The sequence below is a fragment of the Odocoileus virginianus genome, chromosome 3 (genome assembly GCF_023699985.2).
Source record: "Odocoileus virginianus isolate 20LAN1187 ecotype Illinois chromosome 3, Ovbor_1.2, whole genome shotgun sequence".
Lineage (NCBI taxonomy): Eukaryota > Metazoa > Chordata > Mammalia > Artiodactyla > Cervidae > Odocoileus > Odocoileus virginianus.
In genome coordinates this window covers 8,426,949-8,499,037 of record NC_069676.1, presented here as the reverse complement: position 1 = coordinate 8,499,037, position 72,089 = coordinate 8,426,949, and the positions used below count along the sequence as shown (strand labels likewise).

Sequence of the window (72,089 nt, the reverse complement as noted above, 5' to 3'; positions counted from 1 at the left end):
CTTTTGGATTCTGGTGTTGGAGAAGACTCTTGAGGGTCCCTTGGACTGCAAGGAGATCAACTCAGTCAATTCTAAAGTAAATCAGTTCTGAATACTCATTGGAAAGACTGATGCTAAAGTTGAAACTCCAAATCTTTGGTCACTTGATGCATTGGAAAAGACCGTGATGCTGGGAAAGATTTAAGACAGGAGGAGAAGGTGCAAAAGAGAATGAGATGGTTGGATGGCATCACAGGACCCATTGAATATGAATTGGAACAAGCTCTAGAAGTTGGTGGTGGCCAGGGAAGCCTGGTGCGCTGCAGCTCATGGGGTCTCAAAGAGACTGAACTGAACTGATTCTTAGTAAATTCAGGCAGTTTCTTGCAATACATAGGATTTTTCAACTTTTTCATATCAAAGTTTGAGGAAAAGGTAAGGAAACATGTTGGGAGATGCCGGGATGCACCCAATCCATGACAAGTTCATGGAATGAGAGAGGAACCTGCAAGGCAGCTCTTCCCCTCGGGCTGTCCTGGGGGTCAACCATTCCTCTTTCTGTCTTACTGTTGTTGGGCTTTCTGTTAATTTTTGGAAATGTAATATATAGTAATGAGGCCTCCCTGGAAAAGTCCAAGCCTATTTAGAAATGCTCATGATTGCTCTGGCTCAGGACATGACCATAAACACCAAGTCAGAAAGGAAAAGGCCACATGCATAGTTTGGCTGCTTGCTTAAAAGATTATAATGTTCTAGAATAGAAAAGAGTAGAGGCATTTAGATTTAGACGTAGATGTACTGCTTCAGTTTACTTGCTCCTTGGTTGAGAGGGTTTTCATTATTGCTATTTCCTTGCTGCTATTTGTCCATTGTTTCCCTTCCTTTAAACAATATGGAATATTATGGGTATTTTTGTAGAGTTAGGAAATGTGTTACATAGGATTTCAATAGAAGATTTATATTAACCAGCTTCACTGCCATTACCTCACTATTAATAGAGGTGTTTTGCTGCTTTAGTGGTGCTTTGCTGCCTCATAGTTAATCATTGTAGACTGAGGTTTTGTGGTTTCAGGTAAAGAAAAATATCAGGGTTTTCACATGGTACTATTCTCAAAAATGTCAAACATGTTTTTTTTTTTTTTGTAAACCTTTCCTGTGTATTGTTTTATTACCCAAAGAATTCATACTATATCTGGAATCTATGGAACAATGTTTTTATTAGAATGAAAATGTTAGGCCATTGAGGCAAGAAGACTAATGCATGGGACATTCATCAAAAACAAAAAACAAAAAACAAACAAACAAAACCCTGCAATCAGAAGTGTTCTAGATGAATGCATAGGGGAAAAACATGGGAAAGAAAAAAAAATTGACAGAAGCACGAAACCAATATCTGATGTAATATGCGGTGACTTAAGGGGGAGGTAATGTTCATTCTATAAAAACTGAGCTGTCCTAAAAATAAAGAGGAGAGCTTTTTCTTCCACACAACCTTCTGTGTGTGTCTGTTTCCTTTCCTCGCCGACGCCACTCATCCCTTGGGTACTCCAGGATCTGCTGGGGCTGGACTCTGGCAGAAACAGGAAGAAAAAAAGAGAAGAAAGCCATTGCATATCTTCATTAATAAATGAGGTAATTCCATTGTACCAAGTAGTTGAAAAATAAAAATTCAGGAAATAAATAAAAGAGCAACTTTCACCTCCACAGTCTGATTAAAGAATCACAACAACTGACTCTGAGGCATTGAGCCCTGCAATCATGGGCATTTCTCCAGACCCAGAATTATTTTCCTTTTTAGACTCACCATCACAAAGAGTCTTTTCAGAGCCCCCTTTATGTCTTTATTTCTCAGACTGTAGATGAAGGGGTTCAGCATGGGTGTGACCACAGTGTACATCACCGAGGCTGTTGCACTTGAGTGTGAGCTGTGGGTAGCAGCAGAGCTAAAGTACACTCCTAGGCTTGTAGAAAAAAATAAGGAGACAACTGAGAGGTGAGATGCACAGGTGGAAAATGCTTTATACTTCCCTTGAGTTGATGTGATTCTATGGATGGAGGAAATGATCTTTGAGTAAGAGTAAAGGATACCAGTCAGGGCACCACTACCTAGCAGGGCAGTTGTAAAATAAATCACCATGTAATTAAGAAAATTGTCAGAACAGGCAAGTTGGGTCATCTGACTGAGGTCACAAAAAAAGTGGGGGATTTCCACATTAGTGCAAAAGGAAAGCTGCAACATCATTAAGCTTTGTAACAAGGAATTTAGAATACACATGATCCAAGACACCAGAACCAGTAGTCCACAGATCCGGGGATTCATGATGATTGTATAGTGCAGTGGGTGACAGATGGCCACAAAGCGGTCATAGGCCATCACAGTCAGGAGGAAGATGTCCAACACTGCAGAGAGGAGGAAAAAATAAATTTGTGTGATGCAGCCTTCATAGGTTATAACTTTGCTCTGGGTCTGGATGTTCCACAACATCTTTGGGATAGTGGTAGAGATGAAACAGATGTCTACAAAGGACAGGTTAGACAGGAAGAAGTACATGGGGGTGTGAAGGTGGGAGTCTGAGCTGACAGTCAGGATGATGAGCAGGTTTCCAAACACGGTGATCAGGTACATGGAGAGGAAAAGTCCAAATATGAGGGGCTGTAGCTCTGGTTCCTCTGAGAATCCCAGGAGAATAAATTCTGAAATTTGTGTATCATTGCCTGGTTCCATGTGTTTTAAGTAACTACCAGGAAAGAAAAAAAAAATTACAAATATTCACACAAACTTGAATGCAACATATAATTAAAATTGGCCTTACGTTTGGCCATCAAGAAACTAATTTTAATATTCTGTGTGCAGATCTGATTTATCCCTGTGCCATCTCTGACTTGGAATTTTTGTTCCAACCAACTTTCCCACCAAGAAGTCATGTATTCTACAGTTTTAATGAAAAATTCTTCATGATTTCAGGAATGTAAATTGAGGTCTGACCATGATTCATTAATAGTTACTATCTAGGCAATTACTTCTAAGGTCATGAAAAACAAAGGTGCCTACAATTCCATGATGGAGAAAAATATGTAAGCCATTAATAACATTATACAATACTTACAGATGGCAATAAGTGGTATAAAGAAATCTAAAGTAGCTATAAAGGAGACAGTGAATAGTGCATTCAATTTGTCATGGGTATTTAGGCAAGACTTGAAAACAAGGTGACATTTGATCAGTGACTTCATGTAAGAGGAGAGAAATGAAAGACTGTGTGTGGAAGTGTGCGCCTGGCAGAGGGAATGTCCAGAACTCAGATAAATAAATTCAAAAATGAAAGAGGAGATTTCACAACTGATAGTAGAGAAATGTAAAGGATGATGAGAGACTTTTGTGAGCAATCATATGTCAAGTTGGGTAATATAGAAAAAATGGAAAAATTTATAAAAAAAATACAACCTCCCAAGACTAAATCATTATAAAACAGAAAATGTGAAGAAGCAAATCACTAGTAAGGAGATTGAATCAATAATAAATGACCTCCCAACAAACAGATATCTAGGATGAGATGCCTTCACTGGTGAATCCTACCACACATTCAAAAAGGAATTAATATCAATCTTCAGAAAGTATTTGAAAACTAGAAGGGGAAGAGACTCTTCCAAACTATTTTTTTTTAAAGGTCATGTAATATTTTATTAATTACCTGCCTGACACATTTCTATCATACTTCTTCCCTTACATTTTGGCTGTGTGCTCTTTTATATTTTTATTTTTTTTTTACCATAATCAAGGTAGTCAGTTACAGATTTATTACTAACAGTGAGAAATCTCTTATGTTATTCTTTTTTTCCTTTCTTATTTTTTCCCACCAAACTCATTTTATAAAAGCAGCACTATCCTTATACCAAAATCAGACAAGGACTCTACAAGCAAAGAAAATTACAGACCAATATCCCCAGTGCAAACATTCTCAACAAAACACTAGTAAAACTGAATAATGCATAAAAAGGATCACGTATCCTGATCAAGTGAACTTATTTCAGCTTGCAAGAATGGTTCAGCATCTGTGATCAATCAATGTGATATACTACATTAAGAAAATGAAGGATAAAACTTGTATAAACTTTTCAACAGATGCAGAAAAACTTCTTGACAACATCAAAGCTAACTTTATGATGAAAAACTCTCAACAAATTGGATAAAGCAGGAACATAGCTCAACATAATAAAGGGCATGTATTACAATCCCAGAGCTAACATTATATTCAATGAAGAAAAGCCGAAAGCTTTTCCTCTTTAAACAGGAACAAGACAAAAGTCAACTGTTTATTTTCCAGTTTCATTTAAAAAATAATTGATATACACCACAGTGTAAGTCCTTGGAATACAGCATGAAGGTTTAATTTGCATATATTTTGAAATGATTACGACAGAGGGTTAAGCTAACATCCATTTTCTCAAACAGATACAGTAAAAATAAAGTGAGAAATAAAATAAAAAGGAAAATAAAAGATTTCTCACCCCAGGAACGGACTGGGGTCTCCTGCACTGGCAGGCAGATTCTTTACCATCTGAGCCATGAGGTAAACCCCTTCTAGTGATAAGAATTCTTGTATTTACTCTCCTAACAATTTTCCTATATATTGTACAGCAATGTAAGTTAGGTTGTTGTTTAGTTGCTAAGTCATGTCCAATTCTTTTGTGATCCCATGGACTATAGCCCGCCAAACTCCTCTGTCCATGGGATTTGCCTGGCAAGAATACTAGAATGGGTTGCCATTTCCTCCTCCAGGGGATCTTCCTGACCCTGGGAGCAAACCCACGTCTCCAGCATTGGCAGGTGGATTCTTTACCACTGACCCATCAGGGAAGCCCAACATTAGCTATACTTATCATTTTTTACATTGCATCTACATCTAGTATTTATATCTGGAAGTTTTTGTCTCTTGAAAACTTTTTTTTTCTATTTTCTTAAGCCTCAACACTCTGCTTCTGACAGATACAAGTCTGTTTTTTCTATGATCTTTCTGCTTTTGTTTATTTAAAATTCAACATATAAGTGAGATCATAGAGTATTTGATTTTTTTTTGTTGTTGTTGTTTTACATCTTTCAGTTAGTATAATGCTTCCATGTTTCATTCATGCTGCCATAAGTCAGAGGATTTCTTCTGTGTGTCATTTTTTTATGGCTAAGTATTATTTCATTGTGTACATTCACCTTAACCTCTTTATCCATTCATCCATCCATTAAACCTTAGGTCATTTCCATATCTTAGCTTTTGTGAACAATGCTGCTATGACTATCAGTTGCAAATCTTGCATTTTTCTACATTAATAATGAACTATCAAAAATAGAAATTTGGAAATAGCACATTTTCCAACTGCATCAAAAAGAATAAAATACCTAAGAATAATCAAGCAGGTATAAGACCTGTACACTGAAAAGTATAAGACATTGGTGAAAGAAATTGAAGAAGACACAAATATATGGAAAGATATACCCTACTCATAACTGAGATAACTAATATTGTTTTTTAATTAATTGATTTAGTTTAATTGGAGACTAATTATTTCACAATATTGTGGTAGTTTTTTGCCATACATTGACATGAATCAGCCATGGATGTACATGTGTCCCCCATCCTGAACCCCTCTCCCACCTCCCTCCCCATCCCATCCCTCAGGGTTGTCCCAGTGCACTGGCTTTGAGTGTCCTGTTTCAGGCATCAAACTTGGACTGGTGATCTATTTCACATAGGGTAATATGCATGTTTCAATGTTATTTTCTCAAACCATCCCATCCTTGCCTTCTCCCATGAGAATTACTGTTGTTTAGATGTCCATATTACCCAAAAAACCTTATAGATTCAATACAATTCCCATCAATGAATAAAAGAAAAAAAATAAGCTATGTCTTTTTAATTTAGCCATAAAAAATAATATTGCTATATGTGATACCATGGATGGACCTTGACTGTTTTATGTTAAATGGACTAAGAAAAATACTAATACTATATAATCTCACGTGTGAATTCTGTGGTGTCCCAAGGACAAAAGAACAGGAAAACAAACAAACAAGCAAGGAGGGCCTGGAATGCAGGAACAGGAAAGAAACAGACTCTTATTGTCCCTCCCTCCCCCATGTTGTAGCTATTAAAGAATTTCAGGTCCTCCTGAGCAGTATAACCTGTCTCCCCTCCTACACCATAGGAAGAAGGTATTTGCCTTACTCTTCCCCACCTCATCCAATCAGCAAATGACCTGTAAGACCCCTATCCCTCTCATTGTACCCTTGATATTAAAATGGATTAAGGACCCCTGTTCAACATCAGCTCTCCCTTGAGCTGGCCCACTGTTCTAGCAGCATCTCCCACTCTAATAAACTTTATTCTCCTCTCATTCTGCCTCATGTCTGGAAATTCTTTTCCAACCCGCACACAGACCATTACAGTTTCTAAAATAACAGCAACAAAATACCCTAATTCTAACAAAAAATGAGCTTGTAGAAAAGAGAAAAATTGGTGGTTGCCAGAGAAAGATGAATAAAATGGGTAAAAGAAGTAACAATATGCAAACTTCCAGTTGTATAAATTGTCATTGGGATGTAATGTACAGAATAAGTTTAGTTTATTTAGTTGTATTTTGAGATTTTTATCTTTAATTAATTTTTATTGGAGTATATTTGCTTTACAATGTTGTGTTAGTTTCTAATGTACTTCAAAGTGAATCAATTTTATTTATACATATATTTTTCTTTTTTGGATTTCCTTCCCATTTCTGTCACCACAGAGCACTCAAAACTAATGTTATCACTTCACACCTGTCAGAATGAACATCAAAAAATCTGCAAATAATAAATGCTGGAGAGGATATGAGGAAAAGGGAAACTTCTTGCACTGTTGGTGGGAATGTAAGTTGTTTCAGCCACTATGAGAACAGTAAGGAAGTTCCTTGAAAGTAAAAAAAAAAATAGAACTGCCATATGACCCAGCAAGGGGCTTCCTCAGTGGCTCAGCTGTAAACAATCTGCCTTCAATGCAGGAGATGAATGAGATGTTCATTGGATTCCTGGGTTGGGGAGATCCCTTGGAGGAGTGCATGACAACCCACTCCAGTATTCTTGCCTGGAGAATCCCATGGACAGAGGAGACTTGTAGGTTACAGTCCATCAGGTAACAAAGAGTTGGACAAGACTGAAGCAAGTGAACATGCATGCATGCAATACCCAGCAATCCCACTACTGGGGATATACCCAGAGAAAGCCTAATTCAAAAAGACACATGCACTCCAACTTTTATTGCAGCATTATCTAAAATAGTCAAGTCATGGAAGTCATCTAAATGTCCATCAACAGAAGAATGGATGAAGAAAATGTGGTACATATAATTAAGAACATTGGTGAGTTTAAAATTCATATCTTGCTTTTTTTGAACTCTCTGGAATTTCCTGGAATATTTCTAATCTATTGTTGGGTGAATCCATAGATGTGGAATCCACAAATTCAGAAAGCCAAATGAACTAATGTAAGAGGGTAGGGTATGCCAGAAAAATGTGTTCCATATTCTAAGATTGAGACCCATTAGTGTCACAGACTAAGGTTTGTAATAATTAAATACAATACAATCAAATACTTAAGGATTATAATTCATAATCCCTGCAAAATTGTTTCATGATTCTCTTTGTCCCGTTCTGTGTGAGTATGCGTGTATGTGTATATGTTCATTTTAAAAACTTTGTGAGCAAGCATGCAGGATCACAAAATAAAGGCATGGATTTGATATATAGTAAAAAACATCTAGAATCCAATGCATTAAAGGCAAGAAATGTTTAAGAAGAGATGTTCTAATAATGAGGGGAAAGCATAATAAGTGAAGAGCCCAACAGAGGAGCCAGGTTGCAGAAAGAACAGGCGACAGTGTGGGTGCTGACGTCACCTCAGTCTCGAGGGACCAAACACTGACTGGGCTTTTATTGCTACACTTTCTTCACCATGGAATCCACATCATGCCCCTGGTCTTACTGAGATTTTTATACCTATCTGTGTTTATTTGACAGCAGTTTTTTTTTTTTTTTAAATCATGCAGCTGTGGATGTGCTGGCCTTTCTCTCATTTTTCTTTGTGGAATTCCTTTCTGTGTTATTATTTAGCTTTGGCTTTGGTCATTTTTGACATATCTGATGGGCATGCTCTAGACCTGATTCTGTTGGCTTCGCCACACCATATTCAGTAAAATACTACATAGGCTATCAAGTTTATCTTTTAACTTGATTTATCTCTGAGGACAGTATATCATATCCATGCATTTATATTATGCAATAGGCCTTTCACATTATGATTTAAGGTCCAAAGGATCAGAGACTTCATATTTTGTTCACTTTGGTGTTTACAAAATATGTGCATTTATATAGAAAAAATTAAACAAATGAGAATTTTCAAAATAAAAAATATGGTAAGGAAAATAAAACCATGTGAAAACTAGTGGATTCAAACAATTGTATTAAATGGTATTTAATAAAAATATAAGATTGACTTATGAAATAAGATATCTAAAGTAAAACTTTAATCACATCCACATGGGTCTCTTAATTAAAGATTATATAAGAAATATAAAGATACAATTTTTGGAAAGTAGAAAGAGAAACTTTATATTAAGTTAAACTTTCTATCAATAAAAACTTAAACAGATTCCCATATGCTTAGCCAGTTGAATGCCAAAAATGTCTTCCACAAGAGGGGAGAAGATGATGATTATTCTTAAAAACAAATCTAACTACAAAAGGCTAAAAAGCTACCATTAAGGAAGTACAGATGTGAAATAAGAACACAATGCATGTAAGTGTCTGCTATTATTATCAGGGATGCAGAAAATTTTTCTCCATATAAAATGTAATTATATGTAAGGATGTGACATGATTAACCAATAGAACTGATCATGAAAAATGTGTACACTTTCACACACTCCTCACATATATGTAAATATATATTTAAAATAATTGATGTCAAACAATGAACTTAGTGGGAAAAACTCACTTTTTTCTGAAAACATGAAAAAAATATTAAAAAACTTGCAAGGGTGGGTGCTCAGTTATGTCTGACTCTCTGCCACCTTATGGACTATAACCCTCCAGGATCCTCTAGTCTATGAGATTTCCCAGGCAAAAATACTCTAATCGTTTGCCATTTCCTCCTCCAGAGGATTTTCCCAAGCCAGGGATCAAAACGGAGTCTCCTGAATCTCCTGCATTGGCAGGAGGATTCTTTACCACTGAGCCATTTAGACCCTTATACATAAACTGTGTTAATAACTTTCACAGTCAATTTGCAATACAGAATATAAACCTGCCACTTGCTCAGTCATGTCCGACTCTTTGCCACCATGGACTGTAGCCCCGCAAACTTCTCTGTACATGGAATTCTCCAGACAAGAATACTGCAGTGGGTTGACACTTCCTTCTCCAGGGATCTACCTGACCCAGGGATCAAACCCAAGTCTTCTGCATTGCAGGCAGATTCTTTACTGTCTGAGCCACCTGGGAAGACCCTGGTCCTGGGAAAGATTGAGAGCAGGAGGAGAAGGGGCTACAGAGGATAAGACAGTTATATAGCATCACAGACTTAATGGACTTGAGTTTGAGCAAACCCTGGGAGATAGTGAAGGACAGGGAAGCCTGGCATGCTGTAGTTCATGGGTCGCAAAGAGCTGGACATGACTTAGCAATCGAACAACAACAAAACTGCTGTTGGAAGGTAATGTCTACCTCCTTTGACCTGGACCTTCTTAATGAATGCAGAACATGCTCCAATATACTTCAACTTAGAAATTTGAAAAATACTCTCTATTTACTGCATAGTCTTCCACATGTACTACTATACTTTTCTACTCCTCTGAAGAGCAAATCTCACATATGTTTTCATTTTACAGGAACCATATTTTTATCTCACTTACTTTACAATGTCATCATATTGAACCTCCATTCCTATCACTTCTTTGTCAGCTTGCATTGCAGGTTCAAACAGACACATCTTATTAGCATAGTAAGTAAATCAATCATACTTCACTAGTTAATAAAGAATACAAACATGGTAAGCTCTCATTTCTGGGATAGACTGATTAGGTTCTCACGTGATTTAAGATAAAAAGTTCCATTTTCTCTTAATCCTTCCTGGAGCACCTCCTGGGTTCTCAGACTTACCTAGATGGGGTCTCAGAGAGGGAGTTCTCTGGTTGAAATCTGAATTAATCTTTGAATTGTTGATAATGAGAACTGAAGCTCTGTCACCAGATGACAGCAGAAGTAGTAGTAAAACATTGGCTCCTGATCCAGACTTATGACTCCAAAGCACCTGCCATGTCCTGTCCAGCTTAGGGATACAAACACTAAAGGACCTCAGCAGGGGAGATATTAATAGCTCTCTATCCCTGCTCATTAGGCACATTTCCCTCTCATTATTCCAATCGCTAAGTACATGATTTCCCTCTGGGCCCCTGGAATAGCATCAGAAAGCACAGAAAGGCAATTTCTCCTAATGGCTCTCTGTTCCCTGGAGATCAGGTTAGAAGTCAAGTGAATCCAGTCTTTTATTATACTTGCCCTCAATCTTTCCTGAATTTTGGAGATCTAACCTCAATCATGTTATCCCAACCCTGAATTAATATTTTCTCCAAAGTCTGACATTTAGGAACTTGTCAGGGCTAGGTACATTTGATCGCTAAAAGGTTGCCTTATAGTCAGTACACAGACTTGTCCTCAGAAATTTGTTATTCCTCTCTTCAGCAAAGGGGAGAACTGAAATGCAATTTGGGGCACCACAATCTCTGGCTTCTTAAAACACTTGTCCAAGAATTAGGGATTTCAAACTTCATCACAAGCTAAGAGCTGATTTTAGCCCCTCACCATAAAATATTTTATTAATTGTAGATGTTATGTGTAGATATTTCAATACTATTCACCTGAGGTTGGCATCTCTTAGGCCTTGTCCGAATTACCTTTTAGAAAACTTTATATTATGAGGTAGTATTACTATGAGCACCATTCTGCATTGCAGAAATGTGTTTAAAGTAATTTAACGATATGCCTAAAGGTTCAAACTGAATATAGAAAGGACCTTAATCAGAATTCTGTCAGGATGCGTCCAATTTTCAGTTCAAACTGAATATAGAAAGGACCTTAATCAGAATTCTGTCAGGATGCGTCCAATTTTCAAACTGTAGACTGATCAGCCCAAGATCATTTTGCCCCTGAGAATATTTGTCAATGTCTGAAGGAATGCTGCCAAATACCTGCAATTCTCAATACAATTACCCCATTTCAACTGTCAGCATGAGAAGGTGACAAAACCTCTTCTAGACCATCATTTCCCCAACTTCAGTGTGCATAGGTATCACCTATGGTTGTAGTTGTAATACAGATTCTGATTCATCAGGTCCTGGAGGGCACAGATATGCAGATTGTGGACCACTGTGAGTAGCCAGGTTGTGGGCCTATGCAACTCAGGTGTAGGTAGTTTTAGCTATTCTGAATGAAAATTTATGTTTGCATGTTATTTTGAATGAATATTGTATTCACTCATTCCAGAGGCTGTTATAACTTCATTGTTCAACAAGACAGGCATACCACAACAAAGATAATGACAGGTTGATTCCACCAATGAATATAGATGCAAAAATGCTCAACAAAATATTAACAAACCAAATTCAGAAATACGTTAAAAGAGTCACACACCAAGGCCAATTGAGATTTACCCCAGGGATGCAAGGATGGTTAAATCCAATAGACTGATCAGTGTGATACTTCTAATTAACATATGAAGAATAAAATTTGTAGTATCATCTGAATAGACACACACAAAAAAAAACCTTTTGACAAAATTCAATATGTGTTTATAATAAAAACTCTCAACAAAGTGGGTATAAAGGAAAATACCTCAACATAAAAAAGGCCATATATGACAAAACAATAGCCAACATTATGCTCACTCGTGAAAAATTAACAGCATTTCTCCTAAAATCAGGAACAAGACAAAGATACCCACTTTTGACAATTTTATTCAACATAATATTTGAAGTCCTAGGCAGAGCAATCAAATAAGAAATATATATGAAAATAATCCAACTGGAAAGGAAGAACTGTTACTGCTTGCAATTGACATGTGTACATGCTCAATCACTAAGTCTTGTCTGATGCTTTTGCAACCCCATGGGCTGTAGCTCACTAGACTCCTCTATCCATGGGATTTTCCGGGTATGAATGCTGCAGTGTGTTACCATTTCCTTCTCCTTTGGATCTTCTTGACCCAGGAGTCAAACTCATGTCTCCTGCATTGGCAGGCAGATTCTTCACCACTGAGCCACCATGGAAGCCTGATGCTGTATATAGAAAATCCTAAAGACACCACCAGTAATAACACGTGTTTTCAGTAAAGTTGCATAGTACAAAATTAATATACAGTAATCTGTTAAGTTTTTATTTGTCAATAATGAACTATAAGAAAGATAAATTATGGGAAAATATAATTTACTGTCACATCAAAGAATAAGTAACTGAAGAGTAATTTAATAAAGGGGCAAAAAACTTAAACTTTGAAAATTGCAAAACTTTCATGAAAGAAACGGAAGATGACACAAAAAGCAGAAAGATATACAATGAAATAATTAATATTGTTAAAATGACCATACCACCCAAAGCAATCTCCAGACTCAATGGAATCCCTATCAAAATAACAAAGTCACTTTCTTTTTAACAGAACTAGGAAAAATAATTCTAAAAGTCGTATGGATAAAAACAATAGACTGAAAATGGTCAAAGCAATCTTGAGAAAGAAGAATAAGCTGGAGTTGCCACACTCTCTAATATCAACATATATTACAAAGCTACAGTAAACAAAAGAGTATCATACTGGTTTAGAACCAGAAAATTTCAGAAGATATGGATCCATATGTAGCTGCACATTTGGTGTGTTTGTGGGTCGAGGTCAGTGTCTGATCTTCCTATGCTTCCAACTTGAACCGCCTTCTGACATTTGATATTAATCCAATGAGACTCATTCATTTTACACTTCTGATATCCAGAACTGTAACAGCACATATTTGTTTATTGTAACCAATAGTTTGGGGATATTTTACAACAGCAGCAGAAACCTAATATAGATGTTCATTCAATAAAATTTGTTGGCAAAAATTGAGTTTAACATTCTCAACTCATTCATTAGTTACTTTATTAAGAGCATTTTACATTGAAAATCCACATTAAGTAGAAAAAACCTTTTAAATCAGTATAAATTTATTTCATACCATTAGCTGATACAATGATCTATGCATTACGTAACTGTAAATGATGCCTGACTATGATGTCTTGTGACATTAAGGCAGGAAATGTAATCCAGTATGAAGATAGAGTTCACCCATTGTATTTTAAATTTTTATGTCTATTTTAAATTTCTACATTCTTTTCTTTTACATTAATTGAAAATGTTCTTTCATTCTGTTTCTATTCTCTCTGCCTTTCTCTCTAGTTTCCTTTAAAAATAAAAGATGGAATCCTAATCTTATCTGTGTGGGTACATATGTGTATTATTTGTTGTTTTAGTCACTAGATTTTGTCCAACTCTTTGGATACCCCATGGACTGTAGCTAGCAGACTTCTCTGTCCATGGGATTTCCCAGGCAAAAATACTTGCTTGGGTTGCTGTTTCCTTCTCCAGGGTATCTTCTCACTGAGAGATTGAAGTAATGACTCCTGCATTGGCAGGCAGATTCTTTATCACTGAGCCACCAGGGAAGACCCTACATTTATGTATAGGGTTGTGATTATTTGAAAGAAAATTGTAGTCAAACACACAAACATAGAAACAGAATATTTGCACTTGAGTGCTTTCTTTAGACTAAAATATGAAGATAGAAATTCATGCATTTCTATATTCATTTTGCTTATTTCTCAGAGCATCTATATGAAGCTACATTTAGTATCCCACATCACCTTCAGAAATAAGGAGACAAGAAGTTCAGAGAGCTTAAATTGTTTGCAACTACATAACAAAGCATTTAAAGCTGTTATCACTGTCAAATTATACACATACATAAACATGCAGTATATTCTCATACAGAAAACTGAGCACAAAAGAATTGACACTTCAAACTCTGGTGCTGGAGATGACTCTTGAGAGTCCCTTGGACTGCAAAGAGATCAAACTAGTCGATCCTAAAGGAAATCAACCCTGAATTGGAAGGAACTGATGGTGAAGCTGAAGTTCCAATATTTTGGTCACCTGATGTGAAGAGCCAACTCATTGGAAAAGAGCCAGATGCTGGGAAAGATTGAAGACAAAAAGGAGTAGAGGACAGCAGATCATGAGATTGTTAAATATCATCACCAACTCAAAGGATATGAATTTGAGCAAACTCTGGGAGACATTAAAGGACAGAAGAGACTGGCATGCTGTAGTCCATGGGGTCACAAAGAGTCAGACACAACTTAGCCACTGAACAACAACAAATGTTCTCTTAATTTTTGTAGAGACCTTGTAATTCATCAAGTTGCTCACTTTAAATACTCAGTTTATTGAATTCAACTGTACTCCAATAATTTAATTAAATAGTAAAAAATCTAAAGGTGCATGAGTAAGATTTGAATCTAGAACAAAGGCAGAAGTTTCTCACTTAAAAAGGGTGGGAGATATATCTTCTAACTGGGAAAGAAGCCAAGTCTCAGTTACGGATGTAGAATGGGTGTTTTTAAATTTAAGTAATTCAAATGATAAGCCCTTTTTTATCTGTAAATAAAAGCTTAATCTAGATATAGAAATGTAGTAAACTGATAATAAATTGATTCAAGAGAGACGATCAATACAGTCCTACTCAACATCATGGATGAGCCTTAGAAATACAATGTAGAGATTTATATCTGACTTACACACTCAGGCAGTGCATAAAAAAATCAGTACAATGCCACATTATGTAATTTCTGTAATTACTGAGGCAATCCTAAAATGGCAGAGGAATAGGACAGGGAGACCACTTTCTCCCCTACAAATTCATCAAAAGAACATTTGAACGCTGAGCAAATTCCAGAGAACAACTTCTGAATGCTGGCAGAGGACACCAGGCACCCAGAAAAGCAGCCTATTGCCTTCAAAAGGAGGTAGGACAAAATATAAAAGAGAAAAAGAGAGACAAAAGAGGTAGGGATGGAGATCCATCCTGGGAAGGGAGTCTTAAAAAAGAGAGAAGTTCCCAAACACCAGGAACACACTCTCCAGCGGGTCTGTGGCAAGTCTTGGTATCTCAGAGGGCAAAATAACCAGGAGGAAAAATAAATAAATAATTAAAACCCACAGGTTAGGTGCCTAACAGCAACTCCCAGCAGAGCAGCAGCCCAGATGCTCACATCCCCCACTAGCAAGCAGGGGAGGGACACGGAGGAGCGGGCTGCATTGCTTAGGGTAAGGACCGGGCCTGAATGCCCTGAGGGCAATCTGAGGGAACTAGCTTGAGATAGCAACCCAGACTGTGAGATAGCTATCCCAAGATCCCACAAAAAGCCCCAACCTAAGACACCGCCAGGCGCACTCACAGAACAAAGGACTGAGCTGAGCTAGCTGGCTGTGGTCCGGCCCACCCCTCCCTGGAGACAGGCAGGGGAGGGCAGCCAGAGGCGGAAGGGGGCAATCGCTGCCCCAGAGAGGCATCCTCTACTAAACTGCAAGCAGACTTCTTTGCTAACCAAGACTTCTTGGGATTCTAGATGATCAACATCCACCAGGAAGGTCGCAGCCAGAGACCAGCTCCCCAGAATAGACACACTGTACACCTAAGAAGGCGTGTCCATTGTACACCCAGAAAACCGAGTGGCTGGAACTGGGGAGGGGATAAGCCGCAGCCTTCAACTGGGGGCGACTACGCGCGCCAAGCACCTGGTCACCTGAGCTGCTCAGACCTGGGACGGGCTCAAAACACAGGCCCAACCAAGTCTGCGCCTTTGTGGAGTACCCGAGAACCTGAACCTGAGCGGCTTAGACCTGGGAAGTGCATATAAACCAGGGCCCCTATCAGACAGTTGCTGGCAGAGCAGCCTGGAGTCTGAGCAGTGTAGACTGGGAAAGCACACACGCTGTGAGCGGGGGCAAACCCAGTGTGGCTTAGTCACTGTGAACACACGCCAGTGATATTTGTTTGCAGTATTCCTCCCTCCCCAAAGCAGGACTGAACAAGCGAGTCTAAAAAAAAAAAAAAAAAAAAAAAAGTGACCACCACAGCGCCCCTTGTGGCAGGGCGGAAATTAGACACTGAAGAGACCAGCTAACAGAATCTAAAATATAGGGAACCGCTTTGGAAGTGACAGGTGCAACTGTCACTTAAACTGTCATAGATTAAAACCCTGTAGTTAGCACCCAATATATAAGAAGGGGCCTATAGACCTTGAAGTACAAGACGGACCAAGGAACTATCTGAAGATGAACTGACCCCACACTGTCCACAACAGCTCCAGAGAAAGTCTTAGATATATTTTTACTACTATCATTTTTTTAATTAAAAAAAAAATAAAAGATTATTTTATTTTATTTTACTATTTTTTAATTTTTAATTTTTAAGTCCCCATTACTCCTTTAATTTTCATTTTTATAATATACTATTATCTTGCCAAAAAAAGACCCTATTTTTAAAGCAAACTTCATATATATATATATATATATATATATATATATATATATATATATAATGTATAATTCTGTGACATTTTTTGTTTGTTTGTTTGTTTGGTTATTTATTTATTTATTCTTTTTTAAAAAATACTGTATTTTTGGGAATCTAACCTCTACTCAAGATGTTTAATCTTTGATTTTTGGTATTTGTTATCAACTTTGTACATTTAAGACCCAATCTTCAGTACCCATTTTTACTTGGGAGTGAGATCACTGGCCTGATTGCTCTCTCCCCCTTTTGACTCTCCTTTTTCTCCACCAGGTCGCCTTTATCTCCCCCCGCCCCCTTTTCTTCTCTACCCAACTCGGTGAATCTCTTTGTGTGTTCCAGGCTGTGGGGAACATTTAGGGAAGTGATTACTGACTAGATCTGTCTCTCTCCTTTTGATTCCCCCTTTTATCCTCCTGGCCACCTCTATCTCCTTACTCCCTCTTCTCCTCTCAGTGTAACTGTGAACATCTCTGAGGGGTCCAGACTGTGGAGAGCACATAGGGAAGTGAATACTGGCTAGCTTGCTCTCTCCCCTTTTGATACCCTCTCTGCTCCACCTGGTCACCTCAAACACCCTCTTCCCTCTTCTCTTCTCCATGTAACTCTGTGTACCTCTCCAGGTGTCCCTCTCTGTGGAGAAACCTTTCATCATTAACCTAGATGTTTTATAATTGGTGCTGTATAGATGGAAAGTCTTGAGGCTACTGTAAGAATAAGACTGAAAACCAGAGGCAAAAGGCTTAAGTCCAAATCCTGAGAACACCAAAGAACTCCTGAATCCAGGGAACATTAAACGATAGGAGCACATCAAATGCCTCCATACCTACACTGAAAACCTAGCACCACCCAAGGGCCAACAAGCTCCAGAGCAAGACATACCACACAAATTCTCCAGCAACACAGGAACGTAACTCTGAGTCTCAATATACAGGCTGACCAAAGTCACACAAAACCCACTGACATCTCAAAACCTATTACTGGACACTTCATTGCACTCCAAGGAGAAGAAATCCAGCTCCACCCACCAGAACACCGACACAAACATCCCTAACCAGAAAACCTTGACAAGTCACCCGTCCAACCCCACCCACAGCGAGGAACCTCCACAATAAAGAGGAACCACCAACTGCCAGAATACAGAAAGGCGACCCCAAACACAGCAATCTAAACAAGATGAAAAGGCAGAGGAATACCCAGCAGGTAAAGGAACAGGATAAATGCCCACCAAACCAACCAAAAGAGGAAGAGATAGGGAATCTACTTGATAAAGAATTCCAAATAATGGTAGTGAAAATGATCCAAAATCTTGAAAACAAATACGAGTTACAGATACATAGCCTGGAGACAAGGATCAAGAAGATGCAAGAAAGGTTTAACAAAGACCTAGAAGAAATAAAAAAGAGCCAATATATAATGAATAATGCAATAACTGAGATAAAAAACACTCTTGAGGGAACTACAGTAGACTAACGGAGGCAGAAGATAGGATAGGTGAGGTAGAAGATAGAATGGTGGAAATAAATGAAACAGAGAGGAAAAAAGAAAAAAGAATTAAAAGAAATGAGGACAACCTCAGAGACCTCTGGGACAATGTTAAATGCCCCAACATTCGAATCATAGGAGTCCTAGAAGAAGAGGACAAAAATAAGACCACGAGAAAATACTTGAGGAGATAATAATTGAAAACTTCCCCAAATGGGGAAGGAAATAATCACCCAAGTCCAAGAAACCCAAACAGGAGTCCCAAACAGGATAAACCCAAGGTGAAACACCCCAAGACACATATTAATCAAATTAATAAAGATCAAACACAAAGAATAAATATTAAAAGCAGCAAGGGAAAAACAATAAATAATACACAAGGGGATTCCCATAAGGATAACAGCTGATCTTTCAATGGAAACTCTTCAGACAAGAAGGGAATGGTAGGACATACTTAAAGTGATGAAAGAAAATTATCTACAACCCAGATTACTATACCTAGCAAGGATTTCATTCAAATATGAAGGCAAAATCAAAAGCTTTACAGACAAGCAAAAGCTCAGAGAATTCAGCACCACCAAACCATCTCTCCAACAAATGCTAAAGGATCTTCTCTAGACAGGAAACACAGAAAGGGTGTATAAACTCGAACCCAAAACAATAAAGTAAAGGGCAATGGGATCATACTTATCAATAATTACCTTAAATGTAAATGGGTTGAATGCCCCAGCCAAAAGACAAATACTGGCTGAATGGATACAAAAACAAGACCCCTATATATGTTGTCTGCAAGAGACCCACCTCAAAACAAGGGACACATACTGACTGAAAGTAAAGGGCTGGACAAACATATTCCATACAAATAGAAACCAAAATAAAGCAGAAGTAGCAATACTCATATCAGATAAAATAGACTTTAAAACAAAGGCTGTGAAACAAGAAAAAGATGGACACTATGTAATGAACAAAGGATCAATCCAAGAAGAAGATATAACAATCATAAATATAAATGCACCCAACATAGGAGCACCACAATATGTAAGACAAATGCTAACAAGTATGAAAGGGGAAATTAAAAATAATGCAATAATAGTGGGAGACTTTAATACTCCACTCACACATGTGGATAGATCAACTAAACAGAAAATTAACAAGGAAACACAAACTTTAAATGATACAATAGACCAGTTAGACCTAACTGATATCTATGGGACATTTTACCCCAAAACAATCAATTTCACCTTTTTCTCAAGCACACACGGAACCTTCTGCAGGACAGATCACATCCTGGGCCATAAATCTAGCCTTGGTAAATTCAAAAAAATTGAAAGCATTCCAAGCATCTTTTCTGACCACAATGCAGTAAGATTAGATGTCAATTACAGGAGAAAAACTATTAAAATTTTCAACATATGAAAAATACCGTTGGTAGTTTGATAGGGATTGCATTAAATCTATAGATTGCTTTGGGTAGTATAGCCATTTTGACAATATTGATTCTTCCAATCCATGAACACGGTATATTTCTCCATCTGTTTGTGTCCTCTTTGATTTCTTTCATCAGTGTTTTATAGTTTTCTATGTATAGGTCTTTTGTTTCTTTCGGTAGATATACTCCTAAGTATTTTATTCTTTTTGTTGCAATGGTGAATGGCATTGTTTCTTTAATTTCTCTTTCTGTTTTCTCATTGTTAGTGTATAGGAATGCAAGAGATTTCTGTGTGTTAATTTTATATCCTGCACCTTTACTGTATTCATTGATTAGCTCTAGTAATTTTCTGGTAGAGTCTTTAGGGTTTTGTTCACAGAACTAGAACAAATAATTTCACAATTTGTATGGAAATACAAAAAACCTCGAATAGCCAAAGTAATCCTGAGAAAGAAGGATGGAACTGGAGGAATCAATCTGCCTGACTTCAGACTCTACTACAAAGCCACAGTCATCAGGACAGTATGGTCCTGGCACAAAGACAGAAATATAGATCAATGGAACAGAATAGAAAGCCCAGAGATAAATCCACGAACCTATGGTCATCTTATCTTCAACAAAGGAGGCAGGGATATACAATGGAAAAAAGACAACCTCTTTAACAAGTGGTGCTGGGAAAACTGGTCAACCATCTGTAAAAGAATGAAACTAGAACACTTTCTAACACCATACACAAAAATAAACTCAAAATGGATTAAAGATCTAAATGTAAGACCAGAAACTATCAAACTCCTAGAGGAGAACATAGGCAAAACACTCTCCGACATAAATCACAGCAGGATCCTCTATGACCCACATCCCAGAATTTTAGAAATAAAAGCAAAAATAAACAAATGGGACCTAATGAAACTTAAAAGCTTTTGCACAACAAAGGAAACTATAAGTAAGGTGAAAAGACAGCCCTCAGATTGGGAGAAAATAATAGCAAACGAAGCAACAGACAAAGGATTAATCTCAAAAATATACAAGCAACTCTTCTAGCTCAACTCCAGAAAAATAAATGACCCAATCAAAAAATGGGCCAAAGAACTAAATAGACATTTCTCCAAGGAAGACATACAGATGGCTAACAAACACATGAAAAGATGCTCAACATCACTCATTATCAGAGAAATGCAAATCAAAACCTCAATGAGGTACCATTATACGCCAGTCAGGATGGCTGCTATCCAAAAGTCTACAAGCAATAAATGCTGGAGAGGGTGTGGAGAAAAGGGAACCCTCTTACACGGTTGGTGGGAATGCAAACTAGTACAGCCACTATGGAAAACAATGTGGAGATTTCTTAAAAAACTGGAACTAGAACTGCCATATGACCCAGCAATCCCACTTCTGGGCATACACACCAAGGAAACCAGATCTGAAAGAGACACGTGCACCCCAATGTTCATCGCAGCACTGTTTATAATAGCCAGGACATGGAAGCAACCTAGATGCCCATCAGCAGACGAATGGATGAGGAAGCTGTGGTACATATACACCATGGAATATTACTCAGCCATTAAAAAGAATTCATTTGAATCAGTTCTAATGAGATGGATGAAACTGGAGCCCATTATACAGAGTGAAGTAAGCCAGAAAGATAAAGACCATTACAGTATACTAACACACATATATATGGAATTTAGAAAGATGGTAATGATAACCCTATATGCAAAACAGAAAAAGAGACTCAGATGTATAGAACAGACTTGTGGACTCTGGGAGAAGGCGAGGGTGGGATGTTTCAAGAGAACAGCATTGAAACATGTATATTATCTAGGGTGAAACAGATCACCAGCCCAGGTTGGGTGCATGAGACAAGTGCTCGGGCCTGGTGCACTGGGAAGACCCAGAGGGATCGGGTGGAGAGGGAGGTGGGAGGGGGGATCGGGATGGGGAATACATGTAAATCCTTGGCTAATTCATTTCAATGTATGACAAAAACTACTGTAATGATGTAAAGTAATTAGCCTCCAACTAATAAAAATAAATGGGGGAAAAAAAAAGAAAAAAAAAATTTCAACATATGGAGGCTGAACAACACGCTGCTGAATAACCAACAAATCACAGAAGAAATCAAAAAAAGAAATCAAAGTATGCACAGAAACAAGTGAAAGTGAAAACACAACAACCCAAAACCTATGGGACACTGTAAAATCAGGGCTAAGGGGTAAATTCATAGCAATACAGGTTTACCTCAAGAAACAAGAAAAAAGTCAAATAAATAATCTAACTCTACACCTAAAGCAACTTGAAAAGGAAGAAATTACTACTAACCTGAAGAACCAGGGTTAGTAGAAGGAAAAAAATCTTAAAAATCAGGGCAGAAATAAATGCAAAAGAAGAGAAAGAGACCATTGCAAAAATCAACAAAACCAAAAGCTGGTTCTTTGGGAAGGTAAATGAAATTGACAAACCATTAGACAGACTCATCAGGAAACAAAGCGAGAAAAATCAAATAAAAAAACCTAGAAATAAAATGGAGAGATCACAACAGACAACAAAGAAATACAAAGGATCATAAGAGACTATTATCAGCAACTATATGCAAATAAAATGAACAACTTGGAAGAAATTGACAAATTCTTAGAAAAACATAACTTTCCGAAACTGAACCAGGAAGAAATAGAAAATCTTAACAGACCCATCACAAGCATGGAAACTGAAACTGTAATCAGAAATCTTCCAACAAACAAAAGCCCAGGACCAGATGGCTTCACAGCTGAATCCTACCGAAAATTTAGAGAAGAGCTAACACCTATCTTACTCAAACTCTTCCAGAAAATTGCAGGAGGCAAACTTCCAAACTCATTCTATGAGGCCACCATCACCCTAATACCAAAACCGGACAAAGATGCCACAGAAAAAGAAAACCACAGACCAATATCACTGATGAACATAGATGCAAAAATCCTTAACAAAATTCTAGCAAAGAGAATCCAACAACATATTAAATAAATCATACACCATGACCAAGTGGACTTTATCCCAGGAATGCAAGGATTCTTTAAAATCCGCAAATCAATCAATGTGAGACACCACATTAACAAATTGAAAGATAAAAACCATATGATTATATCAATAGATGCAGAAAAAACCTTTGACAAAATCCAACATCCATTTATGATAAAAATTCTCCAGAAAGTAGGCATAGAAGGAACATACCTCAACATAATAAAAACTATATATGACAAACCCACAGCAAACATTATCCTCAATGGTGAAAAACTGAAAGCATTTCCCCTGAAATCAGGAACAAGACAAGGGTGCCCACTCTCACCACTACTATTCAACATATTTTTGGAAGTGTTGGCCACAGCAATCAGAGCAGAAAAAGAAATAAAAGGAATCCAGATAGGAAAAGAAGTAAAGCTCACATTGTTTGCAGATGACATGATCCTCTACATAGAAAACCCTAAAGACTCTACCAGAAAATTACTAGAGCTAATCCATGAATACAGTAATGTTGCAGGATATAATATTAACACACAGAAATCCCTTGCATTCCTATATGCTAACAATGAGAAAACAGAAAGAGAAATTAAGGAAACAATACCATTCACCATTGCAACAAAAAGAATAAAATACTTAGGAGTATATTTACCTAAAGAAATGAAAGACCTATATATAGAAAATTATAAAACACTGATGAAAGAAATCAAAGAGGACACAAATAGATGGAGAAATATACAGTGTTCATGGATTGGAAGAATCAATATTGTCAAAATGACTATACTACCCAAAGCAATCTATAGATTCAGTGCAATCCTTATCAAACTACCAATGGTATTTTTCAGAGAACTAGAACAAATAATTTCACAATTTGTATGGAAATACAAAAAACTTCGAATAGCCAAAGCAATCTTGAGAAAGAGGAATGAAACTGGAGGAATCAACTTGCCTGACTTCAGGTTCTACTACAAAGCCACAGTCATCAAGACAGTATGGTACTGGCACAAAGACAGAAATATAGATCAATGGAACCAAATAGAAATCCCAGAGATAAATCCACGAACCTATGGACACGTTATCTTCAACAAAGGAGGCAAGAATATACAATAGAAAAAAGACAACCGCTTTAACAAGTGGTGCTGGGAAAACTGGTCAACCACTTGTAAAAGAATGGAACTAGTACACTTTCTAACACCATACACAAAAATAAACTCAAAGTGAATTAAAGATCTAAATGTAAGACCGGAAACTATAAAACTCCTAGAGGAGAACATAGGCAAAACACTCTCCGACATAAATCACAGCAAGATCCTCTATGACCCACCTCCCAGAATATTGGAAATAAAAGCAAAAATACACAAATGGGACCTAATTAAACTTAAAAGCTTTTGCACAACAAAGTAAACTATTAGCAAGGTGAAAAGACAGCATTCAGAATGGGAGAAGATAATAGCAAATGAAGCAACGAACAAAGAATTAATCTCAAAAATATACAAGCAACTCCTGCGGCTCAATTCCAGAAAAATAAAAGGCCCAATCAAAAAATGGGCCAAAGAACTAAACAGACATTTCTCAACAGAAGACACACAGATGGCTAACAAAGACATGAAAGATGCTCAACATCACTCATTATCAGAGAAATGCAAATCAAAACCACAATGAGGTACCATCTCACGCCAGTCAGAATGACTGCTATGCAAAAGTCTATAAGAAATAAATTCTGGAGAGTGTGTGGATAAAAGGGAACCCTCTTACACTGTTGGTGGAAATGCAAACTAGTACAACCACTGTGGAGAACAGTGTGGAGATTCCTTAAAAAACTGGAAATAGAACTGCCATATGACCCAGCAATCCCACTGCTGGGCATACACACTGAGGAAACCAGAATTGAAAGAGACACATGGACCCCAATGTTCATCGCAGCACTGTTTATAATAGCCAGATCATGGAAACAACCTAGATGTCCATCAGCAGACGAATGGATAAGAAAGCAGTGGTATGTATATACGATGGAATATTACTCAGCCATTAAAAAGAATACATTTGAATCCGTTCTAATGAGGTGGATGAAACTGGAGCCTATTATACAGAGTGAAGTAAGCCAGAAAGGAAAACACCAATATAATATACTAATACATATATATGGAATTTAGAAAGATGGTTATGATAACCCTGTATGCAAGACAGCAAGAGAGACACAGATGTATTGAACAGTCTTTTGGACTTTGTGGAGAGGGTGAGGGCAGGATGATATGGGAGAATGGCATTGAAATATGTGAATTATCATATGTGAAATGAATCGCCAGTCCAGGTTCGATTCATGATTCAGGATGCTCGGGGCTGGTGCACTGGGATGACCCAGAGGGATGGGATGGGGAGGGATGTGGGAGGGGGATTCAAGATGGGGAAAAGCATGTACACCCATGGCAGATTCAAGTTAAAGTATGGCCAAACCAATAGAACATTGTAAAGTAAAATAAAGTAATTAATTGAAAAAATCAATACAAGTCCACATTATGTAATTTCTTTTGATAAAAAAAAGTACTATTATATATCCCTTTGCTATGGAATGACTTCTTGGCATCAGTAGCTAACACAGTAATGAAAATGAAGAGAACTTAGGGCAATTTTAATAATCTGTAGCTTTTTATTTTTGGCATATATTCTGATATTTGAGAAGAACATCCACGATCATTCTCTCATGCAAGTATATTTAAGATCAGTGTAGTAACAAGTGACTACATCATGGTTCTCTTCTAGGTAACTAGGTGGGGTAGATAGACATGCATGTTTGTGGAGAAAAACTAGTGACCCGGGCAAGATATCAATGTCTGGGCAGGATATCAAACTCATGTGTGGATCATCCTCTGATCACAGAGAATGGACTGATTTCTGAACATAAATGAGATGGGAAATGGATGAACTGACATTGTTCAATTGCTATCCCTTTTTTGGTTTATTACAAATATTAGGAAAGGGTAGATAGTTTTAGAACAATAAGAAGAGTCGTATAAGTAGGTAGCATTAGAAGTTTTCAAGCAAAGAGGATAGTAATTTAGTAATAAAATACAGTAACCAATCCCCCACTTCAATGAATAAATCCCTTCACTTGTAGGCACCTATCTTTCATGCTTTAATTAATAGATGTGTGGCATGAAAAATAAACATTTTGCAGTGTAACAAAATGTGTGATTTAACATTTCCCCCTCACATTTACAGTCATCTGTGACACTAAGATAGTATCAGGTAAATTTATTCCAGTTTGTATTTCCATATAGATTTCACTGGGAAGTATATATGTATGTGTCTATAAATCAAATTTTTTTTTCCAGCGGCTACCTTCCCTGGTGGCTTGGATGGTAAATAATTCACCTGGAGTGGAGGAGACCCTGGTTCAATCCCTGAGTTGGGAAGATCCCCTGGAGAAAGGAATGACTATCCACTCTAGTATTCTTGTTGGGAGAATCCCATGGACAGAGGAGTCTGGGAGGCTACAGTCCATCAAGTCACAAAGAGTCAGACATGACTGAATGACTGAGCACACTTGTGTTCACCAAGGTGAATAATTTAATGAAACCAGAAGTGCAGTTATGAGACAATAGCAAGTTTGCAGTTTAAGTATCTGGCATTAAGGTTTCAACTACAATGTAAGAGCCAGTAATTCAGCTTTGGATTTCTGAGGCATCCTTTTTAAAGACAATATGTTAAATAAACATATTGCCAGCTATATGAAAACAGCTACTAGACAAGCACCCAGATGACCCAAGCCCATGAGGTCCCCCTTTAGAAAGCCCTGAGTAAATAGATAACTGAACTCGAGTGCCTGCTTTTCCTTGGTGATGCCCTCATTCCACCTTATGTATTCATCATTAAATAGTGAACTAGAAGAATCCTAGCCACTTTACCGTTGGAACTCAATAAAGCACAGCCCCTCCCCCCCCAGTTGGATCTTTCTCTCCATCTGTCTATCTACCTAATACTTAAGTACATAAATCTCAGTCATGCTGTGTACCTTCCAGGATTTGTTATTATTATATTTTTTCAGTTCTCCAATAGATATTCCTGAGGTTTTGTTCAGTTGCTGAGTCCAACTCTTTGCAACCCCATGAACTGCAGTGCACCAGGCTTCCCTGTCCTTCACTATCTCCCAGAGTTTGCTCAAACTCATGTCTATGGAGTCAGTGATGTCATCCAACCACATCTCATCCTCTGTCTCCCCCTTCTCCTCTTGTGCTTGGGCTTACTCTCAATCGTGTCCCTTTCCCAGCATTAGAGTCTTTTCCAATGAGCTGGCTCTTTGCATCAGGTGGCCAAAGGATTGGAGCTTCAGGATCAGTCCTTGCAGTGAATACTCAGGGTTGATTTCCTTTAGGAGTGACTGGTTTTATCTCCTTGCAGTCAAAGGAACTCTCAAGAATCTTCTCCAGTACCACAGTTCAAAAGCATCAATTCTTTGGCACTCAGCTTTCTTTATAGTCCAACTCTGACATCCATACATGACCACTGGAAAAACCATAGCCTTGACTAGATGGACCTTTGTCAGCAAAGTAATGTCTCTGCTTTTTAATATGCTATCTAGGTTGGTCATAACTTTTCTTCCAAGGAGTAAGTGTCTTAATTTCATGGCTGCAATCATCATCTGCAGTGATTTTGGAGCCCCCCAAAATAAAGTATCTCACTGTTTCCACTGTTTCCCCATCTATTTGCCACGAAGTGATGGGACCAGGTGCCATGATCTTAGTTTTCTGAACTTTGAGCTTTAAGCCAACTTTTTCACTCTCCTCTTTCACTTTTATCAAGAGGCTTTTTAGTTCCTCTTCACTTTCTGCCATAACGGTGGTGTCATCTGCATATCTGAGGTTATTGATATTTCTGCTGACAATCTTGATTCCAGCCTGTGCTTCCTCCAGCCCAGCGTTTCTCATGATGTACTTTGCATATAAGTTAAATAAGCAGGGTGACAATATATAGCCTTGACATACTCCTTTTCCTATTTGGAACTAGTCTGTTGTTCCATGTCCAGTTCTAACTGTTGCTTCCTGACCTGGATACAGTTTTTTCAAGAGGCAGGTCAGGTGGTCTGGTATTCCCAACTCTTTCACAAGTCATGTCCAACTCTTTGTGGCCCCATGGACTGTAGCCTACCATGCTCCTTCGTCCATGGGATTTTCCAGGCAAGAGACTGGAGTGAGTTGCCATTTCCTTCTCTAGAGGATCTTCCCAACCCAAGGATCGAACCTGGGTCTCCCGCATTGTAGGCAGAGGCTTTACCGTCTGAGCCACAATGGAAGTCCTTCTCTTTCACAAAGGGAGGGGCAAATTGTGTAGAGGACTTGAGTACAAACAAAAGGAAATTCCAGGAAATAAGCAGAAAGAGCAAATTGTATTTCAACAATCTCATCAAAACATAGAAATTTCTGGCTCTTAGAGTCTTAGAACCCTTAAATCATGGTTATTTCATCAGCTCCAGGACAACTGGCTTTTATAAAACTGCCATCTCATTGATTCTTTTCAGAGCCCTCTTTATATCTTTGTTCCTCAGACTATCGATGAAGGGATTTACCATGGGTGTGACCACAGTGTACATCACTGAGGCTGTTGCACTTGAGTGTGAGTTGTGAGTAGCTGCTGAGACAAGGTACACTCCTAGGCATGTACAATAAAATAAGGAGACAATGGAGAACTGAGATGCACAAGTGGAAAATGCTTTATACTTCCCCTGAGCTGATGAGATTCCTTTTATGGAGGAAACTATCTTAGAGTTTGAATAAAGAATCCCATTGTTGGAACCACCACCCAACATTACAGCCGCAAAATACATCACCATAACATTAAGAAAAGTGTCCAAACAAGCAAATTGAACCACATGATTAATTTCACAGAAAAAGTGGTAGATTTCAAAGTCTGTACAGGACAGCCACAACACCATTTAACTTTGTAACAAGGAATTCAGGACACTCATCACCCAGGACATCAGTACCAGCAGTTCAAAGAGCCGTGGGTTCGTGATGACTGTAGTGCATAGGGTGGCAGATGGCAACAAAGGCCATCACATAGGCCATCACAGCAAGGAGAAAATTGTCCAATCCAACAAAGAGTAGGAAAAAGTTTATCTTGGTGATGCAGCCTTCATAAGTTATCATTTTGTTTTCTGTCTGTATATTATTCAGCATCTTTGGAATGGAGGTGGAGATGAAACAGACATCTACAAAAGACAGGTTGGAGAGGGAGAAGTACATGGGAGTGTAGAAATGGAAGTCTAGGCTGATAGCCAGGATGCTTAGAGCAGGTTTCCAAATACAGTGATCAGGTACATGTGGAGGAAAAGCTCAAATATGAGAGGTTGCAGCTCTGGTTTCTTTTATAATCCCAGGAGAAGAAATTCTATAATTTGCATATCATTCCCTGGTTTCATGTGGTGAATTTGACTACCTAGAAACACAGAATAGTATAGTTTTCTCAAAAATTGGCATTGCAAACACAGCTGAAATTCTACAACTCATATTTTGCACTCAAAAACTCAATATCCATAGTTTTCAATGAAAGTTCCATGTCAAGGGATTATCCATGCCATCTCTGAATAGGACTTCCTATTCACACTTAGCTGTTTCCCATACCAGTTCAGTGATAAATCCAGAGTGCAGTATATCATGTCAGTGTATCATGTTCAGCTCTGTGTTTGTGAGTGTGTGTGCATGTGCACATGCGTGTATGTTGTCATGTGCAAACATGTAATGTGAATTGTGCACCCATGCTGGATCACAGGTAAAAGGTATGTTTTGCTATGGGACACAGTCCAAAATCTTTCTAATCAGTTGCAGTAATTGCAAGAATAGTTTTCAGAAAAGACCAGTACCTGCTGAGGGAAAAGCAATGTGAATTAAGAGTTCAGCAGAAGAGACAGGTTGCAGAGAGAACAAGCAGTAAGGTGTTCAGACTCAAGAGACCACATCTTCTTTCTCCATTAAAATGTGAGACCCGGATGGGCGGGACCCCATCTGCTTTATTCACTCTGTGGTTTCATCAATATGGGCCTTAATATAGAAATAAATTTCTAGAAAATGGAATTTATAAATAAAAAGACTAGCATGGGGGATAAAACCAGGTTAAACATACCCAATTGAAAACAACTTGGTTAAACAAAATTGAATGAAAAAGCAAGATGAAAAGCAAGATGAAAAAGCAAGACGAATGAATTGGTGAAAAAGCAAGATGAATAAAGGAAAATATAAAATAACAATAGTCACATTAACACAGGCTTTAAATATAAATTAAATAGAAAATAAAAGTAACAAAGACTATGAAATGTAATTGTAAAATTGTGTGGGAAGCAGTAACTAACATTCTAATTTTAACCTAAATAGACATATATGGGCTTAAACTTGATTATGAGGAAGATGAAGTTATCTTCATCTTTGAAGATGAAAAGCAAAAGCAAAAGTCAAAAGCAAAAGTGTGTATTCCACAAGAGGTCAGCAAATGATGGAAGTTTTAAAAATAGATCTAACCACTAAAGGCAAAAGTTTGCATTGCTGCTAAAACATATGAAATAAGATGTCAGTTCATATTAAAAGATGATTTATTACTCATACAGATGAGGAGAACATTCTGTTTAAGATGCAATGGGAGGGAGAACAAAATGCAACCAAATATTAGATCTGATCACACCTATAAACTCTCACACACCCCAGCAAATACATTAAACAAAAATACACACATAAAAAAATTAAATATCCATCTTTCTAAATTCCATATATATGTAATATCAAATAGCAAATTCCTTTGAAAGATTGTAATTTTTTGTTTGAAAGAATGCAATAAAAATAAGAATAAAGAGAAATTGGGATATAGAATTCAGGGATGCAAGGGGAAGTGGTTGCAGCTTAGAGAAGTTTGGGGTGAAATGGTGTCATAGAAATGATATCTGACATATTTCTCTAGGGCTTCCCAGGTGAAAAGTGAAAGTGAAAGTCATGTCAGACTCTTTGCTACCCTGTGGGCTGTAGCCTACCAGGCTCCTCTGTCCATGGGATTCTCCATAAAAGAATACTGGAGTGGGTTGCCATTTCCTTCTCCAGGGATCTTACCAACCCAGGGATCTACCTAGGTCTCCCACCTTGCAGGCAAACACTTTATCCTCTGAGCCACCAAGGAAGCCCTTTGCTAGTGGTAAAAAATCCACCAGCAGGAGAGGTAAGAGACATGAGTTTGATCCTTGGATCAGGAAGATCCCCTGGAAGAGGAAATGGCAGTCCACTCCAGTACCCTTGTTGGCAGAATCCCATGGACAGAGGAGCCTGGTGGGCTACAGTCTGTGGGGTCACAAAAAGTTGGAGATGACTGAGAATCTGAGCACATTTCTCTAGTTTTAGCACAGAAATCTTGTCAAAGCATTAAAAATACATCTCATCCTCCCCTTCCTCCATATATTGGAGTGAAGTTCCTGGCTTTTTCTCTGAGAGCTGGAGATGAAATAAACTATGAAGGAAATGATATGAACAGAAAAGAAAATAAATAAAAACACTCAGATTGCAGTATATAAAGCAAAGAATGTGCATAGACAATTTTCAGTATTAAAAAATGGCTAATAAACCCCAAAATATATTTGGTCTCTCACTTAATGAAATAATTGCAAAGTTAAGCCCTGTACCATATGCCTGCTTGCATATGAAATGCAATTTTTCAAGTAAATATGCAGTGTTAGAGACGACTCTGTGAAATATGTGTCTCAAGAACTGTAGTTACAAGGCAGCAGCTATGTCCATTGATTTGATGTTCATATATATCCCATCTTAAAATCAAAAGTATACAAATAAAATATAATCACTTCACTGAAAAATGTTTCTCACCTAATAGTTTATTTTTCTGCTTCCCTAATTGCTCATCTCCTTGGAAATGTTCAAATTTTACTGATAACACTACGTTTCCCATTTGAGTCTCTTTCAACTAAATTTTCATTCTCAAACTTAACTGTCAACAGTAGTCCTTGAATTTCTGAATCCAATAGACACTTCTCTATTCAACTTATTAAATATATTGATTCTGAATTGATTATTTCACCAGGTAAACAAACATGGAGATCTCTCCATTCTAAGCCAGGTGTTTAGGTTTTCAGGTAACCTCGGGTGCTTATTCTTGGATTTCATTCTCTTTTTCTTCTGCAGTATCAACTGGCGTCTTTAAAAAAATAATTAATTAATTTTAATTGGAGGCTAGTTACTTCACAGTATTGTGGTGGTTTTTGCCATACATTGACATGATTCAGCCATGGGTGTACATGTGTGTCTTGTAGCCACCTGGATGGTAACTCAGAGTTTGAACTATGTGTGGAAGTTCAAATTCCTCACTGGATGGTTAATGATGGAGACTGAAGCATTGTCTTCAGCAAGAGACCAGGAAGGAGTGAAACAGAGCCAGAACTAGGAATCCAGATGCAAAAGCCATGACCACTCCAGCTCAAGGTGGAATTTGACCACCTGATGGGAAGACATCAGACATTACAACAGTGGAGATATTTGCAGCTCTATATATCATTTATCTGCTCACCACATCTGCTCATTAACACATTTTTCACTGTTACTCTAACCCATGGGAACTGGTCTGGATAAAACAGGAATTTTTTCCTGCTGATTTGCACTTCCCAAGAGATGAGCTTAGATATCAGGTGTATTTAATTCTTATTATCAACACTACTCCATCAACACTTCTGGTTTCCAGTTAACATTTGAACTTTTTACAAAACTGTGAGACCAAGTTTTCTCCAAATCTATGGCTGAGGAACCTGACTAATTCACTTGAATCTCAAAAGGATTGACTTGCGGTGGGAACACAGCCCCCCAATACCACCAGAAATTTACTATTTCTTCTTTAATAAATTAGTGAACTGTGTTCCTTTTCTATAAAAACCATAGGTAAAAATAATCTTTGATTTCATAATGCTTTTGACACATCAATTAGGAGTTCCATCCTTTTATTACAAATGAAAAGCTGGCATTTTCTCTTGTTTATGAAACATTTATGAAAAATTATAAGAGAAAAGTTTAGATCATTTAATATATGGTGGGCTGGGCTTAGAATCTTACACATATTGTCCCATTTATTTTTTGCAGATGTCCATCCTATGAGGGCTGCACAATTATGACCTTCCTTCTCAGTTTTCAGAATTAGGTGACTTTCCCAAAGTTGTTGCTATTGTTGTTCAGTCGCTCAGTAATGTCTGACTCTTTGAGACCCCACAGACGCACGCAGGCTTCCCTGTCCTCTACTATCTCCCAGAGTTTGCTCAAATTCCTGCCCATTGAGTTGATGGTGCCATCCAACCATCTCGTCCTCTATAGTCCCCTTCTCCTCCTGTCCTCAATCTGTCCCAGCATCATGGTCTTTCCAATGAGTTGGCTCTTCCCATCAGGTGGCCAAAGTATTGGAGCTTCAGCTTTAACATCAGTCCTTTCAATGAATATTCAGGGTTGATTTCCTTTAGGATTGACTTAATCCTAAGATTTTTTTTTTAATCCTAAGGTTTTAAGATTTAAAACAAAGTTTAATCTCTTTCCTGTTCAAGGAACTCTCAAGAGTCTTCTCCAGCACCACAACTGAAAGGCCCAAGTTTAGAAGCTGATTAAGGTGTGTGCTTTGATTATTACACAATCTATTTCTAGTTCTCTTGCTTTAGGCGAGTGGTTCTAAATCAGAGATGACTTTGCCTCCAGAGGTCCCTTGGCAATATCTGGAGAAAGTTTTGGTTGTTATATCTGGGGAAGTGCTACTGGCATGTGGTGCGATGAGACCAGGGAAGCAGTCCAGCAAACTGCACAACACAGGACAGCCCTCATTATAGGGAATTATCCAGTGCAAATGTCAATAGTGGTGAGGGTGACAAACACTTTTTTAAACAAGCAGTTCTCCAACATCAATGTGTATATGAATCACCAGGGCATAGTATTTAAATACAGATTTTGATTTGACAGGACTAGGGTGTCACAGAAATTCTGCATTTATAATAATCTCCCAGACGTTGTTGATGTTGCAGGTCCTGTTCTGTGGATCACTCTGTGAGGATCAAGACTGTGGTCCAGTATTAAGAGTCAGGTTTAGGTAGGTTAAGCTCTTTTCCATCAAGAATTTTCCTCCCCACCTCATGTCTGATGTAAATGGTGGACTCAATCATTCAACTTCTGCATACACAAGTTTACATGAGCTTCTTGAGTGTTTCCCTCTTTACAGGAAATAAACCTTTCTGGCATTTGTTTCCTTATCTATAAACTGGGGAAATGCTGCCTAAAGAGTTGAGAGGTTGATAATATTGTCGAGCTCACAGGAAATTACCTGGCACAGAGAAGGTACAGATCAACAAGCAGCTGCAATAACTATGTCTGAGCTCCACATTTACTAAGATCACTGGGACTCCAGAAAATCTACTGGGATAAGAAGTGAGTCCAGGATTACCTCATCTAGGAGACAGAGGCACCATCTTAAAGATCTCCTAGGGTCCCATGCAGGGAGCAGAGAGCTTTAAGAGCCACCATTACATGCTTTGTTCTATGTAGGGACATAAACTCAGAGCCCATCATGCCAACTTTGTACCAGTTCAGTTAAGAAAAATTTAGACTCTTTCAAGCTTTTTTAACTTTGCTTCTGTAATCTACTCATATGTGTCTAGGCTATGATTGCCCCTCTACGGTCGTGAGGGCTGGACCTTAAGGAAGGCAGAATGCCAAAGAATTAATGCCTTTTATCTGCCGTGCTGGAGAAGACTCTTGAGAGTTGCTTGAACAGCAAGGAGATCAAACCAGTCAATCTTAAGGGAAATCAACCCTGAATACTCACTGGAAGGACTGATGCTGAAACTAAGCTCCAGTATTTTGGTCAACTGATTCAAATAGCTGACCCTTTGGAAAAGCCCCTGATGCTTGCAAAGATTGAGGGCAGAAGGAGAAGAGGGCATCAGAGGATGAGATGGCTAGTTGGCATAGTGAGGCAATGGTTGTGAACTTGGGCAAACTTCGTGAGATGGTGAGGGAGGCCTGGCATGTTGTTGTCCATGGGGTCACAAAGAGTTGGACATGGCTAAGTAGCTGAACAACATGTGTAAAGCTCATATTCCTTGGTGAATTATAGTTTCCACCAGCCCTTCTTATCTTCCTTTGTTGCAAGTCTGTATTATAGAATTTATAAACATTTGATACCAATAGGAGTATGAAATGTTTGTTTGTTTGTTTCTTCCCCAAGTTGAATTTGTCTTCAGTTCAGTTCAGTTCAGTCACTCAGTCATGTCCTACTCTTTGTGACCCCATGAATAGCAGCATGCCAGGCCTCCCTGTCCATCACCAACTCCCGGAGTTTACTCAAACTCATGCCCATCGAGTCGGTGATGCCATCCAGCCATCTCATCCTCTGTCATCCCTTTCTCCTCCTGCCCCCAATCCCTCCCAGCATTAGGGTCTTGTCCAGTGAGTCAAGTCTTCACATGAGGTGGCCAAAGTATTGGAGTTTCAGTTTCAGCATCAGTCCTTCCAATGAACATCCAGGACTGATCTCCTTTAGGATGGACTAGTTGGATCTCCTTGCAGTCCAAGGGACTCTCAAGAGTCTTCTCCAACACCACAGTTCAAAAGCATCAACTTTTCAGTGCTCAGCTTTCTTCACAGTCCAACTCTCACATCCATACATAACCACTGGAAAAAACCATAGCCTTGACTAGACGGACCTTTGTTGGCAAAGTAATGTCTCTGCTTTTTAATATGCTATCTAGGTTGGTCATAACTTTCCTTCCAAGGAGTAAGCATCTTTTAATTTCATGGCTGCAATCACCATCTGCAGTGATTCTTCACAGTTTGAGATTTACCTCCTCATTACCTTAGGAAATCTTACTCACCCACCCATTGCTCTGAGATTTGAAAGTGTGGGAGGAGTGCATGTCACCACTCTTCAGCTTTGAACTTGGACATGTGACATCCGTGAGTTTGTGGAATGTGGGCAGAGTTGACATGCTTGGTGTCTAAGGAGAAGTTGTAAGAAGCTTTGTAGGAGTCCATGAGTGCTCAGTCACTAAGTCATGTCCAACTTTTTGCAACCTTGTAGGCGTACCCACCAGACTCTCCTGTCCATGGGATTTTCCAGCCAACAATACTGCAGTGGGTTGCCATTTCCTCCTCCAGGGAATCTTCCTTATTAATGGATTGAAACTGTGTCTCCTGCATCTTCTGAACTGGCAGGATTCTTTACCACTGAGCCACCTGGGAAACCTGTGTGAGATTACTTCCTTTCTATTACTGTCCCTCTCCATCATGAGAATGGGCATCTCCCACATAAGGACCTCCCATATAAAGTCCATTCGCATGGCTCCCAGAATGAAGACATGCATGTAGCCTAGCATGGTCAGATCAGAAACATAGATATCTTATATTATGCTGAATCTAAAGTGATAATAAATAAACTTGCTATTTTAAGGTGCTGTGATTTGAAAAGTTATATGCTATCACAGGAAATCTGACTACTACAACCCTTCACGTGATGTTTTGCATTAAGTAGCATTGCTATACCAGCTAAATAGGCTTCTGTAGAGGCTCAGTGGTAAAGAATCCACCTGCAAAGCAAGAGACTCAAGAGACACATTTTCCACCCCTGGATCAGGAAAATCCCCTGGAAGAGGAAATGGCAACCCACTCCAGTATTCTTGTCTGGAGAATCTCATGGACAGAAGAGCCTGGTGGGCTACAGCCCATGGAAAATAAGGAGTCAGACACAACGGAGCGACTGAGCATGCACACATCAGCTAAATTTACACCATAGGATATACATTTGTTCAAGTATGTATCTTCAGGTGATGTACAAATGGAAATAAAGTAAACTAAAGCCTTAAACCATAAAGATATTTAAAAATATACACATAGGTACTTTCATCTATTCTCTACTGATTTGAATACAAATTCATAGAAGAAGAATAATATAATTATTTATGAAAATTATAGTTTTTTCTGAACTCAAATTATTCTTGCTTTGCTTTCCATAATTCAGCAAATCAAATAGATTTGTATAACTGAAGAGCTACCTGTACTATATTTTCTATTAGACATTAAAGAAATCCTCATTCTTTCTCATCTCTCTCTCTCCCCCACTTTCTTTCATTCTCACTCTCTCCAAATAGAACTAGAGATATCAAGTCTCTCTTTGACTTCAGACTATAGTTGTAAGCTACAGTAAACAAAACATCATGGTACCATCACTAAAACAGATATATAAATGAGTAGAACAGAACAGAGGGGCTAGCAATACACCCAAACACTTTTGTTCAATTAATCTATGAGACAGACATTGAAAATATACAATGGAGAATAGACAATCTCTTCAATAAGTGATGCTGGGAAAACTGAATAATTACCTGCAAAAACATGAAATTAGAATATTTTCAATATCATGTACAAAAATAAAGTCAGAATGGTATAAATATCTAAACATCAGACAAATCATGAAGCTCCTGGGTGAGAACTTAGACAGAAGACTCTTTGACATAAATCATAGCAATATTTCTTTTTTTACTTTCAATGTGTCTCCTAAGGAAACAAAAACATAAAAAACAAAAGCAAAAACAAAACAAAACAAAAAATAAACAAATGGCAGCTCATCAAACTTGAACAGTTGACTAAGCCATCACTAAAATGAAACAACATACTGAAAGGGAGAAGATATTTGCGAATGATATAACCAATGAAGGGTTATACCCAAAATATATAAGTAGCTCAAACAATTCAAAATGAAAAAATAATTAACCAATTAAAAAATGAGCAGAAGACCTAAACAGACATTTTTTCAAAGAAGGTACACAGATGGCCAATGGACACATGAAATGGTGATCAATCATTAATCATCAAAGAAATGCAAGTCAAAACCAAATGAGATATCCTCTCACAGCTGTCAGAATGGCTATCATCAAAAAGACCACAAAAGTCAAATGTTGGCAAAGATTTGGAGAAAAAGGACCATTTCTACACTGTTGGTAGGAGTGTAAATGGATACAGCCACTGTGGAAAATAGTATGGAGTTTCCTCACAAACTGAAAATAGAACTACCATAGGATCCAACAGTTCCACTCCTGGGTATACATATAAATAATGGAAGAAATTGAAAACAGTAATTCTAAATGATATATGCATCCAAATGTTCATAGTAGCATTATTTATAATAGTCAAGATATGTACCTGGAGGAGGGCATGGCAACCCACTCCAGTATTCTTGCCTAGAGAATTCCCATGGACAGAGGAGCCTGGTGGGCTATAGTCCATGGGGTCACAAAAAGTCAGACACAGCTGAGCAACTAAGCACACAGCACAAGATACATACACAAGCTAAGTGTCTATCAACAGATTAATGAATACAGAAATTGTGGTTATATATTATGTATATATATGTAAATATATATGCATGGCGTCCTTGTGGCTCAGACAGTAAAGAATCTGCCTGCAATACAGGAAACCGGAGTTCAATCCATTGGTTGGGACGATTCCCTGGAGAAGGGAATGACTACCCACTCTTATATTCTTGCCTGGAGAATTCCATGAATATCATGCATAAAATGTGATTATATATAGCATAAATAATCACATTTTATTTATCCAGTGTATATTGTGTATAGGCTTTCCAGGTGGCACTAGTGGTAAAGAACTTGCCTGCCAGTGCAGGAGACATAAGAGATGAGGTACCATCCCTGGATCAGGAAGATCTCCTGCAGGAGGAAATGGCAACTGACTCCAATATTCTTGCCTGGAAAATCCCATAGACAGAGGAGCCTGGTGGGCTATAGTTCATGGGATGGCAAAAGAGTTGGACATGACTGAAGCGACTTAGCACACACACATATAAATTGTGTGTATATGTATATATATATATATATATATATATATATACATACATACATATATATTATGAAACACTACTCTGCCATAAAAATAATTTTGACATTTAAAACATGATGGATGATTTTAGAGGGTATGACAGAAGATGAGATGGCTGGATGGCATCACCGACTCAATGGACATGAGTTTGAGTAAACTCTGGGAGTTAGTGATGGACAGTGAGGCCTGGTGTGCTGTGATTCATGGGGTCGCAAAGAGTCAGACACGACTGAGTGACTGAACTGAACTGAACTGAACTGATACTTAGTGAAATATTAACATATCAGACAGAGAAAGAAAAATACCATATATCAGTTATGTGTGGAATTTAAAAAAATTAAAAAGTAATTGATATATGAAAAATAGAAACAAATTCACAGATACAGAGGACAAACTAGTGTTTACCATCAGGGGAGGGGATGGGGAAGGTGCATGCAGGAGGGATCTACTGAGTCCAACATTTTACCACCTAATGTCATTCCTGATATGGGCAGGAGGATGCCTGGTGACTTTACAATACCTACACCTGAATCTAACACTGGACCATAACTTTGGTACTCAAGAGTGGAGCACAGATCAACTCATAATTTCTGGGCCCATATAGACCCATGAATCAGAATTGTTTCTGAACAAGATTCCCAAGTGACTCCTACACATGTCGATGTTGGAGAAATTCCAGTCTAGAATAGTTTTTCTTCTTACTGTTCACATTTGTTATGGATAATTCTATGGTGGGGGCCACCCTATGCATTGTAGGATTTTGAGGAGCATCCCTTGCTTCAAACTGCTAAGTGGTACCTCCACAACTGTGACAACCAAAATGTTCTCTAGACAATGTCAGATGTTCTCTGGAGGCAAATCACCCCTGTTGAGATTCACTGGACTAGAGCATGAGAATTAGAAATATCTTGAGATGGTTCCAATCAAATCAAACACCTTTCTCAGTTCATAGCTATGGCAGATCACTTAACCCTTTGGAGCTCTAATTTTGCAAATGTAAAGTGAAGTTAGTAATAGTACAGACCACAAAGAATGGAATTTTGTAAAAATAAAATAAGACACTACAAATAAAATTCTAATCTTTGCACATGGTGCATAAATATATCTTATAATTAACAAACTTATTTAAAGAGGAGTAAGTGACAGCTCTAAATTATAGCTACATGTATAAATCTTCTGGTTTGTCAAAATCATATGAAACCAAGGATTATATATGGTTTTGTAGTAAACAACACACCTCTCTCCTATTGAATGGGGTCACCGGTCACCAGTGTTCTAGAGATCCGGAGAGGTTGTTCCCTGGAACAAGACAATACTTCAGAGGTCCATGGAACCTAGTCAAGACAGTTTCTTCTGTTGCACATTAGGAGAAAATATTAACTAATAGACCTCTAGAAGGAAGGACAGTTTGTGAGAAGAAGTTAACAAAAACTAGATTCTCCTCACTTCTAATTGGTCTTCTGGGAACAGAGAATCAGTAGGAAAAAATTGCTGTCTATCCAGGTCAATGTCCCACAGGTAAGTGATGTACTCAGTGGTGGGACTAACAATGGGAAAAGTGCCTAAGGAGAAGACATAGGAGGTTGTAAATATCTCCTCAGCCTATACAACCTTCAGCGAGATAAGACATGGTTTTTGCTTCTGGAGTTCCAAGCCTGTCTGGTAACAGAGCTTCAATCTTTATCATCAACCATCCACAGAGGAACTCAGATATCTACCCAGGGATTTTCCTCTTATAGACCCCATTCAGGTGAGTCTGAGAGTTCAATAGATACTTCAGGGAAGGTTCAGCAAGAATGAAAGTGGAAAACTTTTACCTGAAGTCAGTCACCTGTGAACTGAACTGTCTTGAAAAGCCAAGATATTTGCCATATTTGTTTGCTACACTGATTAATTAACTTATGATTCATTTAATGTTATAAAGAGAAATATCTGTTGGACTCAGCAACACAAGGATTGTTGATGACAATTAAGAGATGGGAATGGAAATTCAGTGGGTGAAATTGAAGAATTAGAAACATACAGTGGTTCCAATAAATTATTACTTATTAGCAGGAGTTTGGCAGTTAAGGGGAGGAGAGAAAAAAGTACTAGCTTTCTAGGTATGTGCAGTGAAATAAATGCATTTTTCAGATTTTTATGATAAGATGTATTTGAGCAGTTTCTGTATTTATTATTATGGAAAGACCCAGACTCATGGGCATAGATACTATTTTGCAACAGTGTTCTTGAGACATACACTTCATAGTATCTTCTCTCATGTTGGACGTTCACATTAAAAAGCTATGCTTAAGATGCTCCAGTGGGTATGCTAGCAAGCTTTACTTAGGAATTTTTTCTTAGGAAGAGGTGGGGAAGCAATGGAGACATTTGTGAGTTAAAACAACAAACATCAGCCAAATCTCATCACCAGTGATAATCATACACTTTGTAAGAATGAAAGAACTATGTCAATCCTTTACATATATTGATTAAATTTGTCTACTAACTTAGGAGGATGAATACTACTATCCCCACTATTTGAGTAAGGACATTAACATTTTGAATGGACCTTTAGTCTCACTAAGTCCATACAGCAAATTCAAGATTCAAGCAGTGGTTTTCCGATTCAAAAGTTTGACACTTAAAACCATTCAGAAACTCTGTTACCATTTATGTTTTAAAATTCTTATCTCATCTATTACAGCACATTGTCTGTGTTCTGATGTAAATTGTGGGTTAATTCCCTTTGTTCATTTTTCTAGTGAGATGGTCAATCAATAAGGTGTCTTGACATCCTAAAGATATGATTCCTTTCTCCTTTGATAGATTGCTTTCTGCAACAAAGGTATATAACTGGGTTTGGAATGCTGACACAAATAAGGAAGATTTTTTCTCATCGCAATCTCTTGGAGATCACCTGAGCTTATTAGATATTATTTTGTAGATGAAGGGGTTCATCATGGGGGTTATCATGGTGTAGGTCATTGAGGTCATCAGACTCATCCTAGAGGATGAAATGCCTGCAAAACTGAGGTTTACATACCCCATTGCCTCTGCTTTAGAACAAGGCAACTACAAAGAGGTGAGACCCTAAGGTAGATCGTGTTTTCCTCCATATGTCCATTTCTGTCTTCTCTTTCTGTTTTTAGAAATGCTTTCTATTTTTCTTTTAATGAAAGATACAAAAAGGTCATATTAAATGAAGTGTTCTTGGGAGGCTTGCCAACTATACTATTTCTAGATTCTCTAGGGAAAAGATCATATAATGTTGATAAATTCCCTTCATCAATCTTTTCAAAATTATCATGGCTGGAAGTGATACGATCCAGGAAATAAGGCAAATAAGTGATAATATGCTGTACCTGGTCTCTGTGTATAAATGTGTGTGTGTGTGTGTGTGTGTGTGTGTGTGTGTGTCTGTGTCTGTGTTGTGGTATGTGGTGTATGAGCAGTTCTCTGGGCAGTGGTACTTAGGTTTATGTACTCCAAACAATGACCTTGTAGCTTACTTACTTTATTGTACAGTAGATACTAACATAGCATTTAAAGCAATTATACCCCAATTAAAAAAAATAAAAGAATATTGTAGTGCGTGAAGGAAGTCAGGAACCAACAACAACAAAAAAAGATACAACCAGTCAGTTGGAGATAAAAAGGGGATTCATTTCTATTTATAGGAATCATCTGAAGCAAAATTAAAAATGTAAAAGGAACACTGTTTGAATGAAGGTTCAGCAGTAGCAGCAGGAAGTTCACATTGTTCCTCAGCATTCTCTAACATCATCTCTTCTTGCTCATTCCCCTCCATACTTTGGCTTCCCCTTGAGTCTTGACTATGTGAGATAAGCACAGCTGAAACATCCTCTGAGGCTTTAGACTGACTCCTCCCCCAACAGGGTGCATTTGTCCCTCAGATAAGCTGATGTGTCTGCATCATCTTCCTTCAAGCCTCTGTTCAAATTTCTGCTTGTTTGCAAGTCTTGAACTCCTAGTAAAATGTAGCAGCACCATTCATTCTATTTTATACTTGTATGTTTTTTCCATAGCATTTATCACAGTAAGACATGGTAATTTGTTTCTTAATTAGTTAATTCACATTTTTATTCATTATTGTGTTGTGGGGAGTTTTGTTCTTGGCAGTCTATACTTTTACCCTAGAAGCTGGCATTCAACATAAATTCCTCAGATGCATGAAAGAATTTTGCATTAAAACACAGTCACACATGAACTCTTGGGAGGGAATCTGAATTTTAGGATGTTATAATCACAGGTGTCACAGAAGATCCTTTTATTTTTAATTTTTTTATATATTTATTTTTGATTGGAAGATAATTGCTTTACAGTACTGTGTTGGTTTCTGCCATATATTGACATGAATCAGCCATGAGTATATATATGTTCCCTCCCTCTTGAACCTCCCTCCCACTTCCCACCCCATCCTACCCCTCTAGGTTGTCACAGAGCACTGAGTTTGAACACTCTGCATCATACAACAAACTCCCACTATCTGTCTGTTTTACAGCTGGTAATGTATATGCTTCAATGCTACTCTCTCAATTTGCCCCACCCTCTCCTTCCCCCACTGTGTCCACAGGTCTGTTCTCTCGCAGGGTATCAATGGAGACCCAGACATAGAAGATCCTTTTTAAAATGACTACAAATATAATACATAGCATTTTACACGTGTAGAAATTAATGATGTAATTATATATATTTTTTCCCCTAGTAGTGACCACCACCATATGGTACTAGGCAATGGTACACAAATTTCAAAATTTCTTCTTCTCGGATTATCAGATGAACCAGAACAACAGCCTCTAATATTTGGGCTTTTCCTCTCCATGTACCTGATCACCATGTTTGGAAACCTGCTCATCATCCTGGCTGTCAGCTCAGATCCCTTCCTCCACACACCCATGTACTTCTTCCTCTCCAACCTGTCCTTTGTGGACATCTGTTTCACCTCCACCACCGTCCCAAAGATGCTGCTGAATATTCAAACTCAAAGCAAAGTCATTACCTACGAAGGTTGCATAGCCCAGATGTATTATTTCCTTCTCTTTATACAGTTGGACATCTTTCTCCTGACAGTGATGGCCTATGATCGGTTTGTGGCCATCTGCCATCCTCTGCGCTACACAGTCATCATGAACCCTATTCTCTGTGGAATGCTGGTTCTCATATCCTGGGTGATAGGTGCTCTGAACTCTTCATTACAAAGCTTAATGGTGTTGAGGTTGTCCTTCTCTACAGTCTTGGAAATCCCCCACTTTTTCTGTGAATTGAAACAAGTGATCCAACTTGCCAGTGGTGATACCTTTCTTAATAATATTGTGATGTATTTTGGAGTTGGTATATTTGGTGGTGTTCCTCTTGGTGGAATACTTTACTCCTACTCTAAGATAGCATCTTCCATACACAGAATCTCATCAGCTCAGGGGAAGTATAAAGCCTTTTCTACCTGTGTGTCTCACCTCTCAGTCGTCTCCTTATTTTATTGTACAGGCTTTGGAGTGTACCTTAGCTCTGCCACTGGGCACAGCTCATTCTCCAGTGCAACAGCTTCAGTGATGTACACAGTGGTCACACCCATGCTGAACCCCTTCATCTACAGTATGAGGAATAAGGACATAAAGAGGGCTCTAAAAATGTTTCTTTGGAAGGTCAGTATAAAAGTGCAACTTGTCCTGGTGCTAAAGAAATGCCTGTGAGTACAGGACTCAAATATTGGAGGCAGGAATAGCAAATATTTGTTCAGATTGTGAAATAGCATTTGTTCCTTATATTAACTGCTTAGTATATCTATTTCTTTAATTTCAACTTCTGTATACAAATCTAGGTAACCCACTTGATTAAGCTTTTAGTCTGCATGATATATGAAGTCTTCCATTTTTCTGTTTCCTATTTTCCCTAAGCTTGTCCCAAACGTGGATGAGAAATTTTTGGAAATTTCCATTTACTTATTGATGTACACAGGGTCAGTGATCACATGAGAAGTGGTTTATTGTTGGGGTAAAATATTGTTTCTTGTGATTACATTTTCTATTGAATTATCTTTCTGCTTCTTAAGAGCTTCCACTGCAGCCTTCAAATATGATTCCTTCAAGTACTCTAAATGGAGTGTCTCCCACAACTCTAAATTTTGCTGTAACCAGTTAAAGTGTAGTGATAGTAAATGTATATCTTCCTAACTATTCACGGTTAGGTTTGAGGGAACCTCAGTAGAATCACTTGTAATTATTGTATATAAAATAAACTTGAATCATAGTAATATTGTGTGTGATCACTCTCTCAGTTGTGTCTGACTCTGCAACCGCATGGAGATTAATACTGTAGTCTGCCAGGCTCCTCTGTCATGGGATTTGCCAGGCAAGAATACTGGAGTGGGTTGCCATTTCCTACTCCAGAGGATCTTTGCAACCCAGGGATCAAACCACATCTACTGTGTCTCCAGCACTGGCAAGTGGGTTTTACATACCGAGCCACCTGGAAGCCCCTGTGTTATACTCGATCTTATCCAGAAGGTGAAGAAGTGAAATGCTATTCAAATATCAGAACAAATGACCAGAATTAGGAGCAGCATGTTGTTATAATTTCCCTCAGTTCTGTTCTTTTTGATCATTGTACCAAAAATTATTGTATTGTTAACTGTTACAGGGCTTCCCTGGTGGCTCAGATAGTAAAAAATCTGCCTGGAATGTGGGAGACCAGGGTTCAATCCCTGGGTTAGGAAGACCTCTGGAGAATGGAATGGCAACCCACTCCAGTATTCTTGTCTGGAGAATCCCATGGACAGGAGCCTGGCAGGCTACAGTCCATGGGATCTCTTAAGAGTCCAACATGAATGAATGACTAACACACATGACAGTTAGCTGTTATTCATAACAAGTCATTCTAAAAGTAAATCATTAAACATAATGCATTTGCTTTCAAATGGGATTATATGATAGGGAGTTGACTGGAGTTATGATTACCTCTTCTTGGATCTCTTATCAACTGCTAGGCTCTATGTTGTGTTTTTTAAGGTTTATCCATGACGAACATGATGTTGTGCTGCTCCTCTCTCTTGAATCACTTTGTGCCAACTTATTCCTTTTTTATATGTAGGTCAGTCTTTTTATAGGAAATAATTGGGATTATCAAATATTTATTGTTTTATTTAAATTTCTCTGTTCCAATGTCCATATATGACACTTTGCTTTCTACCTAGTTAGAAGAGTTTTCTCTCACCAATTTTAGGTGTGACTTAAAACATATTCTCTGTATGCTACCCTGAGCCATGCCCCACCAGAGGATTTCAAATTCTTAACTAACTCATTGGAGTATGAGTGAGTGAGTGTTAGTTGCTCAGTTGTGTTTGACTTTTTGTGATTCCATGGACTGTAGCCTGCCAGGTTTCTCTATCCATGTAATTCTCCAGGCAAGAATATTGGAATGGGTTGCCGTTCCCTTCTCCAGGGGATCTTTCTAACCCAGGGATCGAATCTGGGTCTCCTGCATAGAAGGCAGATTCTTTATCATCTGAGCCACCAGGGAAGCCCCCACTGGAGCACAATTAGACACAATAAATCACACATTTTAAATGTATGCTGTTTGCTGAATTACAAAAATTTACAGTACACATTACATGGTTCCATTTTTGTGTAGTTTGAATAATTGCACAATAAGTTTTAATTTATTTATAAAGTTTTTGCTAAAAATGTAATTTCCCTGAGCCTCAGTTTTACTTATGTCAGAAGGAAATGTGGGATAATAAATCTTAACTTCATATGAATGTTGTGAGCAGTGAGTGAGAAGTACAGAAGTACTTTGCTGAGTCTACAGACCATGTTCAAAGTTAGGAATATATGTACGTATATATTTGCCTGCATCTGTCTACAGATTTCTCTCAAATAAACACACTCACACATATATGCATGGGCGACACATTCTCATTTGGAATCCCATTTCTTGTGTTGAAACAAAACTTAAGAGAAAGTTAGAGGGAGAGCAGTGAAAAGAATGAATGAATTAACATAAATTAGAAAGAATGTAGAACTGCTGACAGCAAGATTTAAAGTAGAATGCACGACCTTAATTTTATTAATAATAATGGATTACTTTCCCCACCTTGAATTCACAATGGCCTCAAAATTATGGCCACAGTTATATTTAGGCAAAATGAAATTCTCTTTATTAGCTAATGGGGCAAAAGATCTTCAAAGGGACCCAAATTTCTCCCTCTGTTTAAGGTAGAATTTCAGCACAAAAACGCTGTACCTAAAGGAAGCTCACTGACTGAGTTGAAAGTCTTTTAAACTCAGCTTCTAGGAACAACATCTGATTGGACAAGTATCTGTATTAGATTCCAGTATTCTTGCCTGGAAAAACCATGGACAGAGGGGCCTGGTGGGCTACAGTCCATCGGGTCACAAAGTCAGACATGACTGAGCAACTAACAATACTCTTAAAAATTACCACATTAGCAAGTTACAAAGTGTGGTAGCATGGCCTGGGCAGTCTGAGGCAGTGGATTAAGGCTCCAGTCTCTTCAGGGACGGGAGTTCAAATCCCACTGCTGCCATCTCTATGGGCTTCCCTTGTGTGTAAAGAATTTGCCTGCAATGTGGGAGACCTGGGTTCGATTCTTGGGTTGGGAAGATCCCCTGGAGAAGGGAACGGCTAACCACTCCAGCATTCTAGCTTAGAGAATTCCATGGTCTGTATAGTCCGTGGGGTTGCAAAGAGTCGGACACGTCTTAGCGACTTTCACTTTCACTTTCAGCAGGTTATAACACATATCTAAAAGTTCTATAACGTTAGAAGCCTAAAAAAGTTCTCACTGGACTCAAATTATGATGTCAGCAGGACAGCAATCCCTCTAAGTGCTGCAGAACAGCATGCATTAAATTTCATATTTTACTTCTAGTGGACACCAGCCTTCCTTGGTTTATGGTCTTTCCTCCATATTTAAACTCAAGTGCACAGGCATTTTGAAATGTTAATTACTAATTACTCTAATTACTCTTTCTTTGTCTTCCTCCCTAAGAGAACTAAATGATTATGTTAGACCAACTTGGGTATCTGTGCTAATCTGATATCAAGATCACTGATTAGCAAACATACTCCATCTGCTGTTGTAATTTCCCTTGCTATGTAAGCTAGAATATTCAAAAGTTCTTGTGATTATGACACAGAAATCTTCTGGGGGATTTTATTCTTTCTACTAAAAGTCTTTTTTCAGATACAACTTATTTGATGTCACTCAAGAATCCTTATAAAATAATCAAACAGAATTTACTATTGCATATAAAGTGAGTGAAAAAGATTCTTTCAAAATTACATACATGGAAGACTTGGTGAAGACTTACAGATACTTGTACCTGGATATAAAACAGAGCCACTTCCTTGCTACTCAAACTGTGATCCACAGACCAGGACCTGCAGCATCAGGAACACGTAGGAAACTGTTAGAACTGTAGTGTCCCTGACACCCTGAATCAGACCTGTTGAATCATAATTTGCATTTATATTATAATCTTTGGTGATTTGTAGGAGCACTAAATTTAGAGAAGTGCTAGTTTAGAATCAATTTTTATACCTTTTCACTGATGGTATTTGGGCCAGTATAATTATTTGTATTGAATGCTGTTCTGGGCATTACAGGTGTTCAGCCCAATGTAGCATCTCTTTAGACATTGCAAAATACACCTAGTTGCAAAATTATCTCTGATAGAGAATCACTGCATTGGAGTTTGTGAACTAAAAGCATTCTGATGATCAAGACCCCGAATCAAGACTCCATCCCTTTTTTGATTTATACTTTTGAGCAGAACATTAAACACCCTGAGTCTCATTTCTATAATGGAGAATGAAGCAAAAAGAGGACTACATCACAGGATGAACTTTTATAAGAATTAAATCAGACAATCCCTATAATGTGCTAAGTTATATTATGCCATATGACAATATCTAAATTTGTCTTATAATTACAAATATTGATAATGAAGTACCAAATGACAGCTCATAACTTCTGATGTACATGAAAATCCTAATTGTGTTGGCAAAAATTGTTGGGCAGCCAAGAACACAGTGTTTAAGGTTTTATATGAAAGGTCAATGCTTTCATACTCATAAAATAATTTTTAGAAATATCAGGAGCTATGTTTTTACCACCAGCCAAAGCTTGGAAGATCCAAGGGATATAATCAAGAGAGAATTCTTAGCCTTAGCCTTTGAGAAAACTTAATTCTGGCTACAATAAGGTGCTGGGAGGTTTACACCTTTGGGCATAGGAGAATTAAGGAGAAGGAGTAATAAAAACAGAATTCACCTGCATTGTAACCTGGTCTCAGGAACAGAGAATAAAAAGGAAAATTTTCCTTTCTGTCCAGACTCATGTCCCTAGGGAAATCATGTTCTGAGTGTGGGAATTACAGCAGAAAGATGCCTAATGAGAAGATGTGTGTGTTAGTTGTTCAGTTGTGTCCAGCTCTTTATGATCCCGTGAGCTGTAGCCTACCAGGCTCCTCCATCCAGGCAATTCTCCAGGCAAGAATGCTGGAGTGGGTTGCCATTCCTTTCTCCAGGGGATCTTCCCAACCCAGGGATCGAAGCCGGGTCTCATGCATTGCAGGCAGATTCTTTACCATCTGAATCACTAGGGAAGCCCAAATGAGATAAAGTGAGCTATAAATCTCTGCTGCAGGCCTCTCAGTCTTAGAAACCTGGATGCCACAGAATATGTTTCCTTTTGCACACCTAAGTCTGGCTAGGAAACTGATCCTTCATTCCCTTTAGCTGTCATGTGGGGATAGAGCCTCAGTCTCCAATATCAACCATTCAGGAGAAATCTGAAATTCCACAAAAGACCTTGCTATCATATTTCCCGTCCAGGAGAGTCTGGGATCCCAGTAAATGCTGTGGCAGAGGTTTGGAGAGAATGGTAAACTAGAATTTATATCTCAAGTCAGCTGTGAACCAATCTAGCCTAGCTCAGATACCAGAGATTAGCCTGTTATTTTCTGGTCTGATTTATAAATAAGTATATTTAGTTATGATCTAAAAAGAAAGGAAGACATTGACCTCAGTAATGTAAGGCTCAGTGTTGCAAATTAAATGGTAATAATGGAAGTCCAATTAGAAGAGTGTGTGGGAGGCATAAAGCACTTCCAGAAAATTTTGAACATAAGCCTAATGACATACTAAACAACAAGAGAAAAGAAATAGATTACTAGATGTGGTAGGATATAGAGTGAAGTCAGTGTATTTATTTTTATTAATAAGACAAAGCAACCTTAACTATTTCTGTGTTAGTGAGTAAAATCTGGACCAAGTGGTTCTTGCAAATACATACCTACAATAAAGCTTCTTGAAACATAGTAACTTCTCTTTCCTGGATAGTAGCATAAAAAATTTGTTATGTGAAAATGGGCACACTACAGAGCTTTACTTTGCTGTTATTTTATAACTTATGAGGCTGTATATACATATCAATTTGTTTACCATTTACTCTCTTAATCAGAACCTACAATAAAGCTTCTTGAAACATAGTAACTTCTCTTTCCTGGATAGTAGCATAAAAAATTTGTTATGTGAAAACGGGCACACTACAGAGCTTTACTTTGCTGTTATTTTATAACTTATGAGGCTGTATATACATATCCATTTGTTTACCATTTACTCTCTTAATCAGAACCTACAATAAAGCTTCTTGAAACATAGTAACTTCTCTTTCCTGGATAGTAGCATAAAAAATTTGTTATGTGAAAACGGGCACACTACAGAGCTTTACTTTGCTGTTATTTTATAACTTATGAGGCTGTATATACATATCCATTTGTTTACCATTTACTCTCTTAATCAGAACCTACAATAAAGCTTCTTGAAACATAGTAACTTCTCTTTCCTGGATAGTAGCATAAAAAACTTGTTATGTGAAAACGGGCACACTACAGAGCTTTACTTTGCTGTTATTTTATAACTTATGAGGCTGTATATACATATCCATTTGTTTACCATTTACTCTCTTAATCAGAAATTGTGAGAGTCCTTTGTATGGTGTGATTGGAATAATTGCATTCTGTCTTTGATCACATTATTTTAAAAGAATTGGCTTTATTTTTTCCACAAAATGATTGTCATTTAGTTATTTTATGTATATATAGATATATTTGTGAAAATGTTTGATACAAAACAAATTTTGTGTGGCCAAATCTAGCATTCAGTCATATGTGTTCTCTATTTTGCTTTTTATTTTTATTTTTTTGCATAATGAATTGTGTCATTGTGACATTATTCACTTGAAAAATTCTCATTTTAAACAAAAAAGAATGGTCTGCATATTTTTTAGTGCTAATTACCTATTATACATATTTCTAACTAACATATACATATATACATATACTTATCTAACATATACATAATTATATATATTTATAACTTTTAATATCATCTCTCCTATTCCTTATTGTTCCTTGTAGTCTTTGTGGTTAAATGTAATTCTAAAATTTATGTCATTATCTAAAAGATATTCTTCTTTGTCATTTGAGTAAAGGTCAACTTTGTCTTCCATGAGCACATTTGAATCTGTGTATCTTTATTTAAGATAAAAATTATAACTTGAATACTGCTTCCTCCGTGCATTTTAAGATACCTTCTCTTATATTCTTTTATTTTGAAGTCTTTGGCAATTTAATATTGAATTAGTGTCAATGTTGGTATCATTATGTTATTGCTTAACTCTAGAGCTCCAGTCAGAGCCACAAGCTCCGCTAACTGGGCACTGGTTCCCTGGGGGAGAGATTTTGCTTCTAAAACCTGTTCAGCAGTCACCACTGTGTTATCTGCTTTATGCTTTCCATCCCGAACAAAAGAACTGCCATCTGTGAATATTTTTATGTCAGGATTGTCTAATGGGGTATCCATTAGATCCCCCCGAGCTGTATAGTTTAAAGTTAGAAATTGGGAACAATCATGATCAAGTGTTTCATTTTCCTTCTCAGGAAGGAAGGTGGCAGGAATTTAAATTTTCACAAACTTTAAGCTTAGTTCCTGGTCCTTCTAACAACAATGTTTGATATTTAAGAAGCCTACTGTCTGTCATCCAAATATTAACCTTAGAATTTAAGATTCCACTCACGCCATGAGAAGTCAGTACAGTAAGGTTTCGTCCATTGATTATTTTTAAAGCTTTAGGTGCTAATAAAGCCGTTGCCCCAAATACTCTTAGGCAGTGGGGCCACCCACGTGCAATTACATCTAATTTGCTTAGATAAGCAATAGGTTGCTGGTGAGGCCCTCCAGGTTGTGTTAAGACTCCCAAGGACATACCTTTTCTTTCAGTGACAAATAAATTAAATTCTGACCCCGTGGGCAAGCTCAGAGCGGGAGCTTGCAGGACAGCAGTCTGAAGAACCTTAAAAGCCTTTTGTGTATCTGGAGACCAAACTAGTTTGTCTGTTCGGGCCTGCTGAGTTTCAGCTATAACTTTATATAAAGGCTGGGCAAGTTCCCCGTAACCCGGAATCCAAATATGACAGTAGCCTGTGATTCCCAGAAATCCTCTCAATTGTCTTAAAGTCATAGGTAGGGGATGGTTTAGTATAGGTTTAATTCTCTCAGGGCCTATGGCCCTAGTCCCTTCTGATATGATTAGGCCCAGATATCTAACAGATTGTTGACAAAGCTGAGCCTTCTCTCTTGATGCCTTATAATCGCAGCCTGCCAGAAAGTTTAAGAAGTCTTTTGAGGCTCGTGAACAAACTTCCTCTGTCTCAGCACACAGCAAAATATCATCTACATATTGTAACACCACTGTTTTGGAGCTATTAAAGTTTTCTAGATCCTGTGACAAACTTTGTCCAAATAAGTGAGGACTGTCACGAAATCCCTGGGGCAAAACTGTCTAGGTTACCTGAGAAGCTGGCTGCGTGGGGTCTTCAAAGGCAAATAGAAATTGACTTTCCTCCGCCAAAGGCACTGAATAGAAGGCATCTTTCAAATCAATTACTGAGAAATATTTGGCTTGTTCAGGAATTTCAGACAATAGAGTATAAGGATTAGGCACCACGGCATGTAAAGGAACCACAGCCTCATTTATTATTCGTAAATCTTGAACTAGTCTCCATTTATCATTTTATTTCTTTATACCCAAAATAGGAGTACTGCATGGACTGTTACAGGGAACTAATAGCCCCTGCTCCTTTAAATTCTCAATCATGGATTTTAACCCCTCCTTAACCTCAGGTTTCAGTGGATACTGCTTCTTATGTGGGAATAAGTGTGGGTCTTTGAGCTTGACAACTACAGGAATATCATTTTGTGCTCGACCCACAGATCTTCCATCAGCCCATACTCCAGGATTTACATTTTGTTCAACTAAAGGGAGAGAAAGGGAGGGCTCCATATTCATGAAAACAGAGGCATGGACCTTGCTCAGTATATCCCTCCCCAAAAAGGGGTGACGGTGATTCTGGCATGATCAGGAACTCGTGTGAAAATAGCACAGAATCCCAGTTGCAAGATAAAGGATAACTGAAATAATATCTTTTGGCTCATCCAGACAGTCCCATTACGGAAGCAGATCAGGAAGAAAGGGGGCCAGGGGCTTCAGTAAGCACGGAGTAAGTTGCCCCAGTGTCTAAAAGGATATCGATGGATTGGCCTCCCACAGTTATCAATACCTGGGGTTCCTCAGGTGTAATTAGGATGGGAGCTTGTGTGGGGACCCCCAGACACCTTCAGTCCTGATTGTCTTGAGAGTCCGACCCCTGAGACCTACGCCTCTGGGGGCAGTCTCTCCTCCAGTGTGGTCCTTTGCAGACCGGACCTGGAGCCGGGGGTGGCCTAGTTGCCTGAGGGCAATTCCGCTTGAGGTGCCCCTCCTTTCCACAGTAATAGCAAGCCCATCCCTTTTCACTTGGGTCCCTCTGGGCATTTCTCTCAGGCTGTTTAAGAGCGGTTTTCAGAGCCATTGCGAAGGCTTCAGTCTATTCCTTTGTCTTTCTCTGCCTTCCTTGCTTTTCTTCATATTCCCTTCCATAATAGACTGTCTGAGCAAGTTGTAACAGATTGTCTAAAGACTGATTTGGTCCACACGCCCATTTTGATAAGCGAATATCTGGAGCTGACTGAGTGAGAAATCTATCTTTTAAGATCACTTTTCCCTCCTCAGTTTCGGGATCGATTTCAGTGTATCTGCAAAGGGCTTCTCTCAGTCTATCCAGGAATTTACCAGGAGTCTCCTTTCCCTCTTGTTCTATGTTTGCTAGTTTGCCATAGTTTAAAGGCTTAGAACGCGCCTGCCTGAGTCATCTGACAAAATGACTCTGATCTCATCTTCCTTGTTCTTTACAGAACGGGTCTAATTGTAAAACAGTATTATTCTTAAAAGACCTTCCAACTGGCCACCGTTTGCCGTCCTCCAGTGAGTACCGTGGCCATGCACTATCACATAGGAAGACCAGGTGTGTCTTCTTTAAGCCCTGGGGATCAAATCTATCCCAGTTTTTCAGGATACAATTCAAAAGATTGAGGCTGGAATTATTAGCTCCCATCTGTAAGAGAGAAAAAAAGCGACCAGCACCATTTTTCTACTGGAGGTGTCCCTCCCTGCTCTAGATGGGGGTGTAGACAGACTTTACACCAAAAGCTTTTCCTTCCCGGTCAGACTTAGTCTGTCCCTTACCAACGCAGGTGTCACACTTGTCCCTCCCGGTTCTACCACCGAGATGGGGTGGGGATGCACCAGGGGTAGACCTGATGGCATCCCTGCCTGATGTCCAGCTCCTCACCATTAAAACTTTGCTTGCCTCTGATGCCACCCAGGGTGCAACCAGAGTAACCTTCCAGAAATGGCTCCCAAGCCAAGACTGCTGGGGGAAACATTTGTCACCTGAGTGCCTGTGCACGACCTTGAGTATATTCCTGGTCACAGTAAGACCGATACAAACATGAAACTGAGATGTTTCTTACAAGCGTCACCACACCAGTGTGAGCCTCCTCTTATCCACTAAGAGCCAGTGTTACCAAAGGAAAAAAAAACAACAAACATTGTAGTTCCGATCTGAGTAACCTTTAACCTCAGAGATGCTCTTGGAGCTAGAGCTCCATCTAGCTTTTGAACTTTCCATGCCTAGCGAGACTAGGCGCTTCCTGACTACCAATCCAAGTTTGGGACCTAGGCCACAGTACATATTAGCAACATAGATTACAAGTCCCTTAAAAATCTATGATCCACTAGATTAGGTTGTACTTCTAATTCCCAAAGAGTTATGAAATGGTCAAAGAGACCGAAAAGTTTGACCGAGAAAGGAGAGTTCGGTCCACACACTTTGCCCATTCTGGTCGGTTCCTGAAGGAGACGTTGGGTGCCTCTTGGCATTGGCAGGTCGGTATAAACCCCTGACAGGTTTCTGCCATAAGCCATATGAGGTCGCCGTGGAACTGCAGAGCAGGGCTCCTCACTTGGTTCGCACAGGGCATTTCATTCATTCACACAACCACACCCGTAGAGTTAGTAATGTACAGCAGAAAATGTGTTCGCTAGGAGAATAAAGAACTAGAGCTTCAAGCATCCTTACCTTGTCCTGAAGGATCCCGGACGAGCCCTCAAGATGAAAGGTTGTTTCTGAATCACGCAGAGATGCCGGGGTTCTTGGCCTCTGGAGGAGAAGAATTCAATCCGGGGCCAGAGACGAGGCTGGATCACTCAGAGCTTTTGTGCAATAAAGTTTTATTAAAGTATAAAGGAGATAGAGAAAGCTTCTGACATAGACATCAGAAGGGGGTAGAAAGAGTACCCCCTTGCTAGCCTTAGCACTGGAATTATATACTCTCAAATTAGTTATTACAGTGAATCAGAAGAATGCCTAGAGGTTGTAAAGATCTCACCAGACCTATTCCCATGATTTACATTTTGAGATAACAGAATTAGCCAGAAGAGTTTTCTTTTTTTCCCCAGAGACTGTCCTCAAGCAGGACACATTGTTGTTATATAATCCTGAGGAATGTAGAGGGGGAAAAAAGTTTGTCCTTTCCTCCTCCTTGAGAATTCCAAACCCCTCTCTCCATGGGTACCCCTAGACTTCTTATTAACCTGCCTAGGAATTGACTCTCTCACTGGGATTTCTGGAAACCATTTATATATTGTTTAGGAGAAAAAGAATCTGATCTGACCAGCTTGAGTTATACTGATATATGCTGGTTCTGGGTGAGAAATGCTTAGTAGGAACACAGTCCAGGAGGCCATGGTATGTATGTATGAGTTTCTGTGCCTCATGGAGTGAGAACAGTTCTTAAAGAAGAGGCATCTGGGCTCATATATTAAGATGCTTTATAATACAGAGGCCAGAACTCAATGAGCAGAAGGTACTAAGGATTGGCTTTCCTTCAATTCACAGGGTGGCTTTTACAACTAAATACATAAAGCACAAGGACTTCTCTGGTGGCTTAGACAGTAAAGAAACTGCCTGCAATGTGGGAGACCTAGTTTCTATCCTTGGGCTGGGAAGAGTTCCTGGAGGAGGGCATGTAACCTACTCCAGTATTCTTGCCTGGAGAATCCCCATGGACAGAGGAGCCTGGTGGGCTATAGTCCATGGGGTCATAAAGAGTTGGACACAGCTGAGCAACTAGGCACACACACACACACACACACACACACACATGAACCACATGGAAGGAGGGATTCTATGTGGAATGAAGTGTCACCTGTAGCAGGGAAGGAACCTTGTTCCTCAGCATCGCTGATAACATCTCTAATCACTACCCCTCTACCTCAATCCCCTGCCCCACTGATTTCCTTGTTTGGATTTGAACATGTGGAGCCAGGATCATCCTTAGTTAGTTTTCAGCAACCATTCCCTATGCCAGGCACACACTTCTGATATACAAGATCCTTCCCTCTTTTTCTTGACTTACCTGTTCAATTATCACCTTTTTTGTTGGCATTATCTGAACACTCAGTACAAATAACACCTCTTATTATTCTCTCCTTTATATCTTACTTTGTTTTCTTCATAATACCTGTAACTCATTTAAATCATTGACATGTGCTGTCATATCTGATTATTTGTGACCCCATGGACTGTAGCCCACCAGGAGCCTTTGTCCATCAAATTTTCCAGGCAAGAATACTGGAGTGGGTTGCCATTTCTTCACCAGAGGATCTTCCCAAAAGAAGGATTGAACCCACGTATCGGGCATCTCCTGCATTGCAGGCAGATTCTTTAAAATGGAGCCATCTGTCAACTTCTGACATATTATATAATAATATATATTTATTTAAATATCATTTTTCACTGTCCTTGGATTGTGGGAGATTTGTTTTTCAGATTTATTTCCTATTTGTGCTTGGGACATGACTGGCTCTCTCTCTCTATATATATATATTTATCAAATACATGAATATTCTCATTAAAACTGTAAATACATGAATTCTATGGAACCATGATGAGAATAGGCCAAAATTTCTAATCAAAAGTGAAATAAGGTATACCCTCAAGGAGAATATATCTATACACAACATGTTAACATCAATTCCTTGACAGAAAAATGAAGAAATGAAGTACAAGCTGGAATCAAGATTCCAGGAGAAATATCAATAACCTCAGATATTCAGATAGCACCACCCTTATGGCAGAAAGCAAAGAAAAACTAAAGAGCCTCTTGAGGAAAGTGAAAGAGGAGAGTGAAAAAGCTGGCTTACCACTCAACATTCAAAAAACTAAGATCATGGCATCCAGTCCCATCACTTCATGTCAAATTGACAGGGAAACAGTGACAGATTTTATTGTTCTGGACTCCAAAATCACTGCAAATGGTGACCTCAGGCATGAAATTAAGACACTTGCTCCTTCGAAGAAAAGCTATGACAAACCTAGACAGCATATTAAAAAGCAGAGACATTGCTTTGCCAGTAAATGTCCATATAGTCAAAGTTATGGTTTTTCCAGTAGTCATGTATGGATGTGAAATTTGGACTATAAAGTAAGTTGAGTACCGAAGAATTGATGCTTTTAAACTGTGGTGTGAGAGGAGACTCTTGAGAGTCCCTTGGACTGCAAGGAAATCCAACCAGTCAATCCAAAAGGAAATCAGTCCTGAATACTCACTGAAAGGACTGATGCTAAAGCTGGAACTCCAATACCTTGGCCACCTGATGCAAATAGATGATTCACTGGAAAAGGCCCTGATGCTGGGAAAGATTGAAGGAAGGAGGAGAAGGGGGCAATAGAGGATGAGATGGCTAGATGGTATCACCAACTCGATGGACATGAGTTTGAGTAAGCTCTGGGTGCTTTTGATGGACAGGGAGGCCTGGTGTGCTGCAGTCCATGGGGTCTCAAAGAGTTGGACCTGACTGAGTGACTGAACTGAATTGAAAATTAAAATTACAGTATAACATCAATTTCTTTACAGCAAAATAAAAACCACAGTATTTCAGTTATGTGAGTTATATTTGTTTGAGTGAAAATTAGTAATGTATTTAGTAATACCATTTTCTTTTTTTTCCCCAGTAGTCACCCCCACCACATGGAAACAGCAAACAATACACAAATTTCAAAATTTCTTTTTTTGGGACCTTCCGAGGAACCAGAACTGTAGATCCTGAGATTTGGGATTTTCTTCTCCATGTACCTGATCGCTGTGTTTGGAAACCTGCTTGTCATCGTGGCTGTCAGCTCAGACTCCCACCTCCACACCCGCATGTACTTCTTCCTCTCCAACCTGTCATTTGTAGACATCTGCTTCTCCTCCACCACCATTCCAAAGATGCTGTGGAACATCCAGACCCAAAGCAAAGATGTCACCTATGAAGGATGCATCACCCAGATGTATTTTTACATATTTTTTGCAGGATTAGTTGTCTTTCTCTTCAATGTGATGGCCTATGACTGCTTTCTGGCTATCTGCCATCCCGTACACTACACAGTCATCATGAAGCCCCAGCTCTGGACTGCTGGTTCTGATATCCTGGATAGTGAGTGCCGTGCATTCCTTGTTACACAGCTTAATGGTTCTGAGATTGTGTGTTGTACCCGGATCGCGGAATCTCACCAAACACCACAGGAGCTGCGGATCGATGCAAAAGCAGTAAGGAACTTTATTACAAGCTCAAGCAGGGACTCCCTCCACACAACCTAATGGCCATGCGGACAGAGCCCCAAGTGATGGCGGCGATCTATTTTTATACAGTATAGTGGGGAAAACGGGAAGCTTAAGGGGATTGGTTAATTCTTTAACTAAGGACGTCTTGTTAGTTACCGATTGGTGGGTTAGAGTAAGGGGGTGAGGGACCTCCTGTCCTCCCTTGATTGGCTCGTTTAGTTTCTTTGTCTTAAAGTTTTATTTTCTCTCCTCAGGAGGGGGTTTTACGCAAAATGGTGGTGATACGTTTTCCCTCCTCAGGAGGGGGTTTCACATTTCACATGTCCTTTTGTACAGCTTTGGAAATCCCTCACTATTTTTGTGAAATAAAACAGATGATCCAACTTGCCTGTCCTGACACCTTTCTCAATAACATGGTGATGTATTTGGGAGCTGGACTTCTGGGCGCCACTACTATAGCTGGCATACTTAACTCTTATTCTAAGAGTTTTCTTCATACAAGCAATCTCATCAGCCCAAGGGAAGTATAAAGCATTTTCCACCTGTGCATCTCACCTCTCAGTTGTCTCCTTATTTTATTGTACAAGTCCAGGAGCATACCTTAGCTCTGCTGCTACCCCGAGCTCACACTCAAGTAAAACTGCCTTGGTGATGTACACTCTGGTCACACTCATGCTGAGTCCCTTCATCTATCTGATCAATAAAGATATCAAGATATAAAGAGGGCTCTGAAAAGACTCTTTGAGATGGAAACTGAGAGGGTTAACAGGCAGGAAGGCCAGGGGTCTCCAAACGGAGGAAATAGGCTGCAAGTACCAGACATTTTTCTCTCTCTTAAGTGGTAGGAGGAAACGAACTAGAGATATTTTTTTTTCCCTTCTCTATACAAATTTAAAAGGAGGTTTCTCTTAAAATGCTGTGTTGCCGTGACACCTGGTTTCACCTGAAGCTAACTATTCTCAAAACCTTGAGTAAACCAATACATTTTTTTCTTATGGAAATATTTGTCTTAATCTATGTACCCCAAACTGTCTTCCAGATGGTTCCGCCAAATGGCTTAATCTACTTGACAAACCAGTATGTTATACTCAGATATTGTTCCCCTAATCTATGTAAATGAAACTATTTGTGTGGTAATCTGCCCTTCTACAAGATTCAAGTCAATCGTTTTATGGCCTGGGATGAATTATCTGGTACCATTCTGAATTTTAAGACATTCCTTTCTTTTCACTAACAGACTGTGAGTGACTATATAACATCCAACTGAAGACTAGCAGGGGGGTACTCTTTCTGCCCCCTTCTGATGCCTGTGTCAGAAGCTTTCTCTATCTCCCTTATACTTTAATAAAACTTTATTACACAAAAGCTCTGAGTGATCCAGCCTCCTCTCTGGCCCCGCAATTGAATTCGTCTCTCCGGAGGCCAAGAATCCTGGCGTCTTATCTTATCTTTCAGCAACAACCTTTCAAAACTATAGGAGGGTCATTTGTCCTTGGGCTGAAGAAATGCATATGATAATAGGGCTAAAGCCTCAGGGCCACTTTTTGCAATTCTTTGATGGGATTGTAGAAATAGCACTTGCTCCTTCCACTTATTGTCTGCTATTTCCATTTCTTTGATTTCAATTCAGTGACTCACTTCATTACCTTTTCTGCTCTGTCATATATATTTTATCCTTTTTCATTTTTCTGCTGTCCCAAATTGATTCACAGTCTTAAGTGAAATAAATGGAAATTCCCAGGTATCTTGTAAGACTGGGTCCATCTTCTATGAATATTTTCTTCTTGAACTATATGTACAGAACAAGTTTATCTCATTTTACTAAATAAATGATCATGAATTTAGCTACCTCTTTGAGGGAAGAAAAAAAGCTATTTTGGCAACTAAAGCCAGTTACATAATTCCATAAGAGTATAAATTATGAAACCACAATTTATCATTTTTTGCTCATCATTCATTTGTACATCACTACCATAATTGCTCTTCCTGAAAATGTAGACCTTACCATGTAGAGAGTTTTCTAACAGGGCATTGATTTTATTCCATAAAGTATCTTTTTCTTTATATAGCTCAGTGTCCACATTGGCTACTAGAGTCACTGGAAATACTGATCATCAAATGCATGTCTCCAATTGTAGTCTATGTGAAAGGTAAGTTTCAATAAAGAGTTTGACATAAGTTCTGGAGTCTGAGATGATCTTAACTATAATGAAGCACAAATTTATGCCAGATTTTAACTAGACAAGCTATTTTTTTTCTGATGTATATTTACTTATTGTTGTATGTAAGATCAATGTCCATGTGTATTGGTTTATTGTTGGGGTAAAGCACTGTTTGGTGTAATTATATTTTATATTAAATTATCTTTCTTCTGCTTGAAAACTTGCAATGTTGCTTACAGATATGATTTCTTCCAGGGCAGTAAGTGAAATATCTTTCCCCATTCTAAGTTTTATCATAACCACTGGAAAGGTGCTGAGTAAACAATATAAGTGTCATATATGTGTGTGTGTCTCCAAAGTATGACTCACTAGAGAGCTTAAATTCCTGTCCATTCCTGTGATTTAGAGTCTCACAGTTTGAACAAACAAGCAAGTCCTTTTCACCTCACATGGTTACCTGTAAGAAAATCTCAATAGAGTTACTTTTTAATGGAGTGACAGTTATATGAAACAGACTGGAAAAACACAGTGCTATTTAAATATCAGAACTGCCCAGAATGAGAAGCAGTATATTATTTTAATTTCCTCAGTTCTCTTCACTTGGATTGTTATATCAGCTTGTTGCTGCATAACAAGTTATCCTAAGAGCAGATGGATAATAATGCCCTTATTATCACATAGGAATATAAGATGGGGCGATGTTCTGAGACAGATTATCTCTTCTGCTTGGGTCTACTGTCAGGCTCTATTTTGTGTTTTAAAAGCTCCTCCATGATGTTGTGTGTGGTTGTAGTGCTCTTCTCTCTTGAGCCACTTTATGCCAATTTCTTCCTTTTATATATGCAGTAGTTATTGAGTCACTCAGTCATGTCTGACTCTTTGCAATCCCATGGACTGCAGCATGCAGGGTTCCCTGTCCTTGACTATCTCCTGAAGTTTGCTCAAACTCATGTCCATTGAGCTGTTGATGCCATCCAACCATCTCATCCCCTGTTGTCCCCTCCTCTTCCTGCCTTCAGTCTTTCCTAGAATCAAGGTCTTTACCAATGAGTTGGCTCTTCACATTAGGTGGCCAAAGTATTGGAAATTCAGCTTCAGCATCTGTCCTTCCAATGAACACTCAAGGTTGATTTCCTTTAAGATTGACTGGTTTGACCTCCTTGCAGGCCAAGGGACTCTCAAGAGTTTTTCCCAGCACCACAGTTTGAAAGCACCAATTCTTTGGCATTCTTTATGGTTCACCATTCCTTATGGTTCAATTTTCACATCCATACATGAATACTGGAAAAACCATAGCTTTGACTATATGGACCTTTGTAGGTTAGTCTTTAATTTACAGAACAAAAGTGGTTTATGAAATATTGACTGTTTTATTTTAATTTGACTCTTCCTATATCCATATAGGACACTTTGTTTTCTTCCATGGTAGAAGAGATATCTCCCAATTTTAGGTGTGAATCAACTACATGGGATTTATTTACTACCTTGAGTCACGCAAAACCAGAAGTTTTAAATTCTACCTAATTCATTGAAGTATAATTACATACAATAAACTGCAAGTTTTAAACTATACAATTTGTTAAATTTCAAAAATTAACAGTACACACTACCTGGTTCATTTTTTGGAGTTCAAAATATGCCCAAGCTTAATAGCAAACCTTAATTCATGTGCATGCTGTAAGGAATAAATGAATGTTAGATATATACTGATTTATTTTGATGAGCCCAAAGAAAGCATTCAAGAATGGCCTGGTGCACTGGGAAGACCCAGAGGGATCGGGTGGAGAGGGAGGTGGGAGGGGGGACCGGGATGGGGAATACATGTAAATCCATGGCTAATTCATTTCAATGTATGACAAAAATCACTGCAATGATGTAAAGTAATTAGCCTCCAACTAATAAAAATAAATGAAAAAAAAAGAATAGCTACTGTGTGAATGTATATATGTGTGTGCATTTGTACTTATTGTTCTTTCAACTCAACACACTCACACGTATGCATATATACATAGACTCAATCATCATCTCATCTACCATGTTGAAAGAAAACCTGAGAGAGATTGAAGGGAATGACATTTGAATAAACATAACCTGGAAGATTTAAAATAGAATATATTACTTTAATTTGAATAAGGGATTACTTTTTTCCTACTTTAAATTCCCAAAGCCTTTGAAGTCAGAACCACATTTACTAACGAGAAATTCTCTATACCAGGTAACGGTATTGAATATCTCCAAATTAACTCTAATATCTTGTCTTGAAAAGGGATTTCAATATAGAATGGCATGCCAAAGGTGAATGATTTGAGAAGCTTAAACTCATTTCCTGGCAACAATATTTTCTTGCTTAAGTATCTGCATTATATTCCTCCTGCTTCTGTAAGAAATTAACAGACTGTGACTTAAAAAACATTCTATCTTCAACCTCTAGAGGTCAGAAGCCTAAAATAGGTTTTTAATGGGCTTAAATGAAGACATCTGGAAGGTTTGGATCTTTCAGGATGTTCCAGGTGAGAATGAATTCCTTCTTCTATTCCAGTTTCCAGGCGGCAGCTTCATACATTGGCTCATGACCCTCCTTCTCTCTGCAGTGCCAGCAGCACAACATCTTCAAATCTCTGACTCCAATTTTTACTCTGTCTTCTACATTTAGAGGATCATTGTGTTTACACCCCTGATAGCTCAGTTGGTAAAGGATCTGCCTGCAATGTGGGAGACCTGCGTTTGATCCCTGGTTGGAAAGATCCCCTGGAGAAGGGAAAGGCTACCCACTCTGAATTCTGGCCTGGAGAATTTGTCGCAGAGGGTCAGACTGGACTGAGCCACTTTCACTTTCAAGGTGCATGATCTTCTTATCTTAAATATATGACTAGTAATTTTATCCCATCTTCTGTCTCAATTACCTTGCTATGCAACAAATATATTCCAAAGTTCTTTGGTTTAAGGTATGAACTCTTTTGGAGTCCCTTATGCTGCCTACCCCAGAGTCTTCTTTTCTTCCCCTTTTTAAAAATTTGGTGGTGACATGTCTTAGTTGAGGCATGCAAGATCTTTTTTAAGATGTGGCATGAGAACTCTAAGTAGCATATCTAAGTAGCAATTCCCCAACTAGGGATTGATCCCTGGCCCCAAGCATTGGGAATGTGGAACCTTAGCCACTGGGCCACCGGGGAGGACCTAAAGTCTTTTTAATATATATTTTATTTGATGTCACTCAAGGGCTATTATATTTTAGAGATCTGGACACAATCACAATCACCTATGAAGTGAGTGAAAATGATTCTTTCAAAATATATACATAAAAGATCCTTCAAGGAGAAGACCAAAGATATGTGTACTTGACTCTAACATAGGACCAACTGCCTTGATATCCAAACTGTGGTCCACAGAGCAAGACCTGCAACTTCAACACCTAAGATTTTGCTGCAAAGGCAACCCCTGGGCCCTTTAGAGACCTGATGAGTCACAATGTGCATTTGAATCACAAACCTTGGTGATAAGTATGCACAAAGAACCTGTAGAAGTTCTGGTCTTAGATTTCCTTACCTTCTTACAGGCTTCCCTCATGACTCAGATGGTATGGAATCTGCCTGCAATGCAGGTGACCCTTTGATCCCTGGGTAGAGAAAATCCCCTGGAGAAGGAAATGGCAATCTGTTCCAATATTCTTACCTGGGAAATCCCATGGACAGAGGAGCCTGGTGGGCTACAGGCCACGGCATTGCAAAGAGTCAGGCACAACTGAGTGGCTAAACACATACAATTCTCACTGTTGGCATTTGAGGCAGGAAAGGTACTTGTACAGGGTGTTATCCTACTGTACACTGGGGATTAGTAGCATCCTTTACACATTGTCAAATATCCCCAGGGACAAACTCATCTCTGATTGAGAATCACTGCCCAGAGTTTGAGAACTGAAAGTATCTTACCCAATTCCAAACAAGATTCCATCCCTTACTTGGTTTATACTTTTAAGCAGAACTTTAAATCCCTCTGAGAACCATTTCTACAATGTTGAATGGAGTTCTTACACATTCTAACTCATAGAACACACAGTTTTCAAGATTAAACTTGACAGTCCCTAAAATATTCTAAACTAGTGTTACACAAAAACATCTAAATATATCTTTTATAGTTTTAATGTTTTTTTTAAGCTTTTTTTTCCCATTTATTTTTATTAGTTGGAGGCTAATTACTTTACATCATTACAGTAGTTTTTGTCATACATTGAAATGAATTAGCCATGGATTTACATGTATTCCCCATCCCAGTCCCCCTTCCCACCTCCCTCTCCACCCGATCCCTCTGGGTCTTCCCAGTCCACCAGGCCCAAGCACTTGAAACAGATCACCAGCCCAGGTTGCGTGCATGAGACAAGTTTTAATGTTTTATAATGACAGATGTTACTATCAGTAGGAAATCCTTATTGAGTTTGTAAAACTTTCTTGAAACCAAGGATTTTAATATCCAAGTTTTACATTAAAGAAGTGGAGTTAGCCCCCATTTTGAAGAGAGAAATTGTAATTCTCAGATATTGCAGGGGTTGTGTTCCAATCACTAATCAAAGTACTGAAGACCCTAAGGACCTAGTCAAGACATATGCCCATATGAGAAAATTTGATGTGATGTGGGATGTGATGAGGTTCTGGGAGGCTTAGACTTTTGGAAGCATAAGAGTTAAATGAGAAGGAGTGATAAAAATTGAATTCAACTAACTTATAATGCAGTCTCCTAGGAACAGAGAATCAGCAGGAGAATAATACATTCTGTCCAGACCAATCTCCCAGGAAAATCATGTATATAGAGGTTGGAGTAGCAAGAGGAAACATGCCTAATGAGCTGACACAGGAAGCTCTAAATATCTCCTCTGCTGCAGTCCCTCAGCCTGTGCCACTGTGGTTGGATAGCACATGGTCGTTGCTTATGCAGTCCTACATCTGCCTGAGAGACCAATGCTGTTGTCTTGTTTAGGGACGAACTTTGGCCTCCATCACCAATTATTTAGGGGGGAGATCTTGACCTTTGCAGGGAAAACTTCCATGCAGAGTTCCCAAGCGGGTGAGTCTGAGAGCTTCACAGATACTTCGGGAGAGGATCAGAGAGGAGGGAAGCCAGGAACATGTACTTGAGGTCACCTAAGGACCAATCTAGCATAGCACAGAGGTCAGAGATCATTGTGGCTGTTTGCTGGCTTTCCAAGTAAACATTGTGCTTGGAAGCATGAATGTCACTTTTAACAATTATATCATGCTAGTGGGGTTTCAAAGAGCCAGACATGACTGAGAGACTTTCACTTTCTTTCACTTCCTTTCTTTGACACATAACAACATATGAGTTACAAGCATACTATATGTTGATTCAGTATTTGTTTATATCACTAAATGATCACCACAGTACATCTAGTTAACGTCTGTCACCACACATAGTTCCAATTTATTTCCTGTGATGAGAAATTTTCAGATCTGCTGTCTCTTAGCAACTTGCAGGTATGCTATAAGTTATTATGAAAATATGTGGATACTGTTAATTTAAAACTGCTTCCCAACCAAGGGTAATTGTGTCCTCCAGGGGACACTTAGTGATATGAGTAGACATTTTTCACTATCACACTGATGAAGGGTAGATGATGGGCAAGGATGCTTCTAAACATCCTACAGTATACAGGGCAGACCCCATCACAGAGAATGGTCTGCCAAAGAATGTTCAGTAGTGCAGAGATGCAGGAACTCTGAGTTAAAGAATATCTGTGCTTCCACAATCAAGAGCTGTCATAGGTAGTTTCCAAAATGTTCTCCACATCACATTTTTGCCAGCAAAATTACAGAACTCCCCTTATGTCTGTGATACCTCTTTAGAAGATTCAACCTCAATCTATAATAAGTGTTTTCCTGGGCTGAGGGTTGTGAATGAGACTTCTTGGTGATTTTTAACCTATTAGTCACTTTGAGTAAAGATTCATATATTTGATCAGTGTGTGCCTATTTCTCAACAGCTGCTGCATTTCCAATGATCTTGACAAATTATTGGTTCTGTAATTGACTTTTGGTTGGGTGTTTTGACCATAAAATGTTAAGTTTTATAGAGTCAAATCTGTCTTTCTCCTTACTTCCGATTTTCTCACCTTAATTATGATAGTCTTCTATGATTTTATGTGTAGTTTTTTATATGTTCATCTAAAGTAGATTGTTTACTTTGGGGATCTTTGGTCCCTTTTTAAAAGATGTGCTGTGTAAGGAACCACTTCATTTTCTTCCAGGTAGACAGTCATTTATGCCACGTTTTATTCAACAATCTGGACTTTCCCAACCAAATTGAAATATAATGCTCCTATAGGACAGTGTTCATATCTGAGGGAACCTAATTCCTAATCATTCCACAAATAATAGCAAAGCATCTGCTATGTGCCAAAATTTCTGGGTAAATTATATGTTATATTCTCCTAAGTCAAAGTCTTTTCTTAATTAATTATCACTTAGTGTTGTAATTGTCCAATGACTGTTATTACACATCATGTTTCAGTTTTGACATTCCACTCAGTTATATTTAATACAATTATGCAAAATCACCTTTTTTTTTTTTTTTACTGTTTTTGCTGTTCTTTTTATTTCATAATTTCTAACTTTCTTAAGTGCATTTTTAAATAAATATGCATATATTCCCATATCTTTGGGAAAAGTGAGTGAACAATGCAGTTGAAGTCTCTACTGATATTGCATTATAGTGACAGAGTTGCAGTGCAGTAGGCTAATATGGCTTCCCTGGTGGCTCAGACACTAAAGAATTTGCCTGCAATGCAGGAGACCTGGCTTTGATTCTTGGGTTAGGAAGATCCCTTGGAGGAGGGCATGGAAACCCACCCCAGTATTCTTGTCTGGAGAATCCTAGTGGACAGAGGAGCCTGGTGGGCTACAGTCCATGGGGTTGCAAAGAGTCAGATAAGCACAGAACAGCACAGACTACAACATAGTGTCTTCAGGTTTAAACTATGCAAATACCTTTATCCAGAATAACAGAATGAATTTTCATTACCTCCTTAGGCTTTACAAGTATGGAATGGAAAGACCTTTGCATGTTGGACAAAGACCAGAACAGGAATTAAATTGTGCCCACTGGATTTATGTTAAAAAGAAATATTAAGCACAAGAATGATAAATAAAATAACTCCCATAAGAAAATAGACAGGTCTTTCTTCATTCAGTATCAGATCACAAAAATATAATTTTTAAAGTAATATGAAAAACACTCAGGACAAACAAATCTTCCACTGATTCATATAACACTCACAGAAATTTGGTTGTATTCCATGGTTCCATTTTGATTTCTTAGTTTACTCCCTTTGTTTATTTTTCTCTTGGGGTATTAAATCTGTATATTTTTCACATTACATATATATCATTGTTTCTGTCATTGGCAAAAAAATATTTTTCTTTATGATTTTACCTGGGCATTAAGGATACGTAGCTGAATTTGCAATGTTCCCAAACAAAGGAAATTTTTCTTAGTCACATTTTCTCAGGGGCACTGGAGCTCATCAGATCTTTTTTCCTTCATTATATCTATCTATCTCTAATACTTTTTATATTTCTTTAATATAAAGAAAAGTGGGTGGTTGTTGTCATTGTTCAGCTGACAAGTTGTCTCCAATTCTCTGTGACCCCATGGACTGCAGCATGCCAGGCTTCTCTGTCCCCCACCATCTCCCAGAGTTTGACCAAACTCATGTCCATTGAATCAGTGATGCCATCCAACCATTTCATCCTCCGTTGCCCCCTTTTCCTTATGTTCTCAATCTTTCCCAGTATCAGGGTCTTTTCCAATGAGTTGGCTGTTTGTATCAAGTGGCCAAAACAGAAAGGAGCCTCAAATTTATTGCTTCCTTGGAAATTTATGAAGTGAAATTTCTAGGTACCTTTTAAAAATTCTTTAGAAGAAATTTAATCTGATCCGACTAGCTTGAGTTGTCACCACTGATAGCCTAAGGAGGGTGGTTCTGGATGAGAAAATCATGACAGTAACACAGTCCAGGAAGCCACGGTGTGTCTGTGCCTTGTGGAGTGAGAGCAGTTCTTAAAGCAGAAGCACCTGGTCATATATTAAGGTGACATAATAAGGTGAGAGAGGCCAGAACTCAGTGAACAGGCGGTACTAAGAAGAGGACCTCCTTCAATCCACAGGGTGCCTTTGCAACTAAATTTCTGAAGTGCTGGGAACAACAGGAAGGAGGAATTCTCTGGAATGAAGGTTCAGCTGTAGCAGGGAGGCCATGTTTTTCTTCAGCATCCCTGACACCATCTCTAATCACTCTGCCTCTTGCTTATTCCTTTGCCCTACTGGCTTCCTTGTTTGCATTTGAACATGTGGAACCAGCATCATCCTCAGATCCTTTGTAGTGGCAGCTCCCTCTTCCAGGAATACACTTCTCCTGGTATCATACTAAATGCTTCTCTCTCTTTCCTGGTGTCTCTTCAAATAACCCTTTGTTTGCAGACCTTGCCTGAACACTCAGTGCAAAATAACTCCTTTTACTACTCTCTTCTTTGTATCTGGTTTCATTTTCTTCATAACATCTGTCACCATTTGTCATCTTCTATAAAATATTTACTTTAATATCATCTATCTCCATTCTTGAAATGTGGAGATTTGTTTTTCTGCATCCCTCTTTGTTCTTGGAACATGTTGGCTCTCAATAAAAATTCCTCAAAGGCATGAAAGAGTTTCTCATTAAAACTGTAGAGTGAAAGTGTTAGTAGCTCAGTCCTGTCATATTCTTTGTGACCCCATGGACAAGATCCTCTGTCCATGGAATTCTCCAGGCAAGAATACTGGAGTCAATAGGCATCCCCTTTGCCAGGGGATCTTCCTGACCCAGGGGTCAAAGCCTTGTAAATTTACTGAGAATGGGACAATAAAAATTCTAGTCAGAGGTGAAATGAGGTATACCATCAAGAAAAATTCGTATATATGCAACATATTAACATCAATTTCTTGCCTACAAAATAGAAATTATAGTATTTCAGCTACTTTAGGTATGCCCGTTTAAGTGAAAATTAATCAGTTGCTTTCCTTTTCTCCCTAGTCACATTTGCCATATGGAACTGGAGAACAATACACAAATTTCAAAATTTCTTCTTCTGGAATTTTCAGAGAAACCAGAACTGCAGCCCCTCATATTTGTGATTTTCTTCTCCATGTACCTGATCACTGTGTTTGGAAACCTGCTCATCATCCTGGCTGTCAGCTCAGACTCCTGCCTCCACACCCCCATGTACTTCTTCCTCTCCAACCTATCCTTTGTAGACATCTGTTTCACCTCTACCACCATCCCAAATATGCTGTGGAACATCCAGACACATAGCAAAGTTATCACCTATGAAGCTTGTATCACCCAGATATATTTTTATATACTCTTTGCAGGATTAGATGACATTCTCCTGGCTGTGATGGCCTATGATCGGTACATGGCCATCTGCCACCCCCTGCAGTACATGGTCATCATGAGCCCCCGGCTCTGTGGACTGCTGGTGCTGCTCTCTTGGACAATGAATATCATGTATTCCTTGTTACACAGTTTGATGGTGTTGCGATTGTCCTTCTGCTCAGACTTGGAAATCCACCACTTTTTCTGTGAACTCAATCAGGTGATAGAACTTTCTTGTTCTGACACTTTTCTCAATAACATAGTGATCTATTTTTCAGCTGCTCTCTTTGGTGGTGGTCCTTTTGCTGGCATAATCTACTCTTACTCTAAAATAGTTTCCTCCATAACTGGAATCTCATCGGCTCAGGGGAAATATAAAGTATTCTCCACCTGTGCATCTCACCTCTCAGTTGTCTCCTTATTTTATTGTACAGTCTTAGGAGTGTACCTTAGCTCTGCCATTACACACAGCTCACACACAAGTGTAACAGCCTCGGTGATGTACACTGTGGTCATGCCCATGCTGAATCCCTTCATCTACAGTTTGAGGAACAAAGACATAAAGAAGTCTCTGAAGAGATTCTATTTGGGGATGCCAGGTGTAAAATTACCAGTTATATGAAAGAAATGAATATTTTCTTGATCACATGACTCAAAGGCTTGGAAGCAGATATTGCAATGCTTTGGTCTTTGTAGAATAAAATCTGTTGCTTCTATTTATTTCCTCAGATTTCCCTTTTATTTTGATTCAGCTTCTCTATGAAAATTTTAGTAACTGTCTTTAAGTTTTTTCATCAGTCTGATATTCAGACAGTATATATTGTTTCCTACTTCAAAATTTTCCTAAGTTTAGATTAGAAATGTTTGGAAATCCCATTCCTCTGATGGTTCATCACAAATTTATTCAGAATAATTGCTTCTCAAAATGGTGATGCCCTAGAGGGGTGGGATGAATGGGTGGGAGGGATGCATCTAGTTATGTCTGATTCTTGTTGTTGTAAGGCAGAAACCAACACAACATTATAAAGTAATTATCCTTATATTAAAAATTAATTAATTAAAAACTCATATGACACCCCAAGTAATTTTCATTTGTCTTCCTGAAAGAACCGTGGATTCTATTACTTATTTAAAAAAATACATCTGACAACCAAGACAAATCATATTTTTTTAAATAAAGTTGGTTGAATTATTGGGTATAAAGAAATGACTATAAAATTATATGAGAACTTTTGACTATGCAAAGAGTCGATGCCCTTAACCCTTGTGTTGCTCAAGGTCTAAGATTCTATATACAAATATATGTATGGATCATCATGATCAAAAAAGACTCACTGGAGAGCTTTAATATCTGTTTGGAAAAAAAAATCTGTTTGGTCACATGACACAGGGTCACAATTTGAGCAAACAAACTTGTCTTCTAATCTCCTACTTACCTGGAATGAAATCTCAACTGGGTCACTTTAAAAAAAAAAAACAATTATCTGACATAAAATTTAAAAGCAGAGTAACTATGAATATTGTATTTAAATATTGTATAAATGTATAGAATGATAAGGAGTAGATAATTAATGTTGCTTTCAGTTCTGTTTGCTTTTATGTTGTATCATTGAACTTTGATGCATTAGAACTCCTCCTAATGATAAATGTTTTAATACAACCCCTTCACTACCAAATGAAACTGTGTAGAATGGAGTTCTGATCTCTGCTGGGCTCCTTATGAGTCTATATTCATCTGTCTTTCTCTATGTTGTTAATTCTAAAGGTTTTTGCATAGTGTATTTCTTTCTTCAGTGGTAAATGATAGTTTTCTCCATTATGAGTGCCTGTTACGTTAGAGTTTATGGAAAAATGAGTTTATCACTAGTATGTCAGCATCATGATAACATTAGATACTCCCTTTGTCTCTCCCCTTCAAACTACTATTAGTAAAACATCTATACATTAAGAAAGTTTCCTCTTCCCAATACACCAGACCTCCAG

The 72,089-nt window shown here is 38.4% G+C and overlaps 3 protein-coding genes and 2 pseudogenes across 3 annotated transcripts; 3 read left to right on the top strand and 2 right to left on the bottom strand.

Annotated features, from left to right (window-relative positions):
• Positions 1-1,735: 1,735 nt before the first annotated feature.
• On the bottom strand, positions 1,736-2,704 carry LOC110122046 (olfactory receptor 7A10-like). Its single transcript, XM_020869419.2, has one exon. It carries the CDS (start codon positions 2,702-2,704, stop codon positions 1,736-1,738), a length of 969 nt encoding a protein of 322 aa, XP_020725078.2.
• A 25,341-nt stretch (positions 2,705-28,045) lies between these two features.
• LOC110122017 (olfactory receptor 1571-like) lies at positions 28,046-35,551 on the bottom strand (annotated as a pseudogene).
• A 4,409-nt stretch (positions 35,552-39,960) lies between these two features.
• Positions 39,961-44,146, top strand: LOC110122016 (olfactory receptor 7A17-like). Its single transcript, XM_020869368.2, has 2 exons — positions 39,961-39,971; positions 43,162-44,146. Exons 1-2 carry the CDS (start codon positions 39,961-39,963, stop codon positions 44,144-44,146), a joined length of 996 nt encoding a protein of 331 aa, XP_020725027.2.
• A 13,903-nt stretch (positions 44,147-58,049) lies between these two features.
• On the top strand, positions 58,050-59,246 carry LOC139032715 (olfactory receptor-like protein OLF4; annotated as a pseudogene).
• A 10,531-nt stretch (positions 59,247-69,777) lies between these two features.
• On the top strand, positions 69,778-70,728 carry LOC110122015 (olfactory receptor-like protein OLF4). Its single transcript, XM_020869367.2, has one exon. It carries the CDS (start codon positions 69,778-69,780, stop codon positions 70,726-70,728), a length of 951 nt encoding a protein of 316 aa, XP_020725026.2.
• The last annotated feature ends 1,361 nt before the right edge of the window (positions 70,729-72,089 follow it).

What these genes read in the sequence shown, in the direction of transcription:
- LOC110122046 (XM_020869419.2), bottom strand. Translation starts at nt 2,704, where the DNA reads ATGGAACCAGGCAATGATACACAAATTTCAGAATTTATTCTCCTGGGA.
- LOC110122015 (XM_020869367.2), top strand. Translation starts at nt 69,778, where the DNA reads ATGGAACTGGAGAACAATACACAAATTTCAAAATTTCTTCTTCTGGAA.